Source organism: Rhipicephalus sanguineus, unplaced genomic scaffold, assembly GCF_013339695.2.
Source record: "Rhipicephalus sanguineus isolate Rsan-2018 unplaced genomic scaffold, BIME_Rsan_1.4 Seq10350, whole genome shotgun sequence".
In the NCBI taxonomy this organism is placed as follows: domain Eukaryota; kingdom Metazoa; phylum Arthropoda; class Arachnida; order Ixodida; family Ixodidae; genus Rhipicephalus; species Rhipicephalus sanguineus.
Window position 1 is genome coordinate 79,067 of NW_023614208.1, and position 72,089 is coordinate 151,155.

At 48.7% G+C, this 72,089-nt stretch overlaps 1 protein-coding gene across 1 annotated transcript; it reads right to left on the reverse strand.

Annotated features, from left to right (window-relative positions):
* Positions 1 to 20,578: 20,578 nt before the first annotated feature.
* LOC119375945 (acetylcholinesterase) lies at positions 20,579 to 56,687 on the reverse strand. The gene is made up of 3 exons (XM_037645963.2): positions 56,410 to 56,687; positions 31,237 to 32,453; positions 20,579 to 21,392 (listed from the first exon to the last, which is right to left on the reverse strand). Exons 1-3 carry the CDS (start codon positions 56,674 to 56,676, stop codon positions 21,251 to 21,253), a joined length of 1,626 nt encoding a protein of 541 aa, XP_037501891.1. The 5' UTR covers positions 56,677 to 56,687; the 3' UTR covers positions 20,579 to 21,250.
* Between the last annotated feature and the right edge of the window lie 15,402 nt (positions 56,688 to 72,089).

Here is a 72,089-nt window from a genome sequence, read left to right on the forward strand (position 1 = left end):
AAGTTGTGAACATATATTTGGAATCAGCGAATCGTGAATCGAGCGTAAAGATGACATCAACAAGCTCATAATCAACACTGGTACCCGATATGCATTTCTTGAAAACGTCGTCATTAAGGAGAGAAGCGGCACGTTGTGCGCTGACTAGTAATGGGTTATCGACGCCTGTGTTCATGCACACACTACCACACTGCGCTTCAGCAACACGGCAGGCAGAGGTTCGTAGCTTGAGCCGCAAACGCGTGCGTCCCGCTGGCCTCGCTCCACCAAAGCACGACATTCGCCCGTCGAAATCGCGTCCTTTCTGCAATGCGTATTACAGCAGTTTTGTTAGTCGGTGCTCTCGCAATTGAAGCAGTCGGCGGCGGAGAAATCCCGTTGGTGCACGTGGAAGCTGCACTACTCCGATGAGCCGACGCACGCTAACACGAAGCCAAAGGCAAAGAACGTAACTGCGTCAAGGGTGCCTCGGCGACGCCAGCGCGGCCAGTCTACCTCTCGTATCGAGACGCTTTAACCATGACCTCCGACATTGCGTGCAATCTCGGAGTAAGCGCTAGTAAGTGTCGATCGTGAAGCATTACTTCCTTTCACATCTCACAGATGGCGGCACCGTCCCGCTCCGCCCGTCGCGAAAGAGAATGTGTGAAAGATATAAGGCGCGTTCGCGCCGGGTCTAGCATCTCCCGAGCTAGCTTGGTCGGTAGCGCGTCGGGCGCTAGCCGTCGCGGCCGCAACGTCGTGGGTTCGATTCCCAGCGGGGTCTCTTTTTCTTGGATTTTTTCTTTCTCACCTGTTGGCGTCCATTTTATCAACGTCATATCCGTGACGGATGTACTTGGTGGACCCCGGAATAAAACACTTTCGTGTTAAAAGATAACTGCATTTCTATGAAATAAGTTATATACGTCCTTTTGTACCTTAAGGGAACCCACACGCCAATCCAGTAGTCCACACGTCTTTGCCGTACGTAAGTCTACAAAACAATTTGTTGCCGCCGTAAAGCACAAGGGCAGTGCACAGACTTTGCGAAAACTTAACCCATGGTTTTCAATCGTTCACTTTGCGCAGTTTGGGCTTGCAGCATTCACCCTTGACCATTGCAATACACGTTAAGAGGCCGCACTTTGTAGGCTGTGTCAAAGTTGGGCTCCTCTCTACTCGGCTGAAACTCGTTGTCTCCAAAATGCATAGCCCTTCGAAGCTTCTCAAAGCGATAAAGAGGCATCACACTGGTAATAAAAGGCAGAGCAATGTTAGGCAGGGTTGACCAATACTTTCTGAACGTTGGCAACACGTGGTAACTCATCGCTAATTTGTCTCCCGAAACGCCTTCGTTTCTTTGTTTGTTGTTGTGAAAACAATTCCATTTTGTTGCGTGTAATCGGTACTTGCTTTCATGGGGACGTCGGAGGCCGCTATATTCATGTTCATGACTGCCGACAAAATGTCTAGTGGTGTGAACACTGCATCAATCTCCAGCCGATCTATCGCACTAGCCTCATCCCAGCATGATTTGTGATTCTTTTGGACTGGTAATTCTTTACCCATATCAATGCGTTGTAGCTTTCGTGGCGAAATAGTCAGAAGAGCTGGGTGCAGTAGTTGACGGGAGAGAGGCAGCTCGCCTTATGTAGCTTTTTTTTTTGGGGGGGGGGGGGGGGGATTAGGTTTGTTCGAGTGCTTAGTGTAAATCTCTGCCTCAATATTAGGCACTTCTTCGTCCTTGAATTCCAAATCATCAGTCTGTAGGCTTAGACACAATGGTCGGCCGGATTCCTCAGAGAGAACATGGAGGTCAACAGAACAGACATTTTTACTATGCGAAAGCCATGCTCAGACCGCCAGCTGTCCTGGTGAGCGTGAGCGCGCCTCAGGCTGCCTTCATTCCCCTCTATTCTCGCTGGCAGCTGGCAGCGCTCCCAGGACGTCAAGTTGAAACAGTTTCTTCGTCCCTGCTATCGGCAAGGAAGATTTAGAAGATTTTTTTATTCTGACACAGGAAATTTACGCAGCTTTCCAGCCATCCTCCTACGAGGCAAGTGGATGAGGTTAGTCAAATTACGAATTCTATCTCACGGACGCACAAAGATAAACACGAAAACATCGTGAAATTTTTTTTCGTGACATTTGCCAAGGCAGGATGGCACCACCTGCGTTCACGTCCACTGACTCAAAGTAGAACCGAAGTTCCGCCACGGCACATAGGGACACATGTGTCCCAAGCCAATTTTTCGCCAAATAAAGTGCGATACGTGCTCATTTAACGACTGCTTCTGCTGTTTCAATTATTATGAAACCTGTCAAAGCTACTCCTGTGAGATTCTTAATGAAAACACATCGCAAGTTAAAGAAATTGCAATTACTTGGTCCGGCGAGAAACGCTGCCCTTCAGCGTCACAAATGGCGCTTCTGGTGGAATTTGTAAGGCAGTGATGCGGACCTAAATATAATTTTCCGCTAAAACTAGCTTAAACGAGTCGAATATGCAGCTTATACGATCCTCGACACGGCAGTCCTACACTTGATTTGGTTATGGGGGCACATGTGTCCCATGTACCTCAAAGAGTTGAAATGCCTCCTGCGCTGCAATTTTGATCAAGAGGGGAAGTTTCCCCGCTTGCGGTGTGTGCTCCACAGCACTTGAAAGCACTACTTTATGTAGTCGCTCGTCTGAAGGCGTTTTATTTGGTAGGCCAGTGCTCGGTGCCGCAAGCAGGACGCACGCAACGGAGCCCGTCGTGAGCCTTCGCGCATGTCCGCAGGGCAAGAAGCTGCGTGGAGCTTAAATTGCAAAACGTAGAACTGGTAAACGGCTATCATACGCGCCCGCAGCTAGCGCTTCCGCGAGGAAGATTTCTCATTCGGTGTGGGGCTGTTATGTTTGGTGAATAGCAGAAAGCGCTCGCCGAGATGCTAGCCCGTGCACGTCGGTCGGCTAATGACGGTCTTCTCCAGTAAGCTGGTCCGTATGTTCCCATATCGGCCCCCAAGTTACATTGATTTATTTAACCTATATTCAGTTCAAGTTGATCCATCCCAACCGCATTTGTTTTCTATGGGGCCCCATTTTGCGCCACCGAATTGCTGGTGAATGCGGCAAAGAATGCTGTGTAATAAATATGTTCATTGCAGTCTCTACACCTTGTTTTTACGCCAATTTGTAGCTAAAAGCTAGTTTCGGCGAGAATTTCATCTTTTTTACTGCGATTCGTAGCTCATGCGGGTCCTTTATTACTGATGTCGTTTGAAGAACTAGTGTAGCGAACTTTGCTATGTGATATTTGTACACTTTCACGCTGCACGATACCACATGTTTCGCTCCGTAGACTGCTTCACCTTAAAGAGTAGTCCCGAAATCTGCAGTCTTAGGCTTTGGTCTCGGAATGTATTGATGCGATAGATACTGGCATGTTCACTGTTATTAGAAGGGAGCGATAGGAATCTTTAAAAAAGTAGACTCATGTTTATATTAGCCCTAACCACGGACCAAGGAATATTTAGGTGGTGAAACTCCCGTTAGAACGGCCGTCCGCGGGCGTCCACATAACGTCACAAAAGCAACATAAATAACATGTGCCGACGGAGACACTTCAATTGACGGCGCCTTGCGGCGCAGAGAAGCAAACATGGTGCAGGAAAAGAAAAACGAAAAAGAGGCCACAGTTCCGCCGTAAGCGCGAAGCAATGAATGCGATAGCAAGAACTTGAAATGTCAAACGAAGAACGACAAGCAGCTCGAAACTTGAAGCGCGCCGCTGCAGCGCAAAGAAGGACGCTGGGAAAGAACTCACAGGTATTCACAGGACAAGCGCGAACTAACAACTGCCACAGTTACGCCTGTGTGTTTCAGCAGCGCGCTGCAAGTGTCGACTATGCAGAACCCGAAGCTCTTATATATTTCTTCTTTTTTAAACTGCGGCGCGTTGAGTGACCCCTCTGCGTCTCCTGTAACGCGTTGGCATCTGACGCGAGGTGTGCCCAGCATTGACCTTTTTTTCTTCCCACATCGCGAATGGGTACAGAGAGGGGCCACATTTTCGTGCGCGTCTCAAAGGTAGTTTTCAAATTGAAAGAAAATGTAAAACTATTGCGTGATATAGAACACCTTCAAGCTCGTGCGAGATCTGCGTACCGCCAGCGGTAAATGGTGTATACAAATAGATTGCCGTTATTATGCCTGTGGGTGCATGGCGCGTGGTAGAGTTGTCTTGCGCGGCGCGCTGCGGAGCGAGGGGTGGCTGCCTCGAATTCCCACTCAGGTGCTTCGGATTTTTGTGTTCTGATTTATTTTTCCTTGTGCCTTTTATATATATATATATATACGGGACATGAAAGCGACGGCAAAAATCCGCCGGAGCATTCGTATAATTCCTATCGCAATAAAATAACCGAACGTCAGCGGTTGCACGAGCCGCCTTTAGGCGAACACGCCCGCATGCACTTTTTGGCAGCGTTGGTGAGCAGACGACAGCGGAGTTACCGTCAGCGGACGCGTAATTTCTTTCCTTCTTTTTTTTCTGTTTTTTTTGCATTCGTTTCTGCGAGCTCACTCAAGGAGTCCGCGGCGACGGAGCGAGAAATCGACGCGGCCGAACGCGCTACGGGTACACGCTCCGTGTGACTGCGGCGAAAGGGAAGCAACACACGCGACCGATTTCTTTAACCAAAACGGCGGCAATTTCATTGTCTGCCGCCAGACGCCGCCAGCATGATGGGGCTCTCCGTGAGCGTGACGTTGTCTGGTCGCCTGAAATAACGGAGTTGCACCTAAATGTTTCTTGCTCCGTGGACCCAGCCAATGAATATGCTGGATTATTGAATCGGAGAAGCGGGTGTGGTCTGAGGAGACCAATAAACGTACAGCGCGACGCCACGTGAGAAATCATGATAATGACGCGTCAAGAACTTTAGAAGTACAAATTAGCCTTTCTGATGGCAAACACAATCACCCTAGGTGCCAAAGACCATGTATATTTAACAAAATTATTTCCGAAGAGCTTCGATAGCTTTCCCAAAGAACGATTGCTTGTACTATTTGAATGTTCATATGCTGCGCCCGGCGACCTTTCGATTGAGCCTTCATTCTGCTATACCCCATTTAGTCTAATGTGAGACTATTATAAGAGCACATGTCGCATAGTTCGCCCTCAGCGATTTCCTGTCTTTTACGCTAGGAGCTTCTTTGGCGATACGCAATCGTGGCGACCGCGCGCAGTTTGCGTTCACTGTATATGTATACTGTAAACATGTTGCGTCTCTAAGAAATCCTAAGTTTCCTTTTGTCAACGATTATTATTTTGGCTGTAAAAAGTATTATAACAACAGCTGGAAGAACTGGTATTTAAAGAATTGTCTAGGAGGGCTTCCGCGTGGCGTTTTTCGCAGAATACCGACAGCCGAACCTATGAGCTATGCCTCGCACTCTCCTACCTAGCACACAAGTGAGGCACGGCCGACAGAGGGCGATACCGCCACTCCTTGTCCCCAATAGAGCTATCGTCGGCGTCTATTTTTGATCCTTTGAAAACGCAGCTTTCTACAAAATCTATTACTTTGCTATTTATGTTCATAGCTTGCATTCTTGTCACACCTTTAGCCTTTATTATGTTTAAAAAATACCACCTTTCTCACTCGCTTATTTTACCTTCGCAATGAAAATTTTAGCCTTGTATGATTCGTGTGACTAATGTGGTAATGTGTGGATTTGCTAAGTTGCTTGACTTAAAATTACCTGCTTCCGAGATACTAGAAATTGGGGCAATGACCCCGTACCAACATACATCTCTGTGAGCTGCCCCTGCGGCATAGAAACAATTGGGTTGTGCACTGCACTATCTGGGAAGTGTACTCTGCAACACGAGAGGATTCCGACCAGGGTGTCGGAACGGAACGAAAACCAAAAACGAAAAACGGAAAAAACGATATTTTTGACTGGAACGAAAACGTAACCGAAACGTTATCTAATATTTCGTTCTGGAGTGAAACCGAAATTTTTTTAATCGTTTTTCGGTTCACGGGAAAACTTGGCAATCCGGAACAACTGAGGTCATGCAACGTGAGCAATGATGCATATCTGAGGGTACAGTATTAGCGCGTACCTCAGGCAGGAAAGCCAAAGCAAAGCTATCTTAAAATTGTGCGAAAAACAAATACGGTGGCAACCAGAGATGTTTATATTAACGCAAGTGGACTTTTGCGCTCCTGTCACGCAGGCCAGCGTAGAGAGGGCATTGTCGGCACTGTAGTTTGTTACAGCGAAAGCTGTTATGAGATCACAACAGCCAATTTTGGCGCCATATTTGTCCGCCGCCGTCGGTGTCTGTAACCGCTATCGCGTGAAATAAAAAATTAAATGAGAAAGAAATTTCGAGGATCGGATGGAATTTTAACTCGCGCCTAGCTGTGCGCGGCAGTCGAGTATTCAACCACAGTGTAACGCTGGTGCTTGTAACTCCTTCGCAAAAATACTCCTCTGCCTAGCTGTGCGTGGCAGAAGAGTAAAATAGCAACCTAGCGTCACACAATGCGAATTGCTCAAGGAGTCAGTCGTTGAATGATTTCAACCCGTTACAAAGGGCTCAGCCATAATTCTTCATCGTCATTAGCCACAGCACAAAGTGCACGTAATGCCTCTCAGATGTGTAGCAGGTACCACGATTCTCCGAAGAATGAGAAAAAATGGCATAGTGGGTGCTTTGCTACTTCGGAAAAATTATGATGATTTATGGCGTAGTGGATACCATGCATGCGTACTTGTATTAGTTTCCCCAAGAGAATATAGAACGGGCTTAGAAAGGCCACTGTTCCTGCTTACGCTGTGACTGTGCATTGAGCCCGCTAAAAATAATCGTAATTGACTTATGAGAAAATAAATACTATGACTTTGAAGCGCATATAGAACTGGTTTGTGCTAATTGGCAGGAATTCGTGGTAGAGTTACTTCCACTCCTCTGAAGAACGTGGAAAGAACGTGTTTTACTCATATCCCACTTTCTTAATTAAGAGGAGGGCAAGTAACTATATCACAAATCCAATGTTTTTTTATGATTACCTTAACTTCAAATTTTGTGCATTAAAAAACCGTTACGAACAGTTACGGAACGTTTTTTCTTTCGTTTCGGAACAGAAACGGAACGGAACTTTTTGTGGTGGAACGAAACTAAAACCGAAACGAAAAACACTTCGTTCCGACACCCTGATTCCGACCCATCCGGTTTGATGTAAGAGCGCTTGGTGGTCGCAATAAGTGAAACAAAGCACGTGAATACCGAATATCTCAAGACGCCTAAAAATCATTAAACCGCATATACCGAATACGAGAGACTCCGAGCAATGCACCTTAGATGTGTGAGACGTGCTTGTGGAACATTATCTCCAGGCAACATTTGTCACGCTAGGCGGGTGCATTCAACGGCATTCAGTGACATCCATACGAGCTGTACAGACGACAGTGGCGTGCTTGCTGCCTTAAGCTTGATTCCAGGAAACATTTATCAGTAATGTGGAACATAACTAGGGCTGCGTGTTTTCGGTTTTATCCGAAAAGTTCCGATAAACTATCGCCGGTAAAATTTTTGACCATTCGGATTTATCCAATAAACTTGGATTTCAAGGGTCAATATGACCTGGTTCCGTTCTTTATTGAAAAGGAAAGTTCTAAGTGCTCATTGATATATCTTCTAGTTTGACCGATTTAAGGTTTGCCGCGTGTAGCTGTATTAGGCGACATAGCTGTATTGTGATCCGACTCCATGCAGAAGCTTGACCAGGACTTGCAACTGTACAACTCCGAATTCAAGGCGCTTCACTTCAATGATCCGTGCCACCTACTCAGCAACGCTCTGGAGGATGGAATCAGGACGACCTCGTTTAACGTAGTTCACGATTACGTTGCGCATTTTCCTGCCCTGTTGATGTCGTTGCGGTAGCTGAGCCGTAAGTTTGATCTTGTGTGCTTGGCCATGGCATGTCCATCAAGTCGCTAAAAACCTTAAGACCGTCGAGGTGGTTTTCTTTTTATGAAGCTCTAAAAGATATTTTGGACTACTGGCGCGCCATTTTGTATTTCTTGAGAAGCGAAGAAGCCAAGGGAACGAAGTGTGAGAAGCTCAAGACTCTTATTTCATAACCTGAAGCTGTGCACAACTTGCTCGTTAAGATGAGGTTTCTGAAGACCAGTTCGTGTGCCGTGCTCTCATTAAGGAACTTTAGGCAGAAGGAACTTACCCTGGTAAACAAAGTTTATCCCATACTGGGGGTTCGTTTGCACGCATTCATTTGTCAATGGCGTGATCCAACGCCGAGGTCTTCGGTGTTGGATCAAGGAGGTCCAACAAGTCTGTTGGACCTCCTTGATGAGGCTGGCCGCTTGATGACTGTCGGAGACTTTCACGCGTACTACGCTGCTGTCACCAAAAAGTGGAGACAGACACCTGTCATGCTGAACTGTCTGATCTGGGTGACAAGGCGAAGATGCGCCTTCCTGCCATCTTCAATGCCAGCTGGAAGAACGTCCGTCAGGGGGAGGTTACTCCGTATACCTCCCATAGGACGCCTTAATTCATGACGTCAGCGCTGGCAGCGCCAAACGTCCCTTCAGTTAATATCCTGGCGGCTGGGATTCAGAGACTCGAACGGCAGAATGGCGGCGCACACGGTATGCGTCGTCATGGCAACACTAACACCAGCTGCGCCTCCTCTCCTAGCTCCTTCGTGCGCGCCGGGTTTTTTTCTTTTTGTTTTGTTTGCATGCGCTGGCTCCCTCTCCCTTTCTTTTATGACCCCCTCGTCCGCGTGTGCGCCGTGCAGCGCGCCGGGCGCTTTTTTTTTTTTTTGCATCCGCTGCGCGTACTGCGCCGCGCGTTCGTTGCGCGTTTGAATGTGCGCAATTTGCAATAAGGCATTCTGCAAACACTGCAGTCGTGCAGCATGTGCCAGAACGCAAAAGAATGAATTGCACTCACAACACAAAATATCTTTGGTCTCGTTTTATTGTCCTCGTTTCCGAAAATCAACATTTTCATCAAATGTGGTGCGATACAGGCTCAGGAGATTAACAGAAGTTATCTACAGGAGATTAACATACACGTGTTCATGATCACTAAACAACACGAAAGTTCTCGGCAAAGTTAAGAACTTAAAGAACAGTGGAATAAAAAACAGAACATAACACTAGGGCACATATTCCAAAACACAATTTTTATACTGAGAAATGTGCAGAACAGCTTCTGATATATGCGCACGATATTGCACAAAATTATCATAACTAACAAAATTGAACATTCCTGGAATGCAAAAACAATGAAAGCAGTTGAAATACCTAAAAAAAGAATAATAATGTACAGATCATTTTAAAGATGTTAAAATGAACTCCACATATAACACAACTAATATTGGCCGCACTTTATTGACTACATTTCAAAAAACGTTGGTTTTCATATAACTAGTGATAACGTACGCGGAGAAAATGAACGGCTGATATCGGATGATTCATGGCATCTCTTCTTGAAGTGCGCCGATTCTGCAATTCTTCAGCTTTTCTCTGGGCGCACCGATCAGCTGTGTTGCGTTCCGATATACACCCTGAAGAAAAGGGCAAGTTTCAATCAGATAAAGAGCGCCGTCGACTCGTGCAAAAGTGAACTCGTTTGTTCGTCTCAGAGCAGCACAAGTTTTCATACATCTACCTAATGTCTCACAAACGTGGTTATGGACGATGGCGAGTAATTAACCGGAGACAAATGCAAAGCACACACTCAAGCACGCGGTTCTGTGAGAGGCTTCATGTCCGCTGCTATTTCGTATAACGATTTAAACGCAGCGTCGTGCCCTTTTCAAATCAGTCATTTTTGAAAACATTAACTGAAGCCCCACTGCAGAGAACAGCTACTCGGTATGCACGTGAATTCAAATATACACAATGAAAACCGCGACTCAAAGGGCACGCTCACCTGTCGTTCTTTTGGGGGCCGGCACATATATTCCGGGACTTGTTCTGGAAGTATTCGAGCAACAAAGCACTATGCACGAACAGCGCGAGTCGTAAAACATCGCGTCGCACAAGCACACAGCGAGCGAGCACCATGAAACGGTCGAACGACGACGGCCAGCACATGCCTTACCAACGCCAGACACAAAACTTTCTAACGGATTTCAAAGTCAGCGGCGCCAGCAAGGCAGCGGAAAGCGCGCCTCCCGCAGGAAAGGGAGTTGATCCGCCAGAGAGAGGGTTGAAGAGAGTTGGGAGGAAAGAGACGGAACGCAGATTTTAACTCGGATCCCAGTCAATAGATGGCGCCTCAATTTGCCATACCGGTCACGTGGGTTTCTTTCACTAGCCTGCGTCCATCTTGAGGGTTGTTGGAAAAGGGCTCGATATATGCCTGCTCCCAAACCTGCAAGTCTCCAAGAGGCCTAAACTCCTATCACCCGATAACTCTTTTTGGCTGTGTAGGAATTCATAAGGAGAATATGGTGCTGACGCGTCTTGACTGGGTGCTCATTGGCTGTGATGCCTATCCCCCACAGATGTCTGGCTTTAGAAAGCGCCGCTGCACAATACATAGTACCATTACTATTTGTAGCTATCAGACATAACATAATTGCATATAACATTACTGTGGGCTGACTCCTCCAGAATAAGGGCGCGTGGAACAACGTGTTAAATGAGGTTAAAGAATCAAAGGTTTACATGAGTAAGTGGCTGTACGTACCGGTGGATTTGAGACTATTTCGCTGACCGCTTGGTGTACATGTGCACAAAAGATGGTGATATCACTCCTAACACAGTGCTTCGTGGACTTCCGCAGGGCGGTGTATTTAGCTCGGCTTTATTTAATATCTATCTATGACGGTTACCTTTCTATTTGGTCATACGGCAGCTTCCGCGTTGAAGTTTCCCATTGCCGTCAAGGGAGAACTTCAAAAATTATTTCCTTTCTCAAAAAAATTTTAATGACAAAACTTGCCGTATCAGAAAAACTATTTATTTCCTTTCAGTTGAGCTATATAAAGCTGATCTTTAATAGGCGCACCATGTGGTGTAAAATGCCTCTCAATGTGGACCAAAATGATGCTTTTCTTAAATTTGTGATTTTTTACTAGTAAAATTTAGAAATATCAGTGATTTGAAAACATTTTTAACGCGAAACCTAGCTTCCTTAGCATGAGTATTCATTACTCAGATATTCATCAAAAGCGCAATATTATGAGGGAAAAATGCAAACACGGAACATTTTGGCAAATTTGCAGGACGTGTATATCACTGAACAATTGCAGTCATACAATTGAGCTTAAACGTATTTGCTTAAGATGTAAACCAAATATTATATTGAAAAAGGAAACTATATTCTAAGGACAATGTTTCTGAGAAGCAAAACTTACACGATATTCTGTGAAATTCGGAAGAACCCCACGGGACCAAATTTGTTTTGTCTCCGAAATGTTCTAGCAATTCACTGATCTCCATGTAAGAAATCAGCACGATTTTTCTCGAACACACTTGAGATGGTCGCCAAAACGGCTGGGACGTTCGGCGTGGAATGAGCTAGCACTCACATACTTTGCTTTTGAAGACGTTAACGCCAACTGTTCAACCCATCGTCACATTTACACTGATGGCTCTGTCGCAGATCTGCTATAGGTCTGCGCATACGATACGCGAACGTTACGATGTCTGTCACCCTGATTCATCGCACTTCCACCATAGCTACTGAGCTGATTGTAATATGGAGAGCGCTCCTATACATTAAAGATCAGAGACGCGATTCTCGGGTGATACTCTGCGACTCGAGGACGGCACTGCAATCGAAGTCGCCGCACTCGCAAGAACAAGTAGTGCTGAACATCAGGCGTCTAAGTAGTGATGCTCATGAATTTCGTCACTACATTGTACTGCAGTGGCTCCGAGCTCACTGCGCTTTACCGGGAATGTTCGTAGTGACTCAACTGCCAGAGCCGCACAAGACACTACACCGGAGAGAATTGGCATTCTTTTTTCAACAGAAGATGTAGCGACTGCGGTGTCTTCGTTTCCTTGCAGCGATCGTTGTGGTGCGATGCAATAAAACAGTACGGACTGCTGCACAAAATAGACACGTCTTTTAAATTTTGCATGACACGAGGACTAAGCACGCAAGATGAAACACGAATTCCCCGGATCATACTCGACGTTGGCTACACAAACTGCCTGAAACTTAACACTGGACAATATGACTCTTCAATATGGACAACTTCTACTGCTCGGGAAGACTTATAACACGTCCTGTGTGATTGTTCTCGTCGGTGTTGCTCTGGGCGACAAGCTCTATCGACAGTCATACATTGGTGTGTTTGTGTGCGTGTGCGTGTGTGTGTGTGTGTCATTGTATGTATTGTTCGTGTAAGAGCAATACTGTACTTATTGCTTGGACAGGGCTTGCCGACCTTGCCACCCTAGGTCTACAGCCACTGCCCGAGCGAAGTAGTCTCGAATGCCTAAAATGGCTGCATATTCTCGTTAACACTTCACGCTACTCAATAAATAACGAATATCTGTCTCTCGATAAACTGAAACTCACAAGGAATAGCCATAAACTTAGCCTCGTGTCGCTTCAGCCACGTACTAATCTATTTAAGAGAGCGATTCGTTGGGCAAGTTGGTGATCCATAATGTTACTAACAGCGCAAAACAGGACGAGGGACCAGGAAGAATCACAGACAAGCGCTGACTTACAACTGAAGTTTATTTTCGTAACGAGACAGAATGTAAGGAAACGGCACGTGGACAAAAAAGTTTGCAAAGCACTTATTTCCAAAAAAACACAAATCAGTGTTATCAGCCTACATCACTTGCGGTTGCCATGCGCACGGGACATGTACCAAACTTCTTTTTCCGTCAAGGCAATGGACCGTACACTCACACACTTATCGCCAAGTTTCGCGATTTCTGCAGCCTCAATTATTTCCCGCGTTAATTGAGAAGCAGATCGCCCCACCACACGGCACCTCTCGAATAGGGGTTTGCACTCAGCGGAGTCACACGTCAGCAGAGTCAACCTATTGAAGTTCAGGTTTTATCCGCGCGCTTTTGAAGAATGAAATTTATTGCCAGAAACAACTAGACGATTGCCTTTCGAAGATTTCCTGCGTGAATGTATTGATTTGCACTGCTTCTTAAGAGTTGTCTTTTTAACACGAAAGTGTTCTATGCCTGGTCCCAACACGGCTCCACTGGCGTACTTCCGTCACGGATATGACGTTGTAAGATATACACTAACAGATGGCAAAGAAAAAAAACTAGAAGGAAAAGTTCCGTTGCCGGGAGTCCAGCCTATGACCCCTCGCTCTGCTGTGCGCAGCGCGAAGCCACTCGGCCACCGAGCGTAAGTTCGGAATGTTACTAACGGCAAGGTAATTATATACTCAATCGATCGTTGGCGGCACCCAGAGCTCGGTGGCTTCAGCGTGTTCTTGTTATCACTAGCGACATGGCGCGATGAGCGTGGAGAGTGCGCTTAAAGGTGGCGGCCCGACGCGTTGCGATGGAAGCGCACCTCTGCAGGCGGTGTCTCTCGTGCGCGCGGGCTTATCTCGTGATGGGGGCAGTTTTAAATGCGAAGCAATTCTTAGCGAACCTCAGGCACTTCGGCCGTTTCTATCTATCTATCTATCTATCTATCTATCTATCTATCTATCTATCTATCTATCTATCTATCTATCTATCTATCTATCTATCTATCTATCTATCTATCTATCTATCTATCTATCCGCCTACGTCTGGGCGCTCTCCTGGTCGTCTCCATAATTTGCAATATACCAAAATTGGCATAGCAGGGGATCAGTGTATGACGAACACGATTCACTGGTCATCACATGAATAACGCAAATTACCTGTCGCGTACATCATGAAACCCTTTCTCTCAGTCACGTGTGGTACATACCCGCATATCAGAGTTCATATTATGCGGTTATGTGCCATAGGTGATACATTCTCAACCAACACAGTAACCGCGAACACACACACATTGACACGCAAGGAATAGGATAATAGTAATAATTGCTGGGGTTTTATGTCTCAAAACCACGATAAGATTATGAGGGATGCCGCAGCAATGGGCTCCGGAATATTGACCGTCTGGTATTCTTTAACGTGTACCGAGATCTCACAGTACACGGGCATCTAGCATTTTGCCTCCATCGAAATTCGACTGTCGCGGCCGGGATCGAACCCGCGACATTCGAGTCAGCAGCCGAGCCCCGTAACCGCTACACCACCGCGGCGGACGCAAGAAAAGTGGGAAAGTTGAAGACAGAACACCCCTGGAAGACACTCAACTGCTATCCACTCGTCCATGTGGTCCGCAACGTGGACCATGTGGATTACGCAAAAACCGGAGCCAATGCTTCCCACAATAAACCTGCCTAGACTACCAGGCCTCTCATCATAACCCGTGACTACAACATTGATTTATAAAGATGCAACAGCGCCTGGTCCTTATACTGCATGAAAGACGGCTTGGATGTGGACAGGGCATCAATAGACCTCATCATAGAGCATCAATAGACCTCACCATAGGGCATCAATAGACCCCATCAATGCCACGTCCAGGACAGGAGGCATCATAGATCATTTCATCCTAAGAGGCATCTAGGATTTCCATCAGCTGTACTATACCTCGCACTTCACTACACTAAGGCACCTCGTAACCGCGATCACGAACGCTTCCGATTAACAAGTCCGTTCCAGCTGCTGGTGCTCACTGGTAATGATGATCAGTGAGCACCAGCAAGAACTGTCAAGAACCCCTTCCACACATGTGCACGGGTTCGCGAAACGTGCGTGCGTTCTCCATCATAACAGACAAATGCAGGCATAATTGTAACAACTGCAATTGTGACTGTAACGTACGTGCAGTGTGCCTGTGCGTGCCACTCGTCTGTGTACATATCTAGGGAAACTTTCCTGAATGAAGCTTAGTTGCCAGTAATGTCTGTCCTATGCATCTGTATTCCTTCTTTGACCTGTTCGAATACGCGCTATCCAGTATTGAAGAATATAAGCACTACATATCAGCTACCGCGTCTGGTGTCTGTAACACCCATGTTGCTGTTGGCATCGTTACGCAACTGTAAACAACTGGTTACATAATACATATGCGACTCCTCAACATATGAGTGTGCGTATCCCACTTCCACATTTCTCTAGCGTCAATCCGTAACGTTTCGCTCAATGTGAAAAATTACGCCACCATCCCCGGCATGCTTCAAATAACATCGATTCCCACGGTACGTGGGATCTGCCGAATTTTTTTTTGCATCTTGTGCTTTCACTGCAAGTTTCCGTTTACGTTACAGAGAGCACGAAGGTCACTTCGCTCGCTGCAGCGGCCGCGTTTCCGAAAGGAGCGCGCTGCTCACACAGAGGGGCAACAATTCTGACAGTTGTTAGTTCGCGCTCGTCCTGTGTATGTTCCTTTTGTGCGTCCTTTCTGCTTTAGAGCACGCTGCAAGTTTCGAGCTGCTTGCCGTTCTTCGTATGACATCACAATTGGGTAATATAGCACTCATTCCTTCCCCCTTGTGGCGAAACAATGCACAATGAACGCTCAACTACCCTTGTGAAGACAAGTTTCACTTTCGTGTTATACCGAATCCTATGAAAGGGGGACCTGCCATGTTTTTTTTCTTTTTTGCTTGCAGTGTTGCCCTGCTTTATGTTTGGTTGTATACCTAATGTAAAAACCCCACTCCGGTGATAACCCAGTTGAGCTGCAGTATGTCCAAATAAGCAAATGATATATTAGCATAGTATATACCATAGCCTAGTCATCACCCGACACCCAGAGTAGGAATAAAAGCGACAAACAGGGTTAAGATCTTCGGAGATATCATTAAAAAAAGTCACAGTTTCACCGCAAGGGCGAAGCAATGAATGCGATAGCAAGGAACTAATGCTATACGAAGTGAGGCTTGCCAATGGATACTCTCAGTTTGAACAGCGCTTCTGTTGCAAAGGCGGCCGAAGCAGCGATGGAAACTAGCGTGCTTCAAGTGTCGAGCTATGACACTTGATAGTTCGCGCTCATCTTCTGTTTGTTCGTTTAGCGGCGTCCCTGAGCTCGAGTGACATTCGTACGCGCCGTAACATGAGCGCGGACATCACGGTGAAAGCGTGAAACATTCCTCTACCCCTCCCCACGAGAAAACCGCGCGAGCAGACAGCGGAAGGGCAAGCTTCTCCCATGCGCAAATATAAGAACAAGCGAGCGAGCTCGCCGACGACTTTTAAATGCGCCCGTCGGGCTCCTAGCGCCACCTCGCTGGTAATGAAGAAACGCTTATTATCGCCTGCTGTCTCTGAGTCCGTCCAGCACTAAAGGGTGTGTATATAACGCTCGCCGTTAGCTACGTGGAGGATCTGCGTTTCGTGGCGTAGTGGATAGCGCCGATCACTGCGGAGCAAGAGGTCCCTGGTTCGATTCCGCGCTTCGGAGGCATTTTTCTGAATTATTTTTCTTTGTGGCCTTTATATATATATATATATACATACTTATACATATACGGTGCATGACGGCGGCGACGGCGACGGCAAAATCCAGCCGAGACTGTCCATATAATTGCTATCGCAATAAAAACATGGCTGATCCCTCCGTCATAGGAATCGGTATAACACGAAAGTGAAACGTATCTGCACAGAAGTAGTGCTTCTTCTGTGATGATATATGAGAACTTGTACAATGTCTATTCGTGTTTTGCAGATATAGCACAGATTGTCGTGGATGCATCCATGTTGACGCCTAGTTCGTAGAGGTTCTTAGCTTGAGCCGCAGACGCGTGCGTGCCGCTGGCCTCTGTCTCGCTCCACCAAGGCACGACATTCGCCCATCGAAATCGTGTTCTTTCTGGAACACGTATTGCAGCAGTTTTCGTAGTCGGTGCTCTCGCAATCGAAGTAGTCGGCGGCGGAGAAATCCCGTTGGTACTTGTGGAAGGTGCACTACTCCGATGAGCCGGCGCACGCTCACACGAAGCGAAAGGCAGAGAACGCAAGACGTGACCTCGGCGACACCAGCGCGGCCAGTGTCCCTCGCTGCTATCGAGACGCTTTAACCATGACCTCCGATATCGCACGCAATCTCGGAGTAAGCGCTAGTAAGTGTCGATCGTGACGCATTACTTCTTTTCACCTCTCACAGACGGCGGCACCACGCCCGCTCCGCCCCGCCTATCTACACCGCCAACAGACAGCACCGTGCGAGAGAGAATGTGTGAAAGTTATTCGCAACTTTCACGGCCCATAGGTGGCACGACTGTACATCCAACATAGCGGTCATTGAGATTATCGGCCCGCTGCAGACGATTTAGGAACGTACATGTTTGGCAAAGAGTTCAGTTCTTCGCGCTTCGGCTGCACTCCGATTTATGTTTTTCTGAAAGCAGGGTTGCGGTGACATATTATAATAAGTAAAGGAATGTAGGGTACGTGATTGGAACCTCATTAGGAGGATAAATATGCACACAATTGTAAATAAACCAAACACACTAGTCGCGTTGCTTGCGGAGCTTAATCGCGCGTTGCAACCCCCGCTGTGTTGTTAGCACAATATGGTAGTAGGAGACTCAGTAAAGATCTCTCAGTAATATCACAGACATTCTCGGAGACATGCTTTATCTCATTTTCGCTTGCATTGCATTATGTCGAGTAGCTAGCTCAGCTCCCTTCAAAGCACGAAGTAATGTAGGTAAACGAAAGAAAAATGTGTTGCCCTTCGAGACCGAAGCACAAGAACCACTTGAGGCATGTGCGATATACGATTGTATTGCGCTTTCTTGGTAAAAAGAGAAAAAAAAAACAGCGGAATGCCACAATAGGTCGACAAGCAGCGAATGAAACCAGCGGCAAGACGCAATTTTCACGTTTAGGATGTGACGTTCCTGTTATCATCCTACGCTTTTGGTGTTTATGAGAAGTGCAATAAGTAACATCGTATGGGACAGGGACGAAAAAACAGCGATATCAGCAAGTAATACCGAACAAAAAGTGCTGGAGATGTGAAGGTCACGGAGGCACTTCACAACCACTTCAGACGTGGAATGGTGCGATGGACGCTTTGGAACCGGACTTTTCATTATATTCTAGAGGGGGAACGCATTCCTAATCAGTTCTGGTACTGTCTGCACAGCGACTGTGTCGAGCGGAGGAACGAAGTGCGAGAAAGGTGGTATGAGGTAGTAGGCATATACTCGGACACAAAATGGGATTCTGCATACATTCATGGGCCTTGGTTATTTGCTTGCGAAGTTTAACCCGCTTAACCACTCACGGCTTTTCGAGGCGCTAATCTTAAAGGGGTCATGAAGCACCCCTTGGGCTGATTGAAAAAACACATTCTGCGGAAAGCTGACACGGCTATGAACTGCTCTGCCAAATATTACAGTCGTGCGCGCCGCGTAATGGCCACAAGCGGAGCGCGAAGTTGCCGTTTCCCCAGGCACCCTCTTTTCAAACAGAGGCCGGTTCTCACTCTCGTCGGTGGGCGGGGCGTCTGTCCGCTGTACGTCGCAAGAGACATAGCATGCTTATTGGCCGATAGCCGACGTAAATCGAGAGCGGCGTTCGGATCAGATGCGCTTCTTGCCGCGGGGTGCCGCCACTTGCCGGCGCCACACTCCTCAGTACACGGTGGCCGCACTCGCGCAAGCGAATCACAGCGGGAGAGCGATCGCGTTTCATGACGCGCGCTGGCGTAACTTCTTTCCCCCATGCCATCCCTCCCTGTCTAGCTTCCAGTGCGCTCGCCGGCACGAGAAAAGAGAGAAAGCGCTGGGAGCGTGCGCCAAACCCCCGTAACTCCGCTGATTCTTGACGGATTCGAGAAATTTTTGCGGCAATCGATTCGGGAGGCAGTACACTCCGATACTGAGGCCATTAGATCATTACTTGGAAAAGTGGTTCATGACCCCTTTAAGGGGAGGCTTTTGCTTTGCCTCCCACTGTGCGCTGTGAGTATTGAGGCCCGCGGTAAAATCAGTTGCCTTTTTCTTTTTATTTTCTGTTCATGTTGAGGAACCGAAAGTGTCACGTATCGAGACCGTGCACACCGTCGCAAAACGACCCCAAACGAGACAGAACAAGTGGCAACATTCGCTGACTCAAGCGGGTGCAACATTTCAATAATCTCAACAGAGCTTCCGGCGGCCACCGCTCGGCGGCGCCACGGTACGTGGAAGTTGCAAATAACGCGCGTTCGTGGAGTCCAGCATCTGTCAAGCTAGCCGAGTTGGTTTAGCCTCGGGCGCTTACTGCCGCGGCCGCAGCGACGTGGGTTCGATTCCCAGCGGCGGATCTTTTTCTTGGTTTTTTTCTTTCTCACCCGTTGGCGTTCATTATATGAACGTCATATCCGGTAACGGAAGTACTTGGTGGACCCCGGCTTAAAACACTTTCGTGTTAAAATTACTATCCATCTACATTATACATACTTGTTTCATTGATATGTTTACTCATAGTTGCACCATTTCAATGTACCATTTCATCCGTTGTGCTGCTTCTTTAGGTATCTGTATCCGCTGGCTTCGTATGATTCTTTCTAATGCAAAACAGTATATTGATCAGGCGATTAAATACATAGATCAGGCGACTCAACAATCCATTGATTAGGCGATTCAATACATTGAATCACCTGATCTCACGGTGACGTAGTTACGGCGATATTACAATGCAATATTTAAAAACAAAACGAACTAAGCTTACACATTTATTTCTGATCCATTTTACCAAAAGTTGCAACTGTTTTGAGGCGATAATTTATTAGCTTCAATTGATGTAGGGCGCTTTCCTTAGGCGTTCATTTGAGTTACTTTTCGATAAAGGATTGTACCGATCTATATGTTTCCTCTATGGCTTATGACATTTCTTATGGAGGTAATGGTTGCCTGCGTTTGTCGAAATAGGCACGAGTGTATCGGGTGCACCAATAGTTGTTATTAGAAAGGTTAGAGTTGAAATAAAGAGAAAGAATCAATAAAATATAACGGCACTGACGGCCATTCTTTTGTGCGTAGTAGTGAGGGACTCTCAGTGATCTCCAACCCAAAGCGTTTTGAGTCTGTTCCTCTGGCGTAGCCATGGAGGGGGGGGGGGGGGTGGGAGGGTCCCTAAAATTTTCGGTTTGCCCTTTGTATATACATACCACACCTACAAACGCACGCACGAACACACTTAAACTATGGATGAACCCCTTCCCCCCACTCTTCAAGGAAGATTCTGTCTATGCTACTGGTCTATCCCGTACTCTTTAGTCTTTAGAACTCTATTTAAGAGTGCGTGTCAAAAGAGTCAGTAGGCTGTGGTAACCACTCGGCTGTGAAAACATCTGCGCAATTAAAAAAAAACTCGAGCAATATTGGTTACTCATTCTTGATATGTGATTATTCCGCAATGTTTCATTTCCAAAAGAACGACGAGACATTGGAATGGGCATATTTCTTTTGTATTGTGCGACGCTTTTATTGACAAGAAAATCGCGGTTTAAGTGCAGCTGTTGTGCTGTCACCATTCGCAAAACCATTTTGCTAGCAATAAGAGGGAAGCAATGTCTAGTGATGCAAATCAGGACATACAATGTATCATAAAACTTTAATCGCGGCAAATTGCACATTGTAACAGTATCTGTTGGCGTGTAGAAACAAGGTGGTTACCTAAATGCTAAATTTGAAGAAATGGATAGCAATATGAATGACTGAAGACACAAAGAGACCCACACAGCGCTTTATAAGGGCGAAGCTTTCTTACGTTTTTTCGCCAATATGTCTTCTGTGTACTTGAGATGTGACACAGCACCGTTTACGGTGACTTGTATATCACTTTTAGTACTTATATATCGTAAGTACATGGTGACGTGAAAACGCATTATATATTTTTGTTCATCACGGCGGTGTTTACCTCCTGCCGTTTTATTCTATAGCGCCAGTTTTCCTTCAAGTTCCAGGATATTTATTTTAAAGGAATTATATTTCATGCGAAACATGGAGAATTTGCATGCGTATTACTAGCACAGAATAACAGTGGCTAGCTGTTAAGTGAGGTTGCCTGTTGTTAACTCACACGGACTAATGTTCCCTACTCTCGGCGCTACTCTTGTTAACTATTTGTTGTTATAACTATACAATAAAAAAATTACGTGCACACTATTGCACCTTTCTCACTCCAGTAAGTAATTCATACGCAGTGACAATTTCTTTTAAGGAACATCGGTGTAAACTATATTCAGAAAAGTGGCCTCCATCTTTCGCAGTGACTGGCGCGGAATTCTTGCGTCTCATTGAATTGACCTTCATCCATCACCAACATGACGGGCGAGTTTCTGGTGTACGGCGTCCATTCCTGATTGCCCGGAAGTGTAGGAACACTGTCGAAAGAAAAAGAGTAGTTTAGGGCTGCAAAATTCAAGACGCTTTAGAGAGAATTTAGAAGAGGCGAAATGAGGGCGTGAACCATCTCCGCATATGTTGCGAGGACAGTCGATCATGCCATGACACAGCGGGTTGATGTCGCAATTCTTCGCAAAAAATTAAGATGGCAGCTGCACCAGGCCAGACGGCGCAGCGTACAAAGCTAACAATTGTGCGAATTTGTGTGAAAATCGCATGGATTACAGACGCCTCAATGGTACTTCCTGAATTAAAGTTTCCCACATTTTCGCATTTCTGTGCTTAACTTTAACTTTCGGCAAAGAAACGAAAAAAAAGGTATCATGGGTATCCCGCTAGGGCGTACGCCAGTTGGATGAAATGATGGTTTGGCGACGTTGGACACAGTTTAGCCGGAGGAGCACCCGTCCTGTTAAGCTGCGTCCAGTGTCCTTTCTAGAGTTACCCTACCATAAGCTCATCGCCAAGCCACCATGAACCAACTAGCTCCTTTCTTCGCATTTCTGGATCAACTGAGCCAAATGACGCGAGCATGCAAGAGTACGCTTGACATCCGGGGGGTGCGGGAGCGGAGTGTGTACATTATAAGAGAGAGGAGTGATCGCACCAGTTTGGTTACTAGGAATGCGTGTACATTTGCGTAGCTCTTCTGACACTCACGTACAACACTGAAGCTCGAGGCGAGCCCTCAGAAACGTGGCCACCCTCTTGAACAAACGCAGACTTTAAATAAAACTCAACCAGCTTCAATGACCTAACATCGCGAATACTGGGTAAATAGCGGAACTGGTGGCATCATATTGCTATTTCGTTGCTCGACTTTGCTCTGTAATAGTTTTACCACTATATGCCTAAATGAAAGTCCGGTCTTGCTATCAGAATTAACGCAACAATTCTTGCAACACATGTAACATGATTGAGGAGCGCACAAGTCATGCAGAGACTTGCTTGTCCATGGATTTTCGTCGACAGTGTCGCCATGTATTTATTTATTATTATTTGAGTGAAATATTTTAAGCCGAAAATTTGGCCCAATTCAGGTATGAAACGCCATTGACTTTTCTCCTGTACAATACAAAAATGTATGTACAAAAAACGCAAGAGATTAACGCAGGAAACTAAACATAGGCTAAAAAGAAAAATAGCATGAAAATCACTTTACAGATGTGGCCATCAAATGGAAGGAACGAAACGTGCATATCGTAGGAACAACAAAAGTAGAAGCGGCAAAAAAACTAAAAATGCTAGATGTTCAAAAGATGGCACTGCATGGCGCTAAGAAAATCATCGGAGCTAAATATGCTATTGGCAAAGAATTCCAAACCGCGACCGTGCGAGAGAAGAAGCAGTATCGAAAGGCTTTTGTGCGAGCGAAGATAGGTGCCAAGGAATGTTTATGCCTGTGTCGCAGTATCCTTGCACTGAGACGTTGAACAGATGTCGGGAGAGCTGAACGGATCTTACCTGTAAGGCAGTTGTGAAGGAATGAAAAGCCATTCAGGGCTTCCAACGTAGGTATTTTATTAAGCTTCATGAAATCTCTAGGAGAATATAGACGTTTGTACTTTCCAACTATAAATCTCAGTGCTTCCCGTTGAAAGTTTTCTAGTTGCATAATATCTTTTTGGTAAAGCGGATCCCATACCATAGAGACATACTCCAGTTTAGACCTTATGCAGGCATATAAGCTAGAAGTTTTATGCTACATGGTGCATTTTTTAGTTTTATTTTGAGGCACCACAGTTTCCGGAGACAGGCTAGACAAATTGCAGACGTATGCCGTGACATAGTGAACTTATTCAATGAATACGCAAATGCACTGGAAAGTTTGTTTTCCTGGTAACACAGCGTAGTACTGCGTATCTGACTTTAAAACAGTTCCACAACTTATGCACCAATCTCTGAAACATACACTGTTTTGTAACAATATGTGGTCATTAGTGGATGATATTTCTTTGAATACAACATAATCATCAGCAAACAACTTAGTTGATACAGTACCGCGAACCACTTTCACCAGATCATTTACATAGATAAGAAACAACAATGGGCCTATGACACTACCTTGTGGTACCCCCGCGGTAAAAGGAACCACAGGAGATGAGTGATTTCTGACTTCTACAAATGGCTGCAGTTGGAAAGATATGCGCTAATATATTTAACAATGAAGGATGGCAGGCCGATGCTTCCTAATTAATACAAGAGCCACCATTTGGCACTTTGTCGAAGGCATTCGAAAAATCTATAAACATAATATTGCCACGCCCACTTCTTGTCTTGTTTTGATGTATTCGGGTTTGACCGGCACAGACGGTTATCAACGCTCGACGCTGTCCGCGAAGTAGTGTTCTAGAAGCGTCGCGATTGTAGTAGATCGGTTTGTTAAGACGGCGCCCCGCACGCGAATGTTCCAGCTTTGTCTAGAGATTACGCCGCCACCAGCGATATTGCTGGAAAGTTCGATAGCGCCTGTATAAAAGCCTACGCGCGTGACCGCTTGTCAGTTTTGATCGACGGACGACGCCCTGTTCGCCGCTATCATTGTACAGCGTGCATTGCTGTAGTTCTAGTTCTCATTTTCCGGCCACAAGTTCGGCCAAATAAACAGTTTCATCCTACAAACGCCGACTGCTGTCTTCGTCGACGTCACGACCACGTGACATCTGGTGGAGGTGCTGCTTCATGATCCGGACGCCACCGCGGAGCGCTGACCCAAGCCCAAGCCGCGAAGAAGACGACTCTAAGGACAACCCGGATCCTCGAACCAGCCGCCTGCAGAAAGGACTACCCCCCCCATACGGACTCCTACCGGATAAGCCAAAAGCCACGGCGACAAGAACAACAGGCACGATGACGGCCGCAGCGAACCCTGCCGCGATAGTGATGCAGCCGCCCAGGGAGCCGCCGACATTTCGTGGTTCGCCATGTGAAGACCCCGAAACCTGGCTGGAGACGTTCGAAAGGGTCGCAACATTTAACAACTGGAACGCCGACGACAAGCTGCGCCACGTGTACTTCTGCCTGGAAGAAGCAGCAAGGACATGGCTCGAGAACCGGGAGTCCACGCTTCGAACCTGGGATCTCTTTCGTAGTGCTTTTTTGGAGACGTTCACGAGCGTCGTTCGAAAGGAAAGGGCCGCATCCTTGCTGGAGACACGGGTTCAGCTCCCGAACGAAAACGTGAGCATCTTCGCGGAAGAAATGACCCGGCTGTTCCGCCACGCTGACCCCAACATGCCTGAAGAAAAGAAGGTTCGTTTCCTCATGCGAGGAGTAAAGGAACAGCTCTTCGCTGGCCTTATGAGGAATCCGCCGAATACCGTCCAAGAATTTGTCTCCGAAGCAACAACAATCGAGAAAACGCTTGAGATGCGAACACGCCAATACAACCGCAGCCTCTCGACCACAAGCTACGCCGACGTTCAAGCGCTAGGATCCGCCGACCTGCGTGAGACGATTCGAGCAATCGTGCAAGAGGAGCTGCGAAAACTTCTACCTTCGTCGCAACCTCAAGTAGATTCCATCGCCGACCTCGTGCACCAGGAGATCCAGCATTCACTCGGTGCTCCTCAGCTAGTAGAGCCGCAGCCGCAAGCTATGAGCTATGCTGCTGCAGCCCGCCGTCATGCTCCTCCTCCACGCCCACGCCAAGACGATACACCGCCGCAGTACCGTCGCCAGACTCCGCCGCCGCCACCGATGCCCTACCGTCCACCTGTCGGCCGTACGCCGCCGCCGCCACCGACGCCCTACCGCCCACCTGTCGGCCAGCGCTACACCCCGAGGAAAACCGATGTCTGGCGCGCCCCTGACAACCGCCCGCTCTGCTACCATTGCGGGGAGGCCGGCCACACGTACCGCCGCTGCCAGTACCGACAGATGGGACTGCGAGGATTCGCCATCAACGCGCCGCGACCGCAGCCAGGCGAACGGCCTCGCGACATCGACGACTACCTAACCGGAACGCAGTGGCAAGAACGACGTCCTTCACGCTCGCCGTCGCCCGGCCGCTACATGTCCCCGCACCGCCGGCCGTACACTGGCCCAAACCGGGGCCGGTCGCCTAGCCCGTATCCGGAAAACTAAGGACAGCAACCGATGGAGGTGCGGTTGCTGTACGACGAACTACCGAAGATCCTCCGCCGACGACGACGACGTCGCGACGAAACCTTCAGAACACAACGCGAACCAGACAGACCCCTGACGACGAGATCTTGCGGACCAAAGAAGACCCGACGACGCAACATGGAAGCAGCGGAACAAACCGACGCAGCCGTGACCCGACGCCGAGACCCAACCGCAACGCAAGACGACGAACTAGCGACCTCGACGTTCTCATCGACGGCCACAACGTCACCGCTCTCGTCGATACTGGAGCCGACTATTGCGTCATCAGTGGGCCCTTCGCCACGAAGTTGAAGAAAGTTAAGACCGCTTGGGAAGGCCCCGAAATCCGCACCGCTGGAGGCCATCTGATAACGCCGATTGGTGTCTGCACGGCGAGAGTTACCATCAATAACCGGACTTATCCTGCGAGCTTTGTAATCCTACAAAACTGCTGCAGGGATGCAATAATTGGAATGGACTTCCTAAGTGAACACGGCGCCGTCATCGACCTGAGGTCCGAGTCGATAACACTAACCTCAGATAAAGCGCTACCGCCCCGCGCGACGCTAGGGAACCATGCATTGAATGTGATAGAAGAGCAGGTGACCATTCCGCCGCGTTCCAGCGTCATTATTTCTGTCGGCACCAAAAAAGCTGAAGACATCGAAGGTGTCATCGAGAGCGATCAGCGTTTGCTGCTAGACCGTGACATTTGCGTCGCAAGGGGCATTGCTCGGTTGCATGAAGGAAAAGGAAGCGTGATGCTAACGAACTTCAGCCAGGAATACAGACACCTGAGCAGGGGCACGACGATTGCATACATCGAAGAAATCTTGGCCGTCAGCGATGCGTTTGCCTTTTCAGATTCTGACGAAGCTACGACGACGATCCCTGAGCCACCCTTCGACGTAAACCCAAGTCTTCCCGCTCGCCAACAGCAACAGCTCCGACGCCTTCTGCAGGAATACAGGGACTGTTTCTCGTCATCATCGCGGGTCCGACAAACGCCCCTTGCTAAGCACCGCATCATAACAGAAGAAAATGCTGGACCACTCCGTCAGAGTCCCTACCGGGTTTCGACGCGGGAACGGGAGGCCGTTAAGAAACAAGTCGATGAAATGCTACGCGACGACATCATCCAGCCGTCCAACAGCCCGTGGGCGTCTCCCGTGGTGTTAGTGAAGAAGAAGGATGGGACCCTACGTTTCTGCGTCGATTATCGTCGCCTGAACAAAATCACAAAGAAGGACGTGTACCCTCTCCCACGGATAGACGACACCCTGGATCGACTCCACAACGCGAATTACTTTTCGTCGATGGACCTCAAGACCGGCTACTGGCAAATTGAAGTCGACGAGAGAGACCGAGAAAAGACCGCCTTTATAACACCGGACGGCCTGTTCGAGTTCAAGGTCATGCCTTTCGGTCTTTGCTCGGCGCCTGCGACTTTCCAACGAGTCATGGATACTGTGTTAGCTGGCTTGAAGTGGCAGACTTGCCTTGTTTACTTGGACGACGTCGTTGTGTATTCCTCGAACTTCGACGAACACCTCCAGCGACTTCAATCCGTACTTCAAGCAATCAAGAACTCCGGGCTCACCCTAAAGCCAGAAAAGTGCCGCTTCGCGTACGAGGAGCTCTTGTTTTTGGGTCACGTGATCAGCAAGACTGGAGTGCTCCCAGACCCGCAGAAAACAGCTGCCATCGCCGCTTTCCCGCCACCCACCGACAAGAAGGCCGTGCGCCGATTTCTCGGCTTGTGCGCCTATTACAGACGCTTTGTCAAAGACTTTTCACGGATCGCCGAGCCACTAACGCAGCTCACGAAGACCGACGTCGAATTCAGGTGGCAAACAGCGCAAGTCGAAGCATTTCATGAACTGAAACGACGCCTGCAGACACCTCCGATACTTGCGCATTTCGACGAATACGCCGATACGGAGATTCACACCGATGCAAGCAGCATAGGACTCGGCGCCGTCCTTGTGCAGCGGACGGGCGGACTGGAAAGGGTTATCAGTTATGCTAGCCGGTCGCTGTCTAAAGCAGAGGTCAACTATTCCACAACAGAAAAGGAGTGCCTCGCCATCATCTGGGCTACGTCAAAGTTTCGCCCCTACCTCTACGGCAGGCCCTTCAAAGTTGTGAGCGACCATCACGCCTTGTGTTGCCTAGCTAACTTGAAGGACCCTTCAGGTCGCCTCGCACGGTGGAGCCTAAGACTTCAAGAATTTGACATTATTGTCGTCTACAAGTCCGGAAGGAAACACTCCGACGCCGACTGCTTGTCTCGTGCCCCCGTCGACCCACCAACGCCCGACGACCAGGATGATGACAGCTTCTTGGGAGCCATAAGTACCGAAGACTTCGCCGCACGACAGCGAGCCGACCCGGAACTGAAGGATCTAGTGGAATACCTGGAGGGCAGGACCGTCGTTGTCCCAAAAGTATTCAGGCGAGGATTGGCATCATTTTCCTTGAAAAACAACGTCCTCGTAAAGAAGAACTTCACTCCGGCCCGAGCCAGCTACCTTATCGTTGTACCTTCGGGACTGCGACCAGAAATTTTGCATGCCCTGCACGACGACCCAACGGCTGGACACCTCGGACTTTCCCGAACGCTCGCACGAGTACAAGAAAAGTACTACTGGCCGCGCCTTGCCGCCGACGTCACTCGCTACGTAAGGACGTGCCGAGACTGTCAGCGACGGAAGACACCGCCCACAAGACCAGCAGGCTTCCTTCAGCCGATCGAGCCTCCTCGGCGACCATTCGAGCAGATCGGGATGGACCTCCTGGGGCCGTTCCCAACGTCGACTTGCGGAAATAAATGGATCGTCGTGGCTACCGACTACCTCACCCGCTACGCCGAAACAAAAGCCCTGCCCAAAGGCAGTGCCGCTGAGGTAGCCAAGTTCTTCGTTGAGAACATCGTCCTTCGACACGGCGCCCCAGAGGTTCTCATCACCGACAGAGGTACGGCGTTCACGGCTGACCTGACTCAGGCGATCTTGGAATACAGCCACACAAGCCACCGCCGCACCACCGCGTACCACCCACAGACCAACGGCCTCACCGAGCGTCTAAATAAGACCATCGCCGACATGCTGGCCATGTACGTCGACGTCGAACACAAGACGTGGGACGCCATCCTTCCGTACGTGACCTTCGCGTACAACACGGCCGTACAGGAAACGACGCAGATGACGCCATACAAGTTGGTCTACGGACGGAGCCCGGCAACGACGCTCGACGCCATGCTACCAAACGTGACCGACGAGGAAAACATCGACGTGACCACCTACCTACAGCGCGCCGAAGAAGCTCGACAGCTCGCCCGCCTGCGCATCAAGACCCAGCAGTACACCGACAGCCGTCGCTACAATCTTCGACGACGCTTCGTGGAATACCAACCCGGCGACCGTGTTTGGGTCTGGACGCCGATACGCCGACGTGGGCTTAGCGAAAAACTCCTTCGGCGTTATTTCGGGCCATACAAGGTTCTTCGACGCCTCGGCGCTCTTGACTACGAGGTCATCCCGGACGGCATTACGAACTCCCAGCGACGCCGCGCACGACCTGAAGTCGTCCATGTCGTGCGCCTTAAGCCGTTTTTCGCGCGTTAGCGAGCCTGGGGACTCTATTTTTTCCCTTTGTTATTGTAATTTATTTGTGTATACACTTGTTTTTTTCTCTTCTATGTTCTTTCACAAGCATCGGGACGATGCTTTTTCAGAGGGGGGCATTGCCACGCCCACTTCTTGTCTTGTTTTGATGTATTCGGGTTTGACCGGCACAGACGGTTATCAACGCTCGACGCTGTCCGCGAAGTAGTGTTCTAGAAGCGTCGCGATTGTAGTAGATCGGTTTGTTAAGATTGCGCCCCGCACGCGAATGTTCCAGCTTTGTCTAGCGCCACCAGCGATATTGCTGGAAAGTTCGATAGCGCCTGTATAAAAGCCTACGCGCGTGACCGCTTGTCAGTTTTGATCGACGGACGACGCCCTGTTCGCCGCTATCATTGTACAGCGTGCATTGCTGTAGTTCTAGTTCTCATTTTCCGGCCACAAGTTCGGCCAAATAAACAGTTTCATCCTACAAACGCCGACTGCTGTCTTCGTCGACGTCACGACCACGTGACAATATGAACCTGCTCAGCGACATCTAGTACAGCTAAGATCTCGTGCACAGTCGAAACCAACTGAGTAATTGTAGACTTTCTGAAGCCATGTTGATGTGTTGACAACACCCCTTGATCGGCTAGAAACTCTTGAATGTAACATGCAACATCGTGCTGCAAAAAATTGCAACACGTGCTTATGACTGAGACAGGGCGGTAATTATTTACAGAAAGCTGCGGTCACCTTTTTTCCGGTCACCTATCTTGTGAATGAGTGCAGCACTTTCAATGCGCCAGTCACTTGAGATGTCACAGGTAGTTATTGTTAGGCTAAACATCTTGGTCAAAAAACCGGAAATCTGCTCAGTGTAGCCTCTAAGAAATGTGTTTGGAATAGCGCTTGCACCTTCTTCAGTTATTACTAGTGTTTTCTCTGGTTCTGTCATGGAGTACTGATAATCGTATTCGTCTAGCTCAGAAAATGCGGTCTGAAAATACCGATTGAAAACCTTGCGATTTCCATTGGGTCCTGTATAATTCCATCATGCAGTTTTAATTTCAGTATCCCCTCATTAGCTTCGCTTATATAGCGCCAAAATTTTGGGTGGTCAGTCCTAATATACTAAACCAAAATTTTGCTGAGAAAATTGTTTGTTGCACATATTGCGCAAGTTGAATCCTGGGAAACACTGGGAGTATCCTGAATGCAGCCCCGCTGTGGTGGTCTAGTGGCTATGGCGCTCGACTGTTGACCCGAAGGTCGCGGGATCGAATCCCGGCCGCGGCGGCTGCATTATTGATGGAGTCGAAAACGTTTGAGGCCCGTGCACGTTAAAGGACCCCAGGTGGTCGAAATTTCCGGAGCCCTCCACTACGGCGTCTCTCATATTCATATCGTGGTTTTGGGACGTTAGACCTCAGATATTATTATTGTGAATGGAACACTGAGTGTTTGCACTTCTTTCCTCTGCGGGCCCTTTGCTTCGGACTCTATCTATCTATCTATCTATCTATCTATCTATCTATCTTCCGGAGAGCGCAGGACTTTAGCCATCGCCGAACATTCTGGTTATAGACACCTTTATTTAAGTGGACAGTAGGTGAGCAATGGAGTTTGCCCAATTTATGTGACACATAACCGTTAGGAGGTGGGGACGCTCCGTACGGATTTTCCACCTTACCTCGACCTGTTTAAACTGGTTTCGCCTGAGCTTGGTAGACCGTTTCAGAGGTGAGCAGATCTGGCGACGCATGGTAGACGCGTAGCGCTCTTCTTTGCGGGCAATCAAGGCTTCCCCTCCAGCCGTAACTATGGAACGAAATTGGGGAACTGCGTGGCTGCTGCTGTATTAGATATTCTATCAGATCAGGTAGAAAGACGCAATCGCGCTCAGCGGGTATCGCCGACAATTGTCTAGCTCTCATGCAAAAAAAAAAAACGATGGTCTTACATTTTATTCGTCATATTTATATATTCTCTCGAATTTATTTGCACATAGGTCTTTTCATGGTCAGCGGACCTTCCAGCTTATAATCATGTCCTCCCGTCCCGCTAAACGAAATATTACTGAACAAAAATGCGAAAAATTACGAACCCATTATCGGAGAAGGCGGCCACCATCCGCATGAAGACTTCGCTCATGCGGCCGTCCCGTGATGTTGGCTCTGCTGCGTACCACTCACCGAACAGGAAGGATAGGTCGGAAGAATGGGGCGGCCCCATCCAATCGGGCAGCGAGTGCATCGGCGACTTCTGTGCGAAGAGATACGCAAATACTTTTCCACCCCTATCTCTGTGCTTCTCGGCAAAGAATCGTAGCGGACAGTTGAACACCCTGTCCGACGTAAAGTCAACGTATTGTCTCCTCAGAGCATTGTTGTCACCCTGCGGCGCATCCTCAGTATACATTCTCAGCACGTCTGGTGTGTCCTGTTTCCATATACGTGACAAACGAGCTTGAAGAGAATCGGTGAGTTCAGTAGAAGACAATGAAACAAGATCTTCGGCTACAAGGTCTGGTGCCGCTGGGGACCGTAGTAATAGAGCTGCCTCATCTAATGTGACACCTGCCATGACCTCGACAGGTGAAAAGAAACCCCGTTTGATAGCCACCATTGGATCCCTCGGAATAAAAGCATCGTGATATGTGGGAAAAAAAGGAATCATTTTTGGGGATACGCTCTCGGCAGCCGCGACGACGAGCTCCTCCGCAGACTTGCTGCGGAGGCAATCTATGACCCCTTCTGGGTCGGAAGAAATGTTTCTTCCATTCAAGCAGCCTGCCATGCTAGCGACCCTGTCTCCTTTGGCCACGCTCTCTTGCACCGTATCCCACATGTCGATGCCGTACATAACGCCACTCATCAAGACCGCTCTCTTGAAGAGGCCCTGGCTCATTGGCGACATGATGTGGGCATGCACGCTCATCGATCCCGCACTCTGACCGAATATTGTGACTCGTTGCGGATCGCCACCAAAAAACTCGATGTTACGCTTGACCCACTTGAGCGCCATGACCTGGTCTAAGAGCCCGACGTTCCCCGGTGCCTCTGGAGAGTAGGCGTTCAAGAAGCCGAGGATGCCTAGGCGGTAGTTAATGGAGACGACGAGCACGTCCGTAAGCGCAGTCAACACCACTGCACTGTAGAGCGCCTGATTGGCGCTGCCGTAACTAAAGCCCCCTCCGTGGATCCACACCAACACCGGTCGACTTGAATCCGCATTACTCGCATTCTCGGGAACCCAGACGTTGAGATAAAGGCAGTCCTCTGTGTTGGTAACGCCTTGCATGTTGACGCCTCTTATGGTTACCTGCACATCCAAAACGTCAGAACCAGAGTTAACGCGTTAGTGAGACATTATGTAATCCTGGCCGCAAGGTTTTATACTTAGTGACACTGGCGCTGATTCAAGCTTTCAGCATGCCTATGGATTTCAACACATCTTACCGATAAAAACTATTGTCATGGTGGTCGAGTTAACATTTGAAAAGCAAATCAAAGCGAGACGGTGTTTCGACTGTCATCATAAGCCTTACAGTAGAAACGCACGCGTAATACATACTGTGTTATTATCGGGCGCGAGGCCCACCACTGGAAACGCCGGCGCCACCGCCGGCGTGACGTGCTTGGCAGGATCACGTGGTCTCAGCGGTCGCGTCGGCTGCTTGCGGAGCACTGCCGCGTGCTTTGAAAACGAGTTTCAAGTTTCACCTACGCTGCGGTCTGTTCATATGCGGAATTTCTCTCGCATTTTGAACACAATAGGGGATATTTAAGATGTACAGCGCAATCTGTCGACGATCCCATAAGCTAAATCCGCGATGTTTTGTTGGGCGCTAAAGCGAAACCAGTTGCATATCGCCGCCTTTCAGGTTCTAGCTACTGGTTTTTGTAGCGTTAGCTACACTGGCATAGCCAAGCCAGTTTCGCGCGCCTCCTCAAGAACCGTGCTGCAAATGTCATGCAGATATGAATTTCATGCAAGTAGTCCTCTTAACGCATTTATTATTGCGTGGAAACCGCAGAATCGTGCGAGGCGTCAAAACATATGAACTGCGCAAAGAGTGCGAGTTTTAAAGGCCCACCCATTAGAAAGGGTTCAGACATATTTAATCATTATCATCAGTAAAAGCATCAATAAGCTGAGCAGCTGCGTAGGTTGGCCATTGCGTAGGTTGGCCAGCTGCGTAGGTGGACCATTCGCTGATTCGCAAAAGGAAAAATCCGCCTTTTGCATGTCTATGTGGCGCCCTCTTGCGGACATTACCAAAAACAAACCGTGCGGCGTCGGGTTGCGCGTCTGCTGCTACTGCCACCGCTGCCACCGGTGCTGCTGCGTAACACGAAGCTTTACTGCTGCGGCACATGTGCTGAGAGGCCCCGCGTTTCAGCGTTGTGTTGAGGCATGGAGCCCCCTGGGAGTATTTACATACCCGGCGGCTTCTTTTCCGTGACCCCTGTACAGTCGCCATTTGTCCAGCGATTCGTGAAGACCTCACCCTCCACACCCTCCCCCGCCCCCCCTTTTTTTTTCTTCCTTCTTTCTTTCCTTTTTTTTATTTTTTATTTTTTCTCTCTCTTTCCTGCCTTCCGGTGACGGGCTAGCAGACGCACGCGCGTAAGGGTCTTTCCTTTCTGTCTAGCCTCGCACGCCACCGGAGGGCTCACATTGTTGTGCAAATAAAAATTATTATTATTATTATTATTATTAATGGATGGACGAAAACGCCGGTATCAATGAAAATGCCGAGCAAAAAGCAGTTGAATACTTTCATGGCGGCAAGTGGTTGGCACACTCTTAAAAAAAATGGAGTGACCCTCTCTCCTTTAAGGGAGAAACGGCGATGTCCCCAATGTTCGTCTTCAAATGGAGAAACCGTTCCTCCCTTTTCAATGGAGAAACCGTCAAAATCAAGATGGCTGACGCCAAGCCAGTGAAGCGAGCAATAGATTTAGGCCTAGCGAGCGCATCGATTCTCGACTGATAAAGAGTATGCGGCACTGGCAGTCATAACAAACGGTCCCGCTGAGCTTAATATCGAATGCTATGACAATAAAATCAAGCAGACAAACCTGTAGTGATGAAAACCTCGCGAAACGGAACGACGGAACTCGTACGTTTCGCTCGGCCAGCGAGACGGCGTTCACTTTAAAAGAGACGGATACTGCAAAGGGGCTCTCACCCGGAGACTGTACGTTAGGCTTGCTGTCTTTATTTGTCGAAGCGTCACACGGTGTAGCGACGTTATCCACGCGTTTGTGCCTCCAAAATGTACATTCTGTCGCATCAAAACAATCCCGGCGCAGCAGAGCATAGTTTCGATAGATAGATGTTCAACTTCATATAAGTAGGTGGAGCTATGAGAGCGCCGCGGCCGCTAAGTAGGTGGTAGCTGGCGCCATCTAGAGGGATTAAACAATACTAAAAAAAAAAAAGTTGTTTCTGACTGAGGCGGCGTACGTTGATACTGCACACGGCATTTCGGGGAGGTAGGCCCATTCATGGATTACTCAAGGACACCGGAAAGTTGATACGCACACGTTCACTAGGCAGACACATAGTACGCACATTCAATTCAATACATACACAATTCATTCGCATGCACAAAACCCACAACACAAACCATTCACTACACACGCATACGTGCAGACGTTTACACATACCCCTCTAAGAAGCGCTGGCCCTTATATAGTCACTGATTTACAGTGGACCATGGTGGCACAAAGATGCGTCATTTTTCTTCAACTCTTTACGATTTCATGGCTGCGTCACAATATACGCCGACATTATTAAATAGTAGCTATGTCTTAGCCAAGCGCACCAGTTAATCTAAAGCCGCATGATAATGAACAATATAATTACAGAGAGTTGATTAAGTTAGTGCGAAAGCGACCATATTGAGAACCGTTCGTACCATTCCGACGACATTTTGAAGTAGCGCCATCTTCCGACAGCAGCCACAGATGAAATTTCTCTCTCTGATTTCTTTATTTTCAATAGTTACTGTGTGAGGGCGCAACATCGGCAACATAGTTCAGATTCCGTCGCCTTCGTCGCGTCGACTTCGTTGAGTGGTTTGGCGTTAACATCTGTTCACATTCTGTTCATGCGTTGACCACAAGTATGACGATGGGCCATGGATTCTTTCAACTGCTAGCACTTCAGTGACAATGCTTCTGATGCGGTACGGCCGTATCATTTGTGTATACGTACGTTTCAACGCGGGTCGTGCGAAGAAACAAGACAAGATGGCCTCGCACCGGACGGTGGTCTTTTGAGAGCGATGTCAGTGGCTCTTGGCGTCGCGGCAGCTCGATTACTTGAGTAGAGAAACTGGCGCTACACCGCACGAATTATGGAAAAGAACGCTACCCACACTACGTGTTCTGTAATATTTCAGTACGCTGTACCTACATGCTGCTCTGCTACTGTTACGTCACGGTATTCGCCTGGCGTGTGAAATTGTGGTCATTGTGCGACAACTGTGTAGTTGTCGTTGTGGCGGTGGTTTGTCTTGCGTTAGATTTGGAATACTCTTTTCACAAAGGTGAGTGAGAGTGTTAGTGATTACCCACTGTGCACAGCTGTCATTAGAAGCTCATTTTGTGTTGAGTTTCGCACGCCAAAGCAAAATCCTGAGAACGAGAGATACATACTGCACGCGTGCGTAAGTCGGTCCTAATTCTCAGTGATGGCATGCGTATTCCAAAACGCATGTGATTGAGAATTTAGGCTTAATTGACAGAAGTCATTGACTTATTTTTCAGATATGTGCAATTATGATGCAGGTTAACGTTAAAATGCGGCCACGGCGGCCACATTTCAATGGGGGCGAAAGGCAAAGAACACCCATGTGCTTATGTTCGGGTGCACGTTAAAGAACCCCAGTTGATCGAAATTAATCCGTAGTCCCACACTACGGCGTGCCTCATAATCATACTGTGGTTTCGACACGTCAAACTCCAGCAATTATAAGTTATCGTACTTTCACGCATGCACTGTCCAGTGGTATCACGTTTGCTAAAATGTTGTAAAAAAATAACCTTCATGCTTCTTTATATTGCTTGTTGTATTGATAAGTGCTATAAGTGACGTGTAAAACTAAAAACGCGTGCTCTAGCCAAGTATGTTAACGCCGAAAAAAGTTGAATTATTGGTGTACAGTCTAAGGTGTTCATTTAAACAAGACTGTTTTGTGAAGCGGGACTTACTGTATTTATGACAAGCAGATCGTGCGCAAACGTATACAAACAACACGAGACACACTGAAGTATGCGGCGCATCGCGCACACGCCGAGCCTATAAAAAAAGAAACGCCACACACGTTACTCAACACATAGAACAAAAACAATGAACATCACTCGTGTGTTGCTCGCATCAATCCTAGGTACAAGTAATTGCACGCGATTGGCCGAGATCGGTAGCACTGGATAGTCTGGGCTGAGGCTGCCGAGTGAGCGCGAAAGGGCAGCCGCTCTCCGCTGCACGGAATCACGATTTAACTCGGCGTGCGCATGCGCGCGCGCGCAAGTCACGTGGTTGAGGAGAAAAGTTTCTCCCTTGGCGCTTGCAACAAGAGGGCGCGACGAGTAAATCGTCCGCAAAGGAGAAAGTCGCGGCTCCGAAGGAGGAACGGAGCCCGTTGCTCCATTCTCGCTCCTTTTTTTTTTTAGAGTGCAGTGCTCCCGGCAAACGACAAAAGGACAGAGGTTCTGCGATGAATGGTACGTGGGCAACCTCATGTTCAATGAGTTGACTGCCACTTCCACGTTCTGACTTCTGAGAAGTATTTGCCTCGCTTCAATGAAGGGCGGCTACTAGGGGTGTGCGAATAGTGAAATTTTATCTCGGATCGAATAGTGTCGAATAATGGCCAAAAGTATCGAATATCGAATCAAATATCGAATACAGAATATGTTATTGAAACTTGAAAGAAAGAACAAAGAAATGAAATTTGTTCAGACCCTCAAGCACATAACGCAGCGAGTGACTGCTGCCGAAAGACTACAAGTTGTGATGCAGAGACACATGACGTGGCTTCAGGCTCTCTCGCCGTGATGTTACGGTCTTACGGCTCATCTGACAACGGTAATGTTGTGCATCATCGTCATGAGTGATCCGGGCCGAAAAATCTTCGACTGCGCGCCGGAAGGATGGGAGTTTCTGAACGAGTGTTGCTGTGCGGCAGTGGCGACTGCACAGCGTGAACAACTTTGCACAAGTGAAGCCAATCACCGAGGGTTTCCGAGAGAAAGTCTGGACGTTTTACGGCGCATGCCGCGTATGCGACCGAACTACACAAGAAGTCCGTGCCTTCGTTTCGGAAGCAAAGTTTTGAAGGGCTTCACTGTTTTCTCGTGTTTTTTCTTACGTGCATAAATGACATAACCTCCTTGTAAGTAAACATGCGCTTGCTTTCGAACCAGAATATCAGTGGAAGTTTGAACGAAAGGCCTACTGTAACGACGTTAGCGTTAGTTTTAGGCACCCCACCCTGATCATGTCGCACCATTGGCCTTTGTCGCGGTTTAGACATTCGTCCTGTCGAATTATTCGAAACTTCGAATAGTAGCTATTCGAAAGCAGAATCGAATTATTCGATTAAGTGTTATTCGATTCGAAGTCGAATATTCGCGCACCCCTAGTGGATACTACATCGTGCATGCAGTCGTGAGGAAAAGCACAGGAGACGTACTGGCATGCCGCTGCCTCTGCCCAGCCGCGTGAGTATAATTTTTGCTTATTGTGTCATGCGTCCTAATCACATGAACTACCGGGCCTCCGCTTTGGCGGTTTCATGCCTTGTCTTGTTCGCGATCCGTGCGTGAATAGCGCTGAAAGGCATCATTCTTCTTAAAATCATCGGTGTAGAAAAACAGTGATGGCACGAAATCGGGGTGCCTGGGCGAGTTGGACGGCGAACCTGCAAAATCCGTGAACATCGCAGTACGGTGACCAGAAAAAAGCAAGCACGTTGAAACATCGCTAACACAAGCAAAACGCCGCAAGATTCATGAATCGGTGCGCGGCAGTCACGTCAACAGTCAAAATACGGGGATGTTTTTTTCTTTCTTGCTGAACAGCGAATGTGCTTCGACGACAGAAATGAACCGCTGAACTTCAGTGAATGACAGGCGACGAACATGCACTCTTTGGCATTCATTATGTTCAAGCAGAGGACTTACGGCGACCATTCTTACGACGCCAAAGTAAACAACAGCGTAGTTATGTTGAAACCGAAGCGAACCTAGGGGCTCTTAGCCACACTTTGCTGTTGTCGTAGCGAGAGCTTCGTCGCTACTGGACTGCTACGCGACGAGCCGGACAGAAAGCGCACACTTGTTCTGCGCCCTGCAGAAAACGTGGCATGTTCTTCGCGTACGCCACCTAAATTATAGCAGTAATTAGCACAGATACCTTTAACGAAGTGCTTTTCGCACAGTCGTGCGAAATCCGAAGGCTGCCACGGACTGCCGTCTTCATTTTGGTGCCTGACAGCCCTGTTCCACGCTTCACGGCACTGACGATCACGTTTCACCGATGGCAAGCGGAAATATGAATGTTGCTGCCGGGCACGCCTAGGGAAGTGCATCCATAAGCGGCACACGTCGCCGGCATCGTGCTAACAGAACCAGATATATAGATAAATAAGAGAGAGAAAAGGTTTATTAATGCAGAAAAGCTGAGAGGTCGGCCCCAATCCATGTTCTGGCCAGCTACTCAGCAGTAGGAAAGGGGAGAGTGGTAGTATAGAGAGTGGAGAGAAGATGCGGATGATGATGATGATGGAGAAAAGTGGCGACGAAGTAAGTCCTTGAATGTCCAAAAACTATTTACAGTCTCTCGTCGAGCTCTGTATCGCGCCAAAACATGTTCAGCGCTTTCAGAATATCGCGCTGATGACATGGTGGTGGTCCCAACAGAACTTTTTCTGAAACTTGTTGCTTCGATGACAACAAGACGGCCGCCATTGAATTTCTTTGTGTGAGGTATCGTGGGCAGACGCACAGGAGGTGTTCGATAGTCTCAGGAGTGCCACACATCTCGCAATTGGGATTGTCGGCACGGCCGATAAGGTGTAGGTAAACGGCGAGTGAATGCCACACCTAGTCGTAGTCGGTGAAATAAGCCTGTAATACACCTTTTCATGGTTGGTGGGATTCTAACACTCATATTTGGGTCAAGTTCGTGAAGCCGGCGGTGACGATGGCTTGGAAAAGGCCAATATGCTGCTGTAGTCTCACTCAGGAGTGTGTACACTACGGTGTTAGTAAATAAGTTTGTTGTGCCTGCCTGCACATGCCAACACCACTCTCACCGCCAATGCCGCGGCGTGCGTCTGCGACGGCGCCGCACAGATCGTTTCGCAGAGTCGCCACCAGGGGGCCGCGCATGCGCTGTAGAGGCATGCAAAAGGCAGATTATGGCGTAGTGGGCAGTGCGCAACTGTACTTGCAATAGGCATTCTACGATAGTTTGAAACGGCCAATATTACGCGCACAGTTGATGCATGCACCGATATTCGAAGCTAGGCTAGCATTTGAGAAAGCGATGACCAGGGGACCCGATTACGCTGTCGCGTTCTACTCTTGAAGGCGAGGCTCAAGGAGGAGGAGGAGGAATAAACTTTATTATGAACCAGTAATTTAAGTTCCTTGGCCTAGGCCTCCCACGTGGGGACGTCGAGGTCATTGATCTTTCAAGCTTTTGCACTGCCTCGAGGATCGGAGAGATTGCTTCTGCACCTCACCTGGTTTTGCCCTGCCTCCATGATTGGCCCACCAACGACATGTCATGCGATGACGTCATCACGTAGCGTCACGTTATGTCATGTAATGATAACGTCGCAGTCACGTCATCATGATGCCGCAAATATTGGCGATTTGTGACGCCATGATGACGTCATATGGTGGCGTCATCATTTATGATATTTTGCGGCACTCATATTGACGCCGCCGACGCCACCGGTCAAATTTCGCATATTGATGAAGCATCTAAGGCTTTAGCCTTAATAATAAACAAAAAATGTATGCAGTTGCACTCAGCGTGAAAGCTGTAGGAAGTGCGGCGCAGTGATTCGCCTGCCCTTCGGCGACGCTGGCATTCACGGGCAACCGCGTGCTGTCCTTCAAAACGTGCAGACTGCTTGGCGTACGTTTTGGGAAAGGATAGCTTCAGTTGTGATGCAGCGGCGCCCTCTCACCTCCTGGTTTCCCTCTTTCTCACCATCCCTTCTATTTCCCACTACTTCCTATACTATACACGGCTATTCTATGCTTTATCTTCCCGGCCTCCTTTCCCTCCTCCGCACATCTTTATCACACACCCTCATTTCCTTTTCCGACCCGTTGCTGTAATGTGCTCGGCTATCACTCTCTCCCCTCCCCCTCTCCCTCACATAAATTCTGGTCACCCTCACTTCTCTCTCCCGCCCTCTTGCTATGCTGTACAATGCCTGGCTATGCTATACATGGCTTTGCCTGGGTGATGCCAAGCGAAGAGTCAGATGACAGCAAACATGAGACGACAACGTGGGCCTCTAAATTGCTCGCACTTAATGAATTTTCTTTCAGGGGCTGGGGTTTGTACCCAAGTGCGCCCAGAGGGAAATTGAGTGCCTTAACCACTAGGCCACGCGCCCAACGTGAACTGTACTGAAGCATGCAAATGCGTTCCACCGATGATAAAAAAACAAACAAAAAAGAAACATTGGGAAGCAGTACACTTGCTTCATTGAAATATTTCGTGTTGATGGGCGAAAAGCGATCTGCTGGACAAGGCGTAAGGTCGATATCAGGTATTTCACACATTAGGACAATTCTGACTGTGATAAAATTGAATTCCTAACCCGCGTTTCTGTGATCGCGGGATGGTCCTTACATTGGCCCGTGGCCTCCGCGATTAGCTCCGGGAACGCGCCGTTGCTACGGCCGTCTCGTTCGGCGAGTATCCAAGAGGCGAAGTGTGATTTCATCAACGCCTCATACCAGCGCGAGGTGGCTGCCTTAGCCCAAAGGTTGTCCATTGTATCCGTTCATATTAAAAACAGCTCTGCGATGCACGCCTGGAGTCACGCCGTGCTCCCTGCTCGCCCCTTCAAAATTCACGATTAGGCTAGATGGGAGACACGACGCGCATCGCCTTTCCTTTCACGTTTCTAGCACGGCCATGCACGGACGCTTTACGTGCGTAGCACTTTAGAGCCCGGCTTGTCGTCCATCCACTGTGACCTCATGGTCACGCAGTGGTCAATATGCGCCTACAACAACGCTAACAGTGCTGAAAACCGGTGCAAAGTAATCTAGCAAGGTTTAAAAAAGTCACAGTTTCGCCGCAAGGGCGAAGCAATGAATGCGATAGCAAGAAAAGCGGCCCGTGATGGACGCGCTGCGACTACCGTGCGTCCATCACTACCCGACAGCTACTAGACAGTTTAATTTCACGTACGTAGGGACTTCTCATACGCAAACGTGAAAAGTACACGTACGTTACGTGCACGACATCTGAAACGCTTTTAGGTACACGCACGCGACGCGCGGTGAGAGCTACCACGTAGCTCCATCTGCTGAGAATCATGAACATTGCGGTAGCTTGTTCGAGCGCCCGCGCGAGCAGACGGCGGAAGGGCAAGGTTTTCGCTGCGCAAATATAAGAAGAAGCGAGAGAGCTGGCCGACGCCTTTAACGCTCCTAGCGCCATCTCGTTGGTAATGAAGAAACGCTTATAAGCGCCTCCGTCTCGGAGGGCTGCAAACGATAAAGGGTGTGTATATAACGCTCGCCGTTAGCTGCCAGAGGGACGTGCGCTTTGTGGAGTAGTGCTTAGCGCACCGCGCTGCGAATTTAGAGGTCGCTGGTTCGATTCCGCGCTTCGGAAGCATTTTCTGATATTTTTTTCTTTGGGATATTGATGTATATATACATACTTATACATATACGCAGCATTGACGGCGGCGACGGCGACTGCAAAAATCAGCCAAGACTGTCCATATAATTGCTATCGCAATAATAATGTAAACTAGAGAAATAACACAGAAATTATCGCAGCAATTTACCTGAAATCGCGAAAAACGCTAGTGAAACATCCGGCTGATAGCCGCGCTGCGCGAGAGAGGGCGCCACCGACTCGGAAGGGGTAAAGTCCCTATACCTTACGAAAAGTACAGCTTTCTCTTGATCTACGCCGCTTCCTCCTCTCCACGCCTCTGATAGGGCGACTGCGGTCACGTGGTAGCGCGCGCCCTCTTTCTCGGTATTTTGTCTCTTTCGCCTCTCGGCGCCATGTTGAACGCTCCGACGTGCCATGTGCTGTGTGTTCGCCCCATGTGAATTGCACGAAGTTTGAAGCGTACGTGTGCGTCTCGCTCGTATTGACGCGATGCCGGGTTGCTGTGCGTTTGGCTGCCATAACCGTGACACCCATGGGAAAAAGTTTTTTTGCATTCCGTGCGGAAAAGAAAATGCAGGTCGTCGCAAAACTTGGCTCCACAGAATCGACCGAGCAAACTTCGAGCCGAGATCGGCGCGGCTTTGTGAGGTAAGTGCTCGTGCGTTTTTACTCTTGACAGGCGTCTTGCTTTGCCGTGTGAGATATGTGGTGTATTACTTACTCAATGTCACGCGAAATTTCGTGTTATTTGTCATGCACCAAGGCAGTCACTTTCTCGAGCAAGTGACTGTCTTGAACACCAGATGGTCGAAATTTTCGGATGCCTCCACTACGGCGTGCCTCCTGATCATATCACGGTTTTGGCACGTAAAACCCCACATATTAATAACTCTGAAAGAATGAATGTCGTGCACTAGAACACTAGGTGTGTTCCACATATTCTACTAACCTTTCACTGTGATGTGCGGATGGAAGGGCGAAGACGGAGCGAGCGTCGGAATGAAAGTGCGATAGCAAAACAAAAAAAAAAGAACCTGGCGCGCAGGATTTATCGAAAGCGGTGCATTTGCGTGCAGCTCCTCCATCATATTGTCTAATTTGGCGAACCACTTCTGGGTGACAGTCAGAACTTTTTGCAAATTCGGAACATGAGCGGGGCTTTAGTTCAGCGGACCGCGGCTCATCGGCCGGCGTGTCATCATGAATTATCGCGTCACAGATTTAGCGCATAAGTTTCAACACGCTGCGGTAGTTGCAGCAGATGCCTGTTAGACGCGCAGTAGATCAAAGCAATAAATTTAAAATTTCAATTAAAGCGCAGCCATGCGCTTATTTTAATAAACGTTCATTCATGTTTAGAACGTTCTCCGGCGCTTATGGTGTTTTGCTGCTGTGATAAGATTTCAACCTAACTTGAGTAAAGTGCGTTGGGGGGCTAGTTGGTATGACATAGAATGGTAAAAAACTGCGCGGTTGACGGAACACAAGAAGTAGTACACAGGACGAGCGCAGACTAACAACTGAATTTATTGAAGCATAAATCTTCCACTTCACAAAACCATGATATGATTATGAGGCACACCGTAATGTAGGGCTCCGGAAATGAAATTTTGACCATCTGGTGTTTAACGTGCGCTGACATCGCACAGTACGCGGGCCTCTAGCATTTCACCTCTATCGAATTGCGACCGCCGCGGCCGGAACCGAACACGCGACCTTCGGGTCAGCAGGCGAGCGCCGAAACCGCTACATCACCGCAGCGGGCAGGCCGAGGAGAAGTAACATATGTGAAATGTCATGAAATTTTGATCGAGCACCTTCATGGGAATTGCAGGCATTGCTGCAGTTATATATGATAGAGATAGTTTATACGCACGGGAACTATTCCTTCCCAAACGGCGTGGCTTGACATCACAGCTGCCATGCAAATATTTCTTGCCGATGGAATAAATACACGGGGAAACGCTGCGCTCCGAAAAGAACCGTAAACGACATGCAATTTGCTACAAATTGTACATTGCTTGCAGCAGCTCTCCTGGCGCGCTGTAAGGGAATTAGATGGTGCGCACACCTACACCAACTGAGAAAATGAACGCAGAAATAATAGAGTCATTACACACAGCCGTATGCGAGACATGGCACGCGACCACGGCTGGACTAGAAAAGCTGTGGCTGAAGTGGCAGCGCCAGCGCGCAACCGGCCTGAAAGCTTCACGCGTCCGCGTGGCGCGTTCGAGGGGGCGCCGCCGTCGCGCGCGACAGCGCGCAGGAGAGGAGGCGGCGGAGGGGAGAGCAGATGGCGGTACTTTTACGAAGTATAGGGGCTTTAGGAAGGGGGGCAATTGTCAACGAATCACTTGATTACCAGTGCTATGCACTTCCTCACGTTTCAGGGTAGTGAAGCTGCATTAAGCGCAGGGTTTAGAATCATACCAACAAGAACACAAGAAGGACATTAGCGCAGGATTTTTGTTAATCATTCAGCAACCCGCGGGACGGCGACCTTAGCCTAAACTCAAACTTCTCCTGGCTATCACACCGCTTTCTCTGATTGCGCTCTCCCCGTGCGAATGGAACTGCCTGAGCAACGGCGCGTTGCCGGAGGTCAGGCATCTCGGAGACCACGGATGGGCCGGTCTGCAGGCTGAGGCCTCGACAATTAGATGAGGCAACGTGCCTTGCCGAAGCAAATCGCGGGAGCCACATACAAGCTCACGAGCACTGGAAAGGATACGAAAGACGTATACGAAAGGCCCGAAAACATCAATATCCGCCGCGTGCGCTGCTGCTTTGAGATGTACAGGTGGCGCCAACTACGCCGAACGGTTGCGCGAAACCAGATCCACGATTCCCTGAGAAGTCTACCGCTTGCCATCCGCTTCTCACTATTTTTGCATTCATTTTTCCATTTTCGATTTATATTTACAAAGCCAATGCTGCTGCATTGGATATTGATGGCATTTGTCATCTTTATTGGTTTATTTTGTTTGTTTTGAAATGTCCTCTGTCATTTTTTTATCGCAGTGGGCGCGCGCGATGCGCCGCACACTTACGTCCATGCGTCTCACATTGCTCATGGATGTCGGGTGATATGTTTCTCAGCATAGATAAAAAACTTTGAGGACGCTTGAGCTTCGCCTTCAAGCGTAGAACGCGGTAGCATATTCGGGCCCCGTGCGCATCTTTTTCTCAACTACTAGTCTGTCTTCATTTCTCTTTGCATATCTCAACAGTGCCGCAAGGAGACGAACGTCTGTGCGCGTAACATTGGCCGTCTCAAACTACCCTACGATGCCGACTGCAAGTACAGTTGCGCAGTGCCCCATACGTCATAATTCATACTCTTGCGAATCAGCGAAGTGCCCACTATGCGTCCGTAAGGCAACACGCGAACCTACGCAGCTGCTCGCTTTGTTGATGCTTTTGCTGGTGATTATTGTTAAGTATGTCTGAGAGCTTTGTAATGGGCTTTGTAACATCCTTGTCTAAGCAAAGAACACACGATACACGTATCGTGTGTTCCCTGACGAAGGCCGGTCCCCGGCTGAAACGTTGGAAAAATAAAAAGTTTCGTTCTGCACGTCCTCTACTTCGTAGTATCAGTTCTACTAGATCCAAGGTCCCTTCCTTCTTCACGCAAACACACGCAAACACACACACACACACACACACATACATATATATATATATATATATATATATATATATATATATATATATTTTTTTTTTCAGAAGCTTGCAATGTACTGCATTATCGGAAAGAAAGCACATGATTATTTTCTTCCAAAAGTTGTGGACCACAGCCGCGTGATTCTGTCGGAAACACAGCTTTTTTCCACGTCCTTCGTGAAATTACACTGTATTGATGCGAAAAGAAACATCGTCGTCATTGCCCTTGTCAATTGCTCGACACAAGACGCTCATCTGGAACTTAGGCTGAGCTTCATCAAGGTGGCACAGGTCTGTCATCAGTAGCAGAGTGCAACGTTGAGCGAGTTTGCGCATAGCTTAACGAAATATTGTCACGTGGTCGTGACGTCAACGAAGAGAGCAGTCGGCGTTTGCAGGATAAAACTGTTTATTTGGCCGAACTTGTGGCCGGAAAATGAGAACTAGCACTACAGCAATACACGCTGTACAATGATAGCGGCGAACAGGGCGTCGTCCGTCGATCAACTGACAAGCGGTCAAGCGCGTCGGCTTTTATACAGGCGCTATCGAACTTTCCAGCGATATCGCTGGTGGTTGCGCAATCTCTAGAATGAGCTCGAGCGTTCGCGTCTTGCGCGCAATCTTAACAAAATAATCTACAATAATCGTGAAGCTTCTCGAAGAATTAGGCGCGGTTTGCGCTGAGCGTTGCCGACAGCCTTTGTGGGCGAATGCAGCAAAAGTGATCAAAAACGTACGTGGCATTCTCCTCTGAAAAAGCATCGTCCCGATGCTTAAAAACAGAACATGAATACATGCAATACTAAAGAAAACTAAGCAGACAAACATTAGAGTCCTCAGGTGCGTTAACGAGCATAGTACGGTTTAAGGCGCACCACATGCACGACCTCGGTTCGAGCTCGGCGCCTCTGAGAGTTCGTGATGCCGTCGGGGACAACCTCGTAGTCGAGTGCGCCGAGACGTCGAAGTACCTTGTACGGTCCGAAGTATCGTCGAAGAAGCTTCTCGCTCAGTCCACGTCGTCGTATTGGCGTCCAGACCCAGACACGGTCGCCGGGCTGGTACTCCACGAAGCGTCGTCGAAGATTGTAGCGACGGCTGTCGGTGTGCTGCTGGGTCTTGATGCGCAGGCGGGCGAGCTTTCGACCTTCTTCTGCACGTTGTAAGTAAGCGGCGGCGTCGAGGTTTTCTTCGTCGGTGACGTTCGGTAGCATGGCGTCGAGTGTCGTCGCCGGGCTCCTTCCGTAGACCAACGTGTACGGCGTCATCTGCGTCGTTTCTTGGACGGCCGTGTTGTATGCGAAGGTCACGTACGGAAGGATGGCATGCCACGTCTTGTGCTCGACGTCAACGTACATGGCCAGCATGTCGGCGATGGTCTTAATTAGCCGCTCGGTGAGGCCATTGGTTTGAGGGTGGTAGGCAGTGGTCCGGCGGTGGCTTGTCTGGCTGTACCTCAAGATCGCCTGAGTTAGCTCCGCTGTAAACGCCGTACCTCTGTCGGTGATGAGGACCTCTGGGGCGCCATGACGCAGAACGATGTCTTCAACAAAGAACTTCGCTACCTCGGCAGCACTGCCTCTAGGTAGGGCCCTTGTTTCGGCGTAGCGGGTCAGGTAGTCGGTAGCTACGACGATCCACTTATTACCGCTAGTCGACGTTGGGAACGGCCCCAGTAGGTCCATCGTGATCTGCTGGAACGGTCGCCGAGGTGGCTCGATCGGCTGAAGAAAGCCCGCTGGTCTTGTTGGCGGTATCTTGCGTCGCTGACAGTCTCGGCATGTCCTTACGTAGCGAGTGACGTCGGCGGCAAGGCGCGGCCAGTAGTACTTTTCCTGTACTCTTGCCAGCGTTCGGGAAACACCGAGGTGTCCTGCTGTCGGGTCGTCGTGCAGGGCCTCGAGGACTTCTGGTCGCAATTCTTGAGGCACCACGAGAAGGCACTTGGCTCGATGTGGCGAGAAGTTTTTCTTTTGGAGAACGCCGTTGCGTAAGAAAAACGACGCCAGTGCTCGCTTGAACACTTTCGGAACGACGGCGTTCTTGCCCTCGAGGTATTCCATAAGGCCTCTGAGTTCCGGGTCAGATCGCTGTTGTTCAGCGAAGTCGTCGGCACTTATGGTTCCCAAGAAGCAGTCATCATCCTGGTCGTCTTGCGGCGGCGGGTCCACGGGGGCACGAGACAGGCAGTCGGCGTCAGAGTGTTTTCTTCCGGACTTGTAAACGACGTGAATGTCGAATTCTTGCAGTCGTAGGTTCCACCGTGCGAGGCGACCGGAAGGGTCCTTCAAGTTAGCTAGCCAACACAAGGCGTGGTGGTCGCTCACAATTTTGAAGGGCCGGCCGTAGAGGTAGGGGCGAAACTTCGATGTTGCCCAGATGATGGCCAGGCACTCCTTTTCCGTTGTGGAATAGTTGATTTCTGCCTTTGATAGCGACCGGCTAGCATAACTGATGACCCTCTCCAGCCCGTCAGTCTTCTGCACGAGGACGGCGCCGAGTCCTAGGCTGCTTGCGTCGGTGTGGATTTCCGTATCGGCGTCTTCGTCGAAATGCGCTAGTATTGGAGGCATCTGAAGGCGTCGTTTAGGTTCTTGAAATGCCTCGATTTGCGCCGTTTCCCACTTGAATGGCACGTCGGTCTTCGTCAGGTGCGTTAGTGGCTGGGCTATTCGTGAAAATTCCTTGACGAAGCGTCTGTAGTAGGCGCACAAGCCGAGAAAACGGCGTACGGCCTTCTTATCGGTGGGTGGCGGGAAGGCAGCGATGGCAGCTGTTTTCCGCGGGTCCGGGCGAACACCATTCTTGCTGATCACGTGACCCAAAAACAAGAGGTCCTCGTACGCGAAGCGGCACTTTTCAGGCTTCAGGGTGAGTCCGGAGGTCTTGATTGCTTGAAGTACAGCTTCAAGGCGTCGAAGGTGTTCGTCGAAATTTGAGGAAAACACAACGACGTCGTCCAAGTACACAAGGCACGTCTGCCACTTCAAGCCGGCCAGTACTCTATCCATAACGCGTTGGAAAGTCGCGGGCGCCGAGCAAAGACCAAAGGGCATGACCTTGAACTCGAACAGGCCGTCTGCTGTTATGAAGGCAGTCTTTTCTCGGTCTCTCTCGTCGACTTCGATTTGCCAGTAGCCGGTCTTGAGGTCCATCGACGAAAAGTACTTGGCGTTGTGGAGTCGATCTAGGGCGTCGTCTATTCGTGGGAGAGGGTACACGTCCTTCTTCGTGACCTTGTTCAGGCGACGATAGTCGACGCAAAAACGTAGGGTTCCATCCTTCTTCCTCACTAACACCACAGGTGACGCCCACGGACTCTTGGACGGCTGGATGATGTCGTCGCGTAGCATTTCGTCGACCTGTTTCTTGACGGCCTCGCGTTCTCGCGTCGAAACTCGGTACGGGCTCTGACGGATTGGTCGGGCACTTTCTTCTGTTATGATGCGATGTTTCGCGACTGGGGTCTGTCGAATTCTTGATGACGACGAGAAGCAGTCCTTGAATTGTAGGAGCAGGGTTTTTAGCTGGTTTTGCTCGTGCTTCGGGAGGCTCGGGTTGACGTCGAAATCTGGTTGGTTTCGTCGATTCGTCGAAGCAGGTTCGGTTGCATCGAAGAGGGCGAAAGCATTGCTGGATTCCACGAATTCGTAGATGTAGGCGACCGTCGTACCAATGTTGAGGTGCCTATATTCGTGGCTGAAGTTTGTCAGCACTACCTTTGCTTTGCCATCACGCAGCTCGGCTATGCCTCTTGTGACGCAAATCTGACGGTTGAGAAGTAGGTGCTGATCGCCCTCGATGACACCTTCAAGGTCTGCGTGTTCTTCGGTGGCGACGGAAATGATGACGCTGGAGAGAGGCGGAATGGTGACGTGCTCTTCTATCACATTCAATACGGGCTTTCCTGGCGTCTTGTGTGGCGGCAGCGCTTTTTCTGAGGTTAGTGTTATTGACTCAGATCTCAGGTCTATTACGGCACCGTGTTCACTTAGGAAGTCCATCCCAAGTATCACGTCCCTAGAACAGTGCTGCAGGATAAGAAAGCTCCCAGGATAGGTTCGGTCACTGATGCTGACTCTTGCTGTGCAGACTCCAGCCGGCGTTATCAAATGACCTCCAGCGGTGCGGATTTCAGGACCTTCCCAAGCAGTCCTAACTTTCTTCAACTTCGCGGCGAATGACCCAGTGACGACAGAATAGTCGGCCCCAGTGTCGACGAGAGCGGTAACGTTGTGTCCGTCGAATAGTACGTCGAGGTCGCTAGTCCGCCGTCTTGCGTTGCGTGTACGTCGCGGCGTCGGGTCACGGCTACGTCGGTTTGCACCGCTGCTTCCGCGTTGCGTCGTCAGGTCTGCTTCCACGGGTCGCAAAGTTTCGTCGTCAGGACGTCGTTCGGCGTGCGACGGGGGCTCGGAACTTGGTCGCGGCGTCGTCGTCGACGGCGGAGGATCTTCATCGTTTCGTCGTTCAGCAACCGCACCTCCATCGGTTGCTGCCCTTAGTTTTCCGGATACGGGCTAGGTGATCGACCCCGGTTTGGGCCAGTGTACTGCCGGCGGTGCGGTGACATGTAGCGGCCGGGCGACGGCGAGCGGGAAGGTCGTCGTTGTTGCCACTGTGTTCCGGTGAAGTAGTCGTCGATGTCGCGAGGCCGTTCGCCTGGCTGCGGGCGCGGCGCGTTCACGGCGAATCCGCGTAGCCCCATCTGGCGGTACTGGCAGCGGCGGTACGTGTGGCCGGCCTCCCCGCAGTGGTAGCAGAGCGGGCGGTTGTCAGGGGCGCGCCAAACGTCGGTCTTCCTCGGGGTGCAGTGCTGGCCGCCAGGCGGGCGGTAGGGCGTCGATGATTGCGGCGGCGTCTGGCGACGGAACTGCGTCGATGCGGTGTCTTGACGCGGGCGCGGCGGGGGAGCGTAGCGTCGGGCGGCAGCGGCGTAGCTCAAGGCTTGCGGCTGAGGCTGTGGCGGTTCAAGGGTGCCCAGCGATTGCTGGATTTCTTCTCGAACGACGTCTGCGATGGAGTCCACTTGAGGCTGGGGTGAGGGCAACAGCTTGCGCAGTTCCTCTCGCACGATCGCTCGGATTGTTTCGCGCAGGTCGTCGGAGCCGAGCGCATGAACAGCGGGGCTGTCTGGGATTGATCGGCGATTATATTGGCGGGTGCGCATTTCTAGCGTCTTCTCGATGGTCGTGGCTTCTGAGACGAATTCCTGGACGGTATTCGGTGGATTCCTCATAAGTCCAGCGAAGAGCTGTTCCTTTACTCCTCGCATGAGGAAACGAACCTTCTCATCAGGCATATTGGGGTCAGCGTGGCGGAAAAGCCGGGTCATTTCTTCCGCGAAGATGGTCACGTTTTCGTTCGGGAGCTGAACCCGTGTCTCCAGCAAGGTTGCGGCCCTTTCCTTTCGAACGACGCTTGCAAACGTCTGCAGGAAAGCGCTTCGAAAGGCGTCCCAAGTTTGAAGAGTGGACTCCCGATTCTCGAACCAGGTCCTTGCTGCGTCTTCAAGGTAAAAGTAAACGTGACGCAGCTTGTCCTAGGAGTCCCAGTAGTTGAATGTTGAGACCCTTTCGAAAGTCTCGAGCCAGCTGTCCGGGTCTTCGAATGACGACCCGCGGAAGGTTGGCGGCTCCTTGGGCTGCCGGAGCAGGATCGGCGCAGGCTGCACGGGGTCGGTCATTGTCGCTGCGGTGGGTGTTGTGACCTGGGGCTGCCTGGTTTGTTCGGGAAGGAGCCCGTGCTCTGGCTGCAGTCCCTTCTGCCTGCGGCTTGTTCGACGATCCGGGTTTTCTTTGCTGCCGTCCTCTTCGCGGCTTGGGCTTGGGTCAGCGCTTCGCGGGGGCGTCCGGATCATGGAAGAAGCAGCACCTCCACCAGATGTCACGTGGTCGTGACGTCGACGAAGACAGCAGTCGGCGTTTGCAGGATGAAACTGTTTATTTGGCCGAACTTGTGGCCGGAAAATGAGAACTAGTACTACAGCAATACACGCTGTACAATGATAGCGGCGAACAGGGCGTCGTCCGTCGAACAACTGACAAGCGGTCAAGCGCGTCGGCTTTTATACAGGCGCTATCGAACTTTCCAGCGATATCGCTGGTGGTTGCGCAATCTCTAGAATGAGCTCGAGCGTTCGCGTCTTGCGCGCAATCTTAACAAAATAATCTACAATAATCGTGAAGCTTCTCGAAGAATTAGGCGCGGTTTGCGCTGAGCGTTGCCGACAGCCTTTGTGGGCGAATGCAGCAAAAGTGATCAAAAACGTACGTGGCAATATTTGCGGCGCAAATGAGAACGAGGTACAAAAACGCGACAAGGCTTGATAGGACGTGCGCAAGATCCTGTTCTCTTGTGTTTATTCCTCGTTTTCAGTTGCGCCATAAATGTTTCGTTAATCTGTTGTCAGTGTCGGCATTTTCTTTCACGTAGGTCAACGCTCCTGTTCCTCCTTTATATTGCGCTCTTTCGGAATGAGAAAGAGACAGACGTTTACTAGAATTCTGCGCTCTCTCAGACGTCAAAGGGTCGTTGAATAAGCCATGTCACCGCAGCCGATACTTCGAACAGTTTACTTGTCTCCGTAAGCGCAGTGACAGTGTTCCTTAGCGCCAGTCATCATTTCAAGAAATGGTGACTTCGGTGACATTTTTTGTTGAGCTTCTGTTGGTCTCTTCCCAAATGAAATTTGTTTGGGTTTTCCTGTTCAGTGGTTAGCGCTGCCCCTCACGAACGCTGACGAAATGCCTGCTTTTATTTATTTATTTATTTATTTATTTATTTATTTATTTATTTATTTATTTATTTATTTATTTTTATCTAGGAATACCTCACAGGCCCCCGAAGAGCCATAGGGTGAGGGGGGCACACATTACAGCTCAACACATAATATGTCTAATAGGGTCAACTTGTTGGCTAGTTGGTAAAGCATGGTGAAACGGGAAACAGCGCAGTAAAAAACGACGGTTAAGAAGGAACAAACACCACACCACACGAGGCGCTTCTTGTGGTGTGGTGTTTGTTTCTTCTTCGTCGTCGTTTTTTTTTCTGCGCTGTTTCGCGTTTCAACATATTACGTTCTATGCACACGCGTATTGAGAAATTGTCATAGAGTGAAGAACATTCCAAGTATACAGATGCTAAAAAATATAACGGTGAAAAAGAAATGAACAGAAAGGTAAAAAAGAAACAGCAAAAAAATTAAGGCACCTGCGCACTAGTGGTGTCAAGCCTGAAGAAAGAGCGGAGCTGGGCGGCCTTCCTTGTTTCTATTTATTTTTCTCTTTTCTTCTCTTTTTCTATTTCTCTCTGTTTCTAAATGCGAAGCATTTCTTCGCTAACCTGTGGCACTTTCAGCGTTTCTATCTATCTATCTATCTATCTATCTATCTATCTATCTATCTATCTATCTATCTATCTATCTATCTATCTATCTATCTATCTATCTATCTATCTATCTATCTATCTATCTATCTATCTATCTATCTATCTATCTATCTATCTATCTATCTATCTATCTATCTATCTAGCCGCCTACGTCTGGGGTGCTCTCATGATCGCCTCCTTAACTTGGTGTAGACCAAAATTGGCATGGGAGGGTAAGAGGACTTGACGAATATGACTGTCGGGTCATGACATGAATAACGACAAAGTCCTGTCGCGTACATCGTCAAAACCTTTTCTCCAGACACTTGTGGCACATACCCGTGTGGCGACACAATCTGCGCAGCCACCACGCAGCCTACACCTCGCTATCATATCGATCGGCGTGACACGGATGCACGATGCGCACCACAATCCGATAAGCCACAGCGCCGAGCAGAATCATCCGAGGCATACGTCACCGGCGGCGCCTACAAAACTCGGCAGCAAGCTACCGAGATCCTCCTTGTTTATCTAACAGCGAGCGCAGCATCGGCATGTTCGCCCAGCTGCTACTTACACGTTAATAAACGCTGTTATGTTTCATGTTGCGATGCTACGTTCCTTCGGCACAGCATCCCACACCCGTTTAACACTGGCCGCGGTCTACCGGTATGCGCCACAGGTGATTCACAATTTATATCTACCCAGGTGCGGTGAGAACAGACACTGGTAATTTAAATGCGAGAACGTTAAGAAAAAGCGACACCGGCAGCGTTTACCTGATGAGTGCAAAGCATAAAAATTAGGATCCCAGAAGGACTCGAACCCAAGACTTCTGCGTGGCAATCAGGCATTCTACCACAGAGCCACGCCAGGTATATAAATAGCTTTGGAAAAACAGCCATGCAGGCGTAATGACCGTGAAACGTCAATTGTGGTTGTGGTGCTGGCTATCTAATTTTACACGGAAGGAATGAAAACTACATATGTACTCCTGCGATACAGGCGTCACATCAGATTAACGTCTGTGGTTTCAGTGTTGACTCCGCTTTTACAGCAGTCTAATGAACATTATATTTCTGTTCCTATGATTCAGCAAGCTATAATGAAGCACCGCTCGATCCCGGAGGAATACATTAAGGAAAGTCACGTATGATATGCAAATGATTGCACCATAAAGTGCACTTAGTTTCGATAATACTGCAATAGCATTGAAAGTTGGGCTAGTTGGTCGGGTAGCATGTTTGTGTGCATCGCGCGATCGACGAAGACGGAAAGAGCAGAACGGACACGGACGAGCGATAATACTGACGTATGCATTCTAGCGTGGGGGCTGACGTTACGTTACCCTTCAAACGCCAGTGTTGACAACGTGCCTGATTAGCCCACGATGTGCACTGAGCTACTACACTTACAAAAACACGTCGATACACTTCGTAACGCTTAGATCAAAGCCATAAAATGCAGTATAAAAGTACTCGCTTACTGCTTCGCATGAAACCGTTTCCCACAACGCGTGGGATCTGCCGCATTTTTCTGTTTGTTTCTCTATATTTCTTTTTGTCTTGCTCTCTGTTCTTTCTATCACTTTTTTTGTGTCTGTTTCTTTCTATTTCTTTCTCTGTCTGTTTGAGCTTTTATGTCTTTCCATATTTTGTGTCTTCATTTTCTTTATTTCTTTCTACTCCTCTCTTTCTGTTTCTTTCCATCTCTTCGTACTCGTTCTCTTGCCCATCAGACTTATTGCACCCCACGCCGGACAAATTGCCGCAGTCTTTCTGAGAGCCAAGCAGGAGAACGCAGAGAGCGCGTGCCGGCCGAGTTATCATGGTCATGATGACGATAGGTTTTTACATGGCCGACGCAGTTCCTCCTCGCGAAGAAATTTGACTTCGTTCTTACTTGGTATTGGGGCTTCCCCATTCCTGTAGCGCACACCCGACCGAGGTTTTACAGCGAAAGCTGTCATGAGATCATTTCACCGGCCGTTTTTCGCGCCGTAGTTGTCCGCCGCCGCCGCCGCCGCCGGTGTCCGTAACCAGTATCGCTCGAAATAAGAAAAAAAAACGGAAGAAAAAAATTCCAGGATGGAACGAGGCCCTCTGCGTGGGAGCCCAGTATTCAACCTCTGAGCCATGCCGGTTCTTTGAGCTGCTTTGCAAAAAGGTCCTATGCAGGCTTCATGTCGGGAAGGAACCACATTAGCATATGCAATATAGTGTGGTAGAAGAGTAAAACAAGCACCAAGCGTCGCACAACGCGAATTCTGTAACCAGGCGTCACAAAATGCGAATTGCGCAACGAGTAGGTTGTTGAATGCTTCCAACCCATTACAAAGGGATCTGCCATAATTCTTCGTCGTCATCAGGCACAGCATCAACAAAGTGCGCATAATGCCTTACATACTTTAAGCAGGTACCACGGCTCTCCGTAGAATTACGAAAAATGGCACAGTGCCTGCTGCCGTACTTCTCAAAAATTACGATTTATAGCGTAGTGGGTTCCTCGCAAGTGCACTTGTATTGGTAGCCAAGGAAGCCCATAAGCGCATGATCCATTTACTCGGGGTTTCAGTAAAATTACAATGATTTAGAGCGTAGTGGGTTCCTCGCAAGTGCGCTTGTATTGGTTGCCAAGGAAGCCCATAAGCGCATGATCCATTTCCTCGGGATCTCAGTAAAATTACAATGATTTGTAGCGAAGTGGGTTCCTCGCAAGTACACTTGTATTGGTTGCCAAGGAAGCCCATAAGCGCATGATCCATTTCCTCGGGGTCTCAGTAAAGTTCTCGCCCCCCCCTCCCCCGTCTCTCTCCCACGTCACATATGTTATACAGCATGACGGGAGAGGGAAATAGCGACCGGGCGTCACCCAATGCAAATTACATAACTGGTGGGGCGTTTAAAACTTCCAACCCGTTACAAAGGGCTGAGCCATAATTCTTCATCGTCATCAGTCGTCGCGTCAACAAAGTGCACATAATGCCTTACAGACGTGTAGCTGGTGCCTCACTTCTCCGCAGAATGACGAATAATGGCTTAGTAGGTGCTTCCCGACTTCACAAAAATTGTGATTTATGGCGTAGTGGGTACCTTTCTAGTGTACTTGTATTGTAGCCCCAAGAGAGCTTACAACGGGTTCTAGAAACGCCGCTCTTCCAGCTTTCGCTGTGACTGTGCTGCGGTTTCAGCGCAGGCCTGGCGTTTTTTGGTTGGCCGGACAAAAAACAATTTGCTAAACAACTTCGCTGTTAAAAGTTGCGTAGCACTACAGTTAGTATTGCAGAAGAAAATGTTATGTTTCTTTATGTTTAATCGCAGCAATTCTGTACACCTACCTGAGGGCATCCAGTAGATCCAGATGTGGCGTCTAACGTTCCTTCCCAAGGTTTCTTCGGCTGCGGAGGGCGGAACCTGAGCTTGCCCACGGGAGGCTCGGCGTAGGGAATGCCGCGGAACTCCTCCACAGTTTTTCCAAGGCTGCGTACAATTCTTCCACGGACACGACCTTCGGTAGTCTGCCTTTCGACGTGGCTGCCGCCCTCCGTTGCGCACAGAAGGACGGTGAAGACGAAGGCTCCCAGAATCCCTGTTTGGCACGTCATTAGTCGCTGCTTTACCTAACCTGCACATTCAAAATTGTCTTAGCACGAAAGTGTGCGAAAGTCATTCAAGATTTCCCATAAAGTCGATGCGTATCTATATATATATATATATATATATATATATATATATATATATATATATATATATATATATATATATATATATATATATATATATATATATATATATATATATATATATATAGCTCAGTGGCGTAGCTCAGTGGTAGAGCATCGGACGCGTTATTCGAAGGTCGCAGGTTCGGTCCCTGCCGGTGGCAAGTCATGTTTTCGTCCACTTTACTTTCTTCACATTTATATTCTAAATACTACAGAAAACACCCCCTATACATTCCTTGGCGTTATTGTCTGTTAGTTCTCATTTAATATTGTGTCTAACAAAGATAAACGAGCCCTTAAAAATCATCTGCTTTCCTTCATTCATAGCGAGGGTCTCGTCCTGGCAGACTTAATGCCTTCAGGTAGTATGCGAGGGATTATTGGTCAGCTGCCAGCTCGTAAAAAGATCACGTGCTACGTGACGCCAACAGACAAAAAAGTGTGTTCCACACTCGCCGCCATGGCTGCGATTGGCGCTGACTAACACTCCTTGGTTTAAATCAACATATATACCCCAGAAAGTGGACGGGACGATGACCGCCGCCGTAGCTCAGTGGTAGAGCATCGGACGCGTTATTAGAAGGTCGCAGGTTCGGTCCCTGCCGGCGGCAAGTCATCTTTTCGTCCACTTCACTTTCTTCACATTTATATTCTAAATACTACAGAAAACACCCCCTATACCTTCCTTGGCGTTATTGTCTGTTAGTTCTCATTTAATATTGTGTCTAACAAAGATAAACGAGCCCTTAAAATCATCTGCTTTCCTTTATATATATATATATATATATATATATATATATATATATATATATATATATATATATATATGTGTGTGTGTGTGTGTGTGTGTGTGTGTGGCGAAATAGCGAGTGCCTGCCGAAGCTGTTCTCTGAGTGCTTAAAATCATACTTTACCTTAAAAGGGTGTAAATTTGAGCTTGTTGGCTTGGCTTCATAGCAGGGAACAGCGCAGAAACACGAGACAAGAGAGGTGACAAGTCCTGTCACCTCTCTTGTCTCGTGTTTCTGCGCTGTTCCCTGCTATGAAGACATACTTTACCTGCATGCCTGCTACACGGGCCAACTATCTACAACAGAAAATGCTCCTTCGTCATTATTGCCTATCTTTGTCAGACGCTTAGAATGACTCTTTAACCATCCCCCAGAACTTTTGCTTTCAGTCTACAATTAAACGCAGATATGGAAAATTCTCCGATCGTGCACGAAAGTACTATGCACTTAGTAATATTTATGACGAGCGAACAAAGCGATGAACAGCTGGTTTAGAAGGAATAAGCACATGGTTGAAAACAAAGAAGATGAATGTACAGCAAAAATCATTCGTCTAGTGGCACGTGCCGCTAAGAATAAAATTCAAATCTTACCGCCCTGATGACCAGGCGACAAGGGCAGAATCCACTTGAGAATGGAGCGAATTACTAATAGAAGCAGCAATATTGCTGATCTAGTTGGAATGTTAAGAGGAATAAGAGGCAAAAAAGCCAGACTTTCGTTCTTCAGCCTACCTCGGAAGTTAACGAAATGCCACAGCTACAACGCCGCAAATATGCCGCAGCACAATGCCTTGCCGCAGTGTATTCACTTCAGCAGCTGAGACAGGGTCGCCGTCGCTTTCGAGTGCGGTGCCCACTATCAACCAAGGATAGTGTATGAAGTGCGTGACAGATTTTGCGATAGCACGTGGCCGCAGAGAAAGAACGAAGAAAGAATCAACCTCGAGGCTCGGATGCTGTGGGTAGCTCGACGACAAACGATCTTCTACTTGCCGCACGTGCGCAGGGGCTTGAACCTCACGCGATAGTAGATAGAAGTGAATCGAGATGAGTCTACACGCAAAAAAAAGAAAGAAAATAGAAACATAGATCTTGGCTTACAGCACACACAAGAGCAAAGACGAAATCGGAGAGGCACGCCAGGCATGCGCGGAACACGCAGCAATCACAGCGTAAAGTGGAGGAACGAGCTTCATAAATCCCGCAGTAGACTCTGTTATGGCGCCTACAGCTCGAAGAATTGCGAGGTGCCGTGATATATCATCATCATTTTGTCAAGCAAAGTACCGACTTCATGCTTAAGACTGAGCGTGAAAACATGGACACAAGACAGAAGCCGAGACATCACAAACGCCGAGCACGTAACCAAAAAATCGCGATAAAAAAACAGTACCGACTACGCGTATATGAGGAATTACGCGCACGTCGTTGCTGTACATTTTGTTGTTGCGGCGGCTGATGATGTTGAGGATGACGAATTATGGCTGGAACCCTTTATAATGCGTGGGGAACCACGTTCAGTTGTTACGCAAATAACGTCATGTGACGCCTGATACCATTCTACTGTTGCGCCACTCAATACTGCATGCGTTAAAGGTGATTCCTCGCCATACAAGAAGCCTCCATAGGGCCGCTTTTCCGGAGCAGCTTCAAGTACTGTGGTGCAATACCGCGGTAAAATACTTGGTTCTGTGGTATAATACTTGACTGCGACGCAGATTCGCTTGCGTTCGATTCCGGCTTGAACTCTGTTTTTTTTTCTCATTATGCGCGATAGCTGTGACGGTAGCGGCGGCGGCGGCGGCGGAGAACACCGCCACCAAAATCAGCTGTTTTTGTGAGATCATAACAGCATACGCAGGAAAAGACAGATGAAAGCGCCACCTCTCTCTGTTTCGGCGTCCTTGTTTTCGATTGGGCTGTAACCGAACATCATGACTAGCCACATTTGCCACTCTGATTAGAAACATAGCAGGGGCGAATTTTTTTTCGGGCGGCGGGCAGGGGGCTACGTGTCGCAACCAATCTTTACATATGAAGAAAAACTGAATTACACGCGCGATCTCACAATCATATAGACCAGACACACACACGAGCGCAGATTTACTAAGAACTTTTATTCCACACAGTCCACGTATAAGTACATTCTACAGAATCGATCACGCGCGGCACAGCAAAACTTCACCAGAAAGAATCTCCAAAAGAGGAGCACCCTAACAGCGCTTATCGGCAAACCTCATGTCGTTGTTATACAGAAAGATTGAAGATTAGAAGACTATGTAATTTCCCTTTTTTCTCGTGTGATAAGCTTCGCAAATTTCCCTCGTTCTACTATCGCAGCACCGACGCAATATATTTACATACTTCATTATTGGCTAACACGTGCACTCGGACCAGTGGGTGGGAAGCTGCCCGCTTGCGTTTTATTGCGATAGGCTGACTCACGGCTGATTTTTCGCCGTCGCCGTTGCCGTCATGCCCCAGATATGTATAAGAATGTATACGTAAATAAAACCAGCAAAGAAAGAAACTCAGAAGAAAAAAAAAGGATTTCGAAGTGCGCCACCGGGAATCGAACCCTTCGCTCTTCAGCAACCCCTCAGCGGACCCTTCGCTCTTTCGCGCGCTGCTTTAAACCACTCGGCCACACGCCACCGGTTGCGTAGAGCACTAACGGCGAGCTATTTATATGCACAATTTAAAGCTGGTGGCATGCAGATCTCGCAGGTGCTTCCGCGTGTACGGTATCACCCGCCAGATTGCCCGCAGGGCACGCTTTAAAGCAATGCTCCTAGATTTCGCTTCTGTTTGAAAGCTGCCCTTGAGACTCGCACTGAAAAGTGGCCCATTTCTGCACCCACACGCGATGTCGAACGCCGGCTAAACAACGAGTCGAACGCCACCGCGAGGAGGCATACGCGGAGGGGTCACTGCACGAGCCGCAGTTTTCAAGAAAACAAAAATATCTAAGAGCGTTGGGTTGTAGCGCGCCGCTCAAACACGAATAGATAACTGGGCCAGTTGTTAGTTCGCGCTCGTCCTGTTCATACCTTTGTGTTCTTTTCGAGTGTCCTTGGTTGTGTTTGAGTAGCGCAGTGCGCTGAGAGTGTCGAGCTGTTGCCGTTGTTCGTTCGTGGTCATCCTGTGTGTGTTCTTTTTGTGAGTCCTTTGCGCTTGATGGGCGCGCTGCAATTGTCGAGCTGCTTGGTGTTCTTCTTGTCACCTTTTAATTTGGTGCTATAGCATTCATTGCTTCGCCATTACAGTGAAACTGTGACTTTTTTATTACTGCCAAGTCATGCTCACGCGTGCGCACATTCACACATCTTCCAGTCTGTCCCACCCAGCGTTTACCGCATGATAAAGGTATCCTGCCTAACTTTCTGTCTCCCCCTAGCCTGTTTGCCTTCTCTTGGAATCCTGACTGTCATTCTTAATGGCCAGCGGTTATCTTGTCTACGCGCTACATGCCCTGCCTATGCTCATTTCTTCGTCTTGATGTCGACTAAGATGTCCTTAACGCCCATTTGTTTCCTGACCTACTCCGCTCTCTTCTTATCCCATAAGGGGCGCGCCAAACATGTGTATTTCGTGGGGCGTAGCGTTGTCCCACAGGCGAATGGGCTGGTGGCTGTGTGTGGCGACGGAACTGCGACGTGGTGGGGCCTTGGCGATTGCGCGGAGTGGCGAGAGCACGACGTGCGGCAGCAGCATAGCTGAAGGGTTGCTGCCTAACTTTCTGTCTCCCCCTAGCCTGTTTGCCTTCTCTTGGAATCCTGACTGTCATTCTTAATGGCCAGCGGTTATCTTGTCTACGCGCTACATGCCCTGCCTATGCTCATTTCTTCGTCTTGATGTCGACTAAGATGTCCTTAACGCCCATTTGTTTCCTGACCTACTCCGCTCTCTTCTTATCCCTTAAGGGGCGCGCCAAACATATGTATTTCGTGGGGCGTAGCGTTGTCCCACAGGCGAATGGGCTGGTGGCTGTGTGTGGCGACGGAACTGCGACGTGGTGGGGCCTTGGCGATTGCGCGAAGTGGCGAGAGCACGACGTGCGGCAGCAGCATAGCTCAAGGGTTCCGGCTCAGGTTGCGGGGGCAAGCAACTCCGAGCGAATGCTGGAGTTTCCTCGGAATGATATCGGCTATTGAATGCACGTGGGGTTGCGATGCAGGGAATATCCTGCGTAGCTTTTTACGCACCACTGCTCTAATCACCTCACGCAGGCTGTCGGCGCCTAGAGCTTGGGCTTCGGTGTAGTTTGACATAAGTAAACTGCGGTTCTATTGCCGTGTCGGTATCTCTAGCGGCTTCTCGAGGGTTGAGGCTTCCGACGCAAATTCTGCGATGGTCTTCGGCGGGTTCCTGATGAATCCAGCGAACAGTTCTTGCTTTACACACTTAATAAGGAAGCTCACTTTCTTCACATCGTTCATGCGGGGGTCAGCGTGGTGGAACAAGCGGGGCATGTCCTCCGTGTAGATGGCGATGTTCTCAATGGCAAGCTGAACCCGTGTCTAACATAACTGCGGCCCTTCCTTGTGGGGCGACACTCGTGAAGCTGTTCACGAACGTCGCCCGAAAAGGTCCCAGGTTCGAAGTGTGAATTCTTGGTTCCGAAACGATGTCCTCGTGGCGTCTCCTATAGGTAGAAGTTCTTGTTCAGTGTCCCAGTTATTGAAGGTGGTGACTCGGTCCTACGTTCCCAGCCAGCTTTCTCGGTCTTCAAACGATGATCCACGGAAAGGCGGCGGCTTCTTGGGCTGCTGCATCACGACTGTCGCGGGTGACGCAGTGGCCGTCATCGTGGGTGTTGTCTTCGTCGCCGTGGGTTTTAGGTCCGGTAGCCTTTTCTGTCTTCGGCTTGGCCGATGATCCGGGAGGGCGTTGGCTTCACGGCTTGGGCTTGGTTAAAGGCTTTCGGTGCGCGTCCGGAACATGGACGAAGCAGCGCCGCCACCAGGTATCACATTGTCGTGACGGTAAAGAAAGCTGCAGAAAGACTGGGAAATACGAAACTATTTATTTTGGCGAACATACACATAGAAAATGTAAAGTCAAAGTACAAGGAATTCACGCTGTACACTGATAGCGGCGAGAGCAGTCGTCAGCCGCCGAGTAATCTGATCATCGACGGAACGCGTCGTCGGTTATACATCAGTCATCGAACCTTCCTGCGTTATTGCTTGGGGTCGCGTAAGGCCTCGAATAGACTTGATTATTCGCCTCCTGCGCATAATATTAACAGAACGACGTCAAACAATCCAGAAACTTCCCAAACATTTCGGCGTCGTCTGCGCCGAGCTTTGCTAACAGCTTTTGTGAGTGAACTCCGAGTACATTGAAATAAAGAAATAAACGCACGTGGCAATACGAAAGTACGAGAACATTACGGAGAACATATCACTAGTGAGAACTCACAATTCAGAGTTTTAGGGGCAAAGTTCCTTAAGGCGGCACCCGTTCGTCCCTCGTAGTCGTAGTCGTAGTAGTGCGTAACCAGTCGTAACGCTAGTGCCAGATCTTGACCTCCAAGGTGGTGCCGGTGGGAGATTTTTCCTGTGCGTTGTTGAAAAATAAAAAAATTCGCAGCGTGCGCGTTAACTAAAAGCCGAATTCTTCTGTCTCTCATTCCCCATTAGCAGCCATTGGCATGTTCCAGTAGGAAACGTTAGTAGAAGTAGAAGTGTAAGTGTTAGCTAAAAGCCGACTTCTTCTGTCTCTCATTCCCATTAGCAGCCATTGTTTACCTCCAAGATAGTGCCTGGTGAGATTTCTCCTGTGCGTGATTAAACAATAAAAATTTTGTTCAAAACGCCGTTGATTGATGAAATAAACCAACGAAAGACGCCACATGTTTTCTAAAAGCAAAACGAAAGAACGCCAGATGTTTCTAAAGCAAAACGAAAAGACGCCAGCTGCTTAACGAAAGACGCCAGAAGTTTTCTAAAGCAATGGTTTTCTAAACAATGAAAATTCACAGCGTACATGTAAAATTAAAGTGAGCTGCAAGTCGTCATAACTCTCATCGAACCTTTAGTATAAAGGCGCCCGATCTCACGTCGGTGATGATGTACTGGGCAGAATTCATGGAAGATTCACGGTTTACCGATGAACCTCCGCAGCTTCGCCCACTCATCATCATTCACTCCGTGGATATGCTGTGATTTTTTTTAATGTTGATGTGGAAACCTCGAAAATGTTCAATTATGACCATTTTATTCACAGCAATGACTACATCCTAGGACTAAAAGCGTGACTGTCATACTAAAAAAAGTGATTCATCATCACTGGTGACTCAGTCTTGTCATGTCCTAGAGATCCCAAATTAGTCACGCTTTCAATGAGTTTTTGATATTCATCGTCTTACGTGTCATAAGAACATTGACCGTCGATGGTGATCGCTAATGATTCAGGGCTATTAATGAGCAATTGTAACCAGAAAATGTTGACTTCTTAATCATAATCATCCTCATAAGCCTGACTGTGCCCATTGCAGGGCAAAGGCCCCTCCCATGTTTCGCAAATCAACTCGGTCCCGTGCTTTCTGCTGCCACGTTACACCCGCAAACTTCTTAATCTCATCAGCCTACTTAACTTTCTGCCTCCCTGTGATGAAGCAACTTGAAAGAATGCGAGTGTAGCAGACGACAGCGCTGCATCCCCTAGAAGATGACGAAAATGAAGGGACATTGAAGCTCGCGCATCGAAAAAAAAAGAAGAGAAGTCGCTCGCGCAGAACGGAGCTGTTGGAACGGCGAGCCGACAAGACGAAGCGAGAGAGCCCAGGGCGAACCCGCAACTACGCGCGAGGTTCAGAAGGCCGGGTTCCTGTCTTCGAGCCGCTGACGTCCTCGGGGCTTGGCGTGTTGGCGTGACCCGGCACGAGTTCTGGGTGAGCCCTCCTGCGGACATCTCAGGCATGGCGAGCGTCCTCGAGACCGCGGAGCTGCTGACCATGTCCAGCGAGCCGACGTCGATGACGGTGTGCGGCTACGCCTAGGCCTGGTGATACCTTCTGCAGCGGGACGCTGACCTGTGTACCCAAGCGACGGCTGCACCACGAGTACGCAACGGGTTCCACCTCAAGGCACCGGGCTACGGCACAGACTTGTGAGACTGCCTACTCCTTTTTGTTATGTTTGCGAACCGCGTGCACGTGTACTTGTAATGTGTGTCTTTCGTTGAATATAACTTCCTGTGTTCCGCACTGTCTCCATCTTCCTCGCGTCACACGCCTTGCGACGTGACGAACCTCGCCATCACATATCTGGCGTCCGCGAGACAGGACTGCTCTTGATCCATCTAAGAAGAGCATCACATCGCATATGTGTGTGTGACGGTCGATGATGGAGGCAGATAAGCTGACGGCAATTGGAAAGGAGTTAGGGTTGAGCGGCTCAGCACTAAAAGAGTGGATAGACGAAGAACGCGCACGCGAAAGAGAGGCACGTGACGCTCGTCTGGCAGAACGAAATGCAGCGAAAGAAGCCGAGGCGGAGGCAGTCGCTAGATTAAAGGCAGAGAAGGAAGTTCTAGAGCTGAAGTTAAAGTTGCATGAGTTAGGTGCGACAGCAGGTAGCACAACTACTGGGCAGCTTCCCGAGGGTGTACCCGTAGGCAGCACGCAGAGCTACCAAAGTCCGCATAAGCTCATCCCAGCATTTAACGAAGGACGCGATGAGCTGGACGCGTATATACAGCGATTTGAGCGCGTCGCTACGAGCCAAGACTGGCCACAAGAAAAATGGGCCCTACCACTAAGCCTTTGCTTGACAGGAGAGGCCTTAAGTGTTGTAGGTAGGATGGCACCTGAGCATGCCATGGACTACATAACGTTGAAGAAAACCCTACTACAACGCTTCAGGTTCACAGAGGAAGGTTATCGAACTAAGTTTCGATCAGCGAAACCTGATAATGCGGAAACTGGCAGACAGTTCGCCGGACGTCTATTGGGTTATTTTGACCATTGGCAAGAAATGGCCAAGACGGACCGGACGTACGATGCTCTGCGAGACAAGATCGTCTCAGAACAGTTTCTTGTACAATGTCATGAGAAACTGGCAGTCTTTCTTAAAGAAAGGAATTGCCAAGGACTTGACCAGCTAGCAGAAGCTACGGACCATTACCTGGAGGCGCAAGGGTTAGTAAACCTTGGTAAAGGAAAAGGCAACGACCCGAACAAGCCGCCAGGTCAAACTCAAACGTCTGAGCGACGAGATGAAAAGGAAAGACCACATTGCTTTCTTTGTGGTAAACGAGGTCATAAAGCTGCCGATTGCTGGACCAACACAAAGAGTCCAAGCACAAAGCCACCGTTCTGTGCAAAGTGTCACTGCACTGAGCATCAGACAGGTGACTGCCCCAAAAAGGCCAGCACTATCGAGCAGGCCTCGTGCTCGTTACAGCACGTAGATCTCACGCAAGCCGTTAAACCAGAGTCAGGGGCTTTGCGCTGCGTTTCCGGAAGCTTGGAACGCGGACGAACGCAAACGCCCATACTATACAAAAAATGTATGCCAACAACTGAGGGTCTACTTGAAGGACATCCTGCTACAGTACTACGTGATACGGGGTGCGATGCCATTATTGTGAAGAGGTCCCTCGTATCAGACAGCAAACTGACAGGAAACACCACATCAGTCTGTCTTCTGGACAGAACATTGCTCAAGCTGCCTGAAGCAGATGTGGAGATAATCTCACCGTTTTTCACAGGCAAGACTCGAGCTATCTGCATGGACAATCCCTTGTATGATGTTGTCCTAGGCAATGTGCAAGGCGTTCGTGATGTATCCGCTCCTGACAGTGACTGGAAGAGACATATTCGTGCCTTCTATGAGTCATCCAGCGCGGAACAACAGCAGTGCTACCAATCGATCCTTCTCCGCAGAGACCTCACCATCAGCTGCCTGTGAATCAGTTGTCAATAGAAAAGGTGCAGCAGTAAATCAACAGGCAACACGAGAGCCGAATCTGCTACCCGTAGCAGATGTCAACTACTTGGACATTAGCCCACAAGACCTCAGGGACAGGCAGAAGGATGACAGCAGCCTGCGGAAATGCTTCGAAGCAGTTCACCAAGAGGTGAAGACCAGGTTCGCCGACATCCTGTTCTTTATGAAGGAGGGAATTCTTTACCGCAAGTTCACGCTTCGTTCGAAGAGAGAAGTGGAGCAGCTTGTGGTACCAAGGAGCCTCCGACGTTTTGGGATGCAATTGGCCCACGAAGGGATTCTTTCGGGCCATCAAGGGCTTAAGATAACCAAACACCGTGTGCTAGAAGAATTCTACTGGCCCGGTGTCCAGTCGGACATTACACGATTTGTTAAGTCGTGCCACACGTGTCAGAGAACGGTTCCCAAGGATCTAGTTGGTCGAGTACCACTGGAATATACTCCATTTAAGAGAGTCGCCAACGATAATCTAGGACCACTATCTCGGATGTCACAGAATCCAAACAAGCGATCATTCGTTCCGTTTCAACAAAAGGAATCAACTGGCGATGTGAGCAGATTGGATTCTCTCACTCCTGACCGACGCCTGCAAGTCAAAGGTCGTCGAGAAGAACCAACAGAGTCCGCCTACAGCAGGTGGAAACACGCGACTGTATACGGGCCACGTAACGTCTACAGTCGAGAAAGGAAGCGCGATCGTTTCGAAGACTGATGAAATACGCTTTATAGACTGTGTATGTTATAGGGAGTGAAACTGTAGGGGTAGGTTACAGGAGCTGGTTGCCGTACCCATGAGCGATGTGTCTACGAAGACATAGCGTGTGGCAACAAGAGCAAAAAAAAGTTCTTTCTTTCGCTCTTTGTTACTGTGTCGTAGGACACTACGCAGGGATCATGACACTTTAGTAGTTCTGTGCATTGTTTCTACTTTTTCATTGTGTGTACTTTTGTGATCAAATGTGCCGAGTGTGCGGGGCTCGGAACTGCTGTGCTGTGCAGTGGTGCTTACGTGCGTGTTTCCGTCTGCGAACCAACGTGTCCCCAGTGCCTTCAAGTTCTTCTACCGGAAGAACTTTCTTAAGTGGGGGGTGATGTGATGAAGCAACTTGAAAGAATGCGAGTGTAGCAGACGACAGCGCTGCATCCCCTAGAAGATGACGAAAAATGAAGGGACATTGAAGCTCGCGCATCGAAAAAAAAAGAGAAGTCGCTCGCGCAGAACGGAGCTGTTGGAACGGCGAGCCGACAAGACGAAGCGAGAGAGCCCAGGGCGAACCCGCAACTACGCGCGAGGTTCAGAAGGCCGGGTTCCTGTCTTCGAGCCGCTGACGTCCTCGGGGCTTGGCGTGTTGGCGTGACCCGGCACGAGTTCTGGGTGAGCCCTCCTGCGGACATCTCAGGCACGGCGAGCGTCCTCGAGACCGCGGAGCACACCGTCATCGACGTGCACGTCGATGACGGTGTGCGGCTACGCCTAGGCCTGGTGATACCTCCTGCAGCGGGACGCTGACCTGTGTACCCAAGCGACGGCTGCGCCACGAGTACGCAACGGGTTCCACCTCAAGGCACCGGGCTACGGCACAGACTTGTGAGACTGCCTACTCCTTTTTGTTATGTTTGCGAACCGCGTGCACGTGTACTTGTAATGTGTGTCTTTCGTTGAATATAACTTCCTGTGTTCCGCACTGTCTCCATCTTCCTCGCGTCACACGCCTTGCGACGTGACGAACCTAACCATCACACTCCCCCTCATGCGCTTGCCTTCTCTTGGAATCCAGTCTGTCACTCTTAATGACCAGCTGCGGCCCTGCGTATACGCGCTACATGTTCTGCCCATGCCGATTCTTGTTCATGATTGCGGCTAAGATGTCCTTGACACCCGTTTGATATATGACCCACTTACTCTGTTCTTGTCCCTTAAAGGACCCTGCAACACTTTTCCAAGTAAATATCGAATGGCTTCAGCAAAGGAGTTTATTCCTTCACGAATCGACTACCGCAAAATTTTTAGAATTCATCAAGTACGAGCGGAGTTACAGAGATTGGTTTCTCTCTTCTCTCGTCCCGACGAACGCGCTGGAAGCTAAGCAGGGAGGGATGACACGGGGGAAAGAAGTTCCGTAGCGCGTGCGTCATGACCTTGAGCACTTCTTTTTTGAAGGCGCGGCTAACCTTCAGGAAGATGGCGAGCGCGCGCGGGCACGTGGCGGCCTCCCGTGGTGGCCGCAGTAACTATGCAGCCAACCATGTTCAAACCAGCCAATGGCCGTTAATTTGGGCATATGGCACGGTCACTTGAGTATATCGCATCATTTGTGGATAGTAGAGGGAGAGATTTCTAGCTGGATTTGAGAATTAATTGTAAATTCCAGGCCGCGTGCTGCGCTGTATTGTTTGGCTCACGTGTTCTCAGGAGCCTCGACTACCGAACGGCAGCGTTTTCTGACCATACTGAAAAGTGTTAGAAGGCCCATTAAGGTAACCTCTAGTAATTTCTCATCCATGGCTCGCTGCGTCGCCCTCAATAAATGTTGAACCCTCTGTGTAAGCGTCCTGGTTTCTGCTCCGTAGTTAGGTACCGGTAAGATGCAGCTCATATATACGTCTCGCTTGAGGCATAATGGTAAACTACCATTAATGATTTGAGAATGTCAGCCAAATGCGATCCATCCCATTATTATTGTTCCAGTTACTTCCGTTTCAGTGTAACTCAATGTTCACTTAACGTTCACTTAAGGACATGTTAAAGAGACTGGACGTGCAAACACAGATAGAAAAGAGACGTCAAGACACCACGGCGTTTGTGGTGTCTTGACTTCTCACTTGCGGCCGTGCTTGGCCACCCACTCTTTTAAACATGAATGCCGACCAACTAGCTCAGCGTTGTTGTTCTGAACTTAATGACACTTTGACGGTGGGAAGCTGGAAAAGTGTGTGCAACCGCTGTAATGGCAAAAAAAAAACTGATTCCTGAACACTTTTCAGTTACGGATACCATTTCTTAGGAGGCACGGTATGATAATCCAGTGTTTCATTAGGCATCCATCGCTAGTAACCTGCTACATTCACCGGTCAATGTTATCGTTACATGTTACATGTGACCTAGCCCCATGTGTAGGCGTCATTATGTGCTTTATTATCCATTCAATAAAACTTTGAAAGGCACCGACGGCAACGTGTTCGATTTGACGAAGCCAACAGTACAGGATGTGAAAGGTGAAACAGATGCACCAGTGACAAAAGTCATGAGATACTAAGTGATCATAACTGTAGCACTACCATATCTCACGTTTGATGGCCATGCCAGCATAGAACTTGACTCACTAATTGCTTAACCTGTATAAAAGTGAGATTATCTTAATTAGAACTAATAGACAAGAAAGGCAAGGGAAGTACGTAATAATAATATCTGGGGTTTAACGTCCGAAAACAACGATATGATTATGAGAGATGAGCAAAGTGAGGTATTGGGCTACTTGGTTTTTCATGATTACAAAAACTGCGCTACAGTTACTGCGAAATACGAAGTTAGGGGGGCGACACAAAACGAAGTGGACACTACAGGCGCAAACTATCAACTGAATTTTATTGAACAAAGCTTGAAGGTAAGAAGACATCCAGGAAAGGGAAAGATCAGCTTACGGTGATGGTGGGGGTGAGGGGGGGCGACAATCTTGCTGCATTGTCTTGAAGTGCTCCACGTGGGGTGATTGCGATCAGGTGAATGGGTGATTACGATTGCGAGAAGTGACGAAGGCTCAAGGTCTTTTTCGAGCGTGCTGATTCGATTGCTATGTCTGGCTTCTGATGAATTCGATTTCCGCGTCGGTTAGTAGAATGGAGCTTGTACTGACGCATGCGCTTTCGTGGTCCGATATGTGGAAGGCTTCCCAAATTTCGCGTGTAGTCTTATTCTTTGATTTGGCCAAAACTGTCGATTTTTCTAACATTGGGCGGCATTCACACTCTCTGCAGTGCATAGAAAGGTTGCCTGTAATCGCCGTCTGCTGGCATGCATAGCGATGCGCTTTGAGCCGTTCATTGAGGCATCTTCCTGATTGTCCAATATATGCCTTGCCAAGAGCACTGCACGGGCCTGATTTTTCGGCCCGGGCCCGCTTTATGAAGCCCGAGCCCAGTCCGGGCCCGGCCCGGGCCCGGGCGTACATGACCGAACCCAGCCCGAGCCCGTGGTTTCCAAGCCCGGGCGTTTATTACTAAACTTATCCAGGGCGCGCGTGTTCATGACCAGGCCCGGCCCGGGCCCGCTAGAGGATATTAGTTGTGGATGATTTTTAATGATGCCTTGCGCTTTGTAGCTGGCGATCGGACGGAAAATCCGGTATTTACGTGCATCGAAACGTTGCTTTGCCCGCGGTAGTAGCTCAGTGATTAAGCTGTTTCGCTGTTAAGACCTAGAACGCGGGTGCGATTCCCGCGGCCACGGCGGCCGTATTTTGATGGAGGAGAAATGCAACAATACCCGTGTACTTATCTTTACGTACACGTTAAAAAACTCCAGGTGGTCGAAATTAATCCGGTCCCTACTAAAGCGTGCCTCGTAATCATATCATGGTTTTGGCACGTAATACCAAATGAAATATTGCCTATATGGCACATGGAACGTCATTGCAATAAAAGTATAGTGAAAATAAAACATAGCAACAACATTTATTTAGAAGTGTACAACTAACATGAAAAAGCGGATTGAAGAAAAGCCCAGTACATTTTTAATGCTCTTTTCTACACTCGCGTTGGAAACATTAATTACACAAGTATTTAAAAGAGGCTCCTGATTAATAATTTGTTGCAGCACGATAATAAACGTTAACTTTATATAAGGTGAACAGCCACCAAAAGCAGATTAAATATAAATCGTTCATATTCTAACATCTTCATGGAAGATGGTTCAGGTGTGCGCCTCGAGCAAGGCAGTTACAAACTTACGATGTCTGTGACAAGTTATGTCGCTTTAATTCCCTCACTGCAATATGACGCTTTGAAGGTGCTTTAAAACTTGCACACGCCTTCACATCAGCAATTCGACCACAAGGATAGCCACATATAATTCGGTCTACTCCTCTATAGGCGCAACGAAGAACGCGAGCATCAAATATATGTGTCAGCCTCAAATAAAAGACCGAAATCTTGATTCCTCCCATGGGAATAACCGATATATATATATATATATATATATATATATATATATATATATATATATATATATATATATATATATATATATATGTATATATATACAGGTGACTTCATGACCATGCAGCATAAAATAAACGCACCAGTATAGATTACACCCTCAGCATTAGCGCTTTAATAATGTAATAGTATCGAGTCTAGCCGCAAAAATGGTAACGGGGAAATTGATTGTGGCGCGGTTTTTTGAATAATTCATTTTTCCTTACGTGGAAGCCATGTTCGTTTTTGTGGAAAAGAAAAAAAAAGAACTTTAACTGTTTTTCTATTGTCTTTGCTAAGCTTTACTAGGAGCCAGCTCTTTGCACGTGTCACTTCAGCTTGGCACAGAA

What these genes read in the sequence shown, in the direction of transcription:
- LOC119375945 (XM_037645963.2), bottom strand. Translation starts at nt 56,676, where the DNA reads ATGACGTGCCAAACAGGGATTCTGGGAGCCTTCGTCTTCACCGTCCTT. An exon ending in GATCTACTGGATGCCCTCAG is followed by an intron (nt 32,454 to 56,409) that starts GTAGGTGTACAG and finishes TTGGATGTGCAG; the next exon opens with GTAACCATAAGAGGCGTCAA. An exon ending in GCCGCCTTCTCCGATAATGG is followed by an intron (nt 21,393 to 31,236) that starts GTTCGTAATTTT and finishes TTCTTTCGACAG; the next exon opens with TGTTCCTACACTTCCGGGCA.